This window comes from Dermacentor andersoni, chromosome 1, assembly GCF_023375885.2.
Source record: "Dermacentor andersoni chromosome 1, qqDerAnde1_hic_scaffold, whole genome shotgun sequence".
Taxonomy (NCBI): Eukaryota; Metazoa; Arthropoda; class Arachnida; order Ixodida; family Ixodidae; genus Dermacentor; species Dermacentor andersoni.
The window spans coordinates 345,181,439-345,253,527 of NC_092814.1; the positions used below are offsets into that span (position 1 = coordinate 345,181,439).

At 45.6% G+C, this 72,089-nt stretch overlaps 1 protein-coding gene across 1 annotated transcript; it reads right to left on the minus strand.

The window, feature by feature from the left end:
- Positions 1-27,581: 27,581 nt before the first annotated feature.
- LOC140219464 (sodium/iodide cotransporter-like) lies at positions 27,582-41,029 on the minus strand. The gene is made up of 3 exons (XM_072289263.1): positions 40,945-41,029; positions 28,338-28,612; positions 27,582-27,608 (listed from the first exon to the last, which is right to left on the minus strand). The coding sequence occupies exons 1-3, from the start codon at positions 41,027-41,029 to the stop codon at positions 27,582-27,584; spliced, it is 387 nt and encodes a 128-aa protein (XP_072145364.1).
- Between the last annotated feature and the right edge of the window lie 31,060 nt (positions 41,030-72,089).

Sequence of the window (72,089 nt, forward strand, 5' to 3'; positions counted from 1 at the left end):
AGCACGTAACGCCTTCGAACCCACCCTCTTCGCTAATGTCAGATCTTGTGCAACTTACCGGCAAAAAATAACTCAATAAATTTTGTTAAAAAATGAAATGGATTTTTCGTCACTAGTAAAGCCCTAAAAATGCGTTATTTCTTCCAAAGTAATCATATACTTTAATCTAATTAGGTACATTAAGGAGTTATTTTCTTTTAAATAGCATAAGGCTGTCGTCGTAACAGAAAAAACTAAAACCGAACAACAACATACTTTGTTTCACCGCAAAATGGCCAAAGCTAACCGGTGATTGTAAAGCCATTACACAGAAAGCTGGCTCTGTGAGGAGCAAGTGCTCCGTCCATTAGCTCGTGAGTGTGAGTCCTAGCGAGTTCTATTGAGTCCATGTTTATATTATTGAGTTAGACTATGCAGATCATTCAGTGAGTCGGAAGGAATGAGTGTTTCTGTGAATTTGGGTGAGCATGCGAGCATATGAATGAACTCGAGAGTTCAAGCGAGTGTGCCTGAGTTTGATTACGGCGAGTCGGTCACTGAGTGACTCTGGCGGGGCCTCGTTTTTTGGTCTTTGAGAAGGAGTGAGTTTGCCTATAGGTCTGGTTTCTCGTTAGTCTCCATCCCGGTGAGCCACCCTTCTCATAAGGTGTTTAAGCTATAGTTAAACCTTCTGGTTCACTGTCCAACCTACGACACTCAACGGTATGCTCTGCATACTAGTCTTAGCCGCTTAAACGATGGATTGATCTCGGAAGCAAAAATCTTGGTACCATGGCCGCAGGCGTCTATTATGCACAGGGCCACCAAAGCGCTAAGCTTTGTGAAGGCTACACGAGAGCTTGTGACTATATAGCTGAGCGAACATCCGACTGAAGGTGTGGGTATAATGACTCTCCTTCTTGCTTACCTTTCTTTGCCCTTTACTTTTCCCGACGAGTAGGGTAGTCAAACAGCGATCGCGATCGCGGGTAACTTCGCTGTCTTTTCTTCTTATCTCTGTCTGAGCCATGACTATGTGGAGTTTGAGCGAAGCTTCAAGGTATATTTTTCGAATTAATCTGAGTAAGCTCTACTTATTTTGCTTACCCAGAGATATTACAAGAAAATAAGGGCATCGTAAAACTCTCTAACGTTGTTTTCAGAGACCACAGGGCATCGTTGACTTCACCATACAAAAACCATCGTCCGCGCACTTAAATCTGCAAGGTTCTGAACGCAGTTGAAAATCTGCCAGAAACATTTCTTTGCTTGAAGGAAATAATATCACCAAGCATAATTATTTGACCTACTAGCATAAGCCCAACGGATTAATAATACCTATTAACACGTGCCAGTATGTTCTTGAGCAATTTTTTTTTTTGCCACATCTGCTACAGAAAGGCATGTAGTAGCGGCCCTTTGGCCCTTTCACAGCTCACCCCTCATGTTAAACATTTTCTCTCTCCTTACGCAAACCTCCACTCACCCTTTCGTACCCGCTTAGGTTCCTCACCTCTTTAGAAAAATAGGCTACATGAACGCTACCGGGTAAAACAGTAGCCACCTTGACGAAGAGAAGTCCTGTTGCCAAATTGTTGACCCCAGGTTGAGGTTTTCCTTCTTCGCTCGCTGTTTGTCACTTCAGATCATCATCGTTCTGTGACCCCTTTATTTAGTGAACGCGCTGAATGTGTGATCTTATGCCTTCGAACCGAATATTTTATCTCCAACCTCTTCCTCTAATAATCCGTCTCGTCTTGTGAAAACTAATTTCATACTAAAGTGGTGGAAAAGCCTAAACTGTTGCTCTTACAAGAACTTGTTCTTCCGATATATATGTGTGCGTGTGTGTGCGTGTGTGTGCGTGTGCGTGCGTGTGTATGTGTGTGTGTGTGTGTGTGTGTGCGTGTTTGCGCGTTTGATCGTGTGCGTGTATGTGTGTGTGTGTGTGCGTACGTGAGTGAGTGCGTGAGTGCGTGTGTTGCCTTATGAGCGTGATTTCTATAGCTATCTTACTATTTGGGAGTACTTTTTTGCATCCGAATTTGCTGTTATGCTTTGTGAGAAAATATAAAGCTGCGTTGAATGCGTTAAGGCCTAATTATGTGCAACAGAATCATGGTTTGCAAGCATCATATACTTAGCTGCTCAGTTTAGTAACGTTATCGAGAACTTCACCAGATCTATCTAACAGTGGCTTTTACGCGTATATAGGGGTGATGTGGCTTCGGCCTTCTCCAGCTCTACATATTTTATTATTGTTAATTGATAACTAGTCTTGACCGTGTAAAAAAATTTCCCCTAGGCTTTCGCGTGGCTCTCATTGGTGCTCTTCTAGTTTAGCCCTTTTCTGAAACGCAGGAACACAGTGAAACGTTATTCACATCAAGTTATAGTCCAGGTCACATTCAGGCAGTACATAATGACAACAAGCTTTTGAACAAGTTCATCGAGGTTTTTAAGCAGCACAATTGTAGCAAAAAGCGCGAAGTCGTATATTCGAGCAGGAGGGTCGGTGATTGTTCTCGTTGCATTCTTTCTTTGTCCCCTGCGTACACGCGCCGATATAACCACGTTTCATCAAGGATACATTCACAAATCAACCCGGTCGAATTTTTAAATAAATTGATTGGATTGCATTTCCCGCATAATTGTGGGCTATCTTTGGAAGCTTGCGACATAATAATTATCTTTGTTTTGCGACTTCTGTCGGCTCGTTGTTGGATCTACATTATTTTGCCAAATCATTGGTACGAAGCCAACAATGAGGTTCGCGTAGAAGTTATTTTGTCGAAAAAAATTGAAAGACAACTTTAGCAAATATGTTTGCAGAAAGATAGAACAATTATGAAGGACTTCCAAACAACTAGTATGTAGATGTGAGGTAGAATGCTCATTACATTTTGATCCTTCAAAAAGTGATTCAACGTTTTTGTCATTGTTGGTCTATGAAAGAGCACCTGCTGCATGACAGTAGTACAAAAGAAACTGCAACACACAAAGGACCGCAAATTTCACGGTCACTCACTTATATGTTCAGAGTTCATTATGTGTTTCTTTATTTCAGTGTATGTTCCAGCCTCCTTTGTGCTGCCACAATAATAACTTTGAAGAACTTTGAATATGTCAGATCTCGCTGACTGTCAAAATGTATTCAGTTGCTGTTGCATCTTACTTGTGGTCATGGCGACAGCAGCAGCGTAGATGGTAACTGCACCTAATGTTTGCTGCAGTAAAGAAATAAAGAAGTATTAGCTACTACGCACAAATAAATTTAACGAACCGAAACAACAGAATCCAATTTTCTATTGTATATTTCTCCATTTATGTCCACTTTGTATTATGGAGTAACTGCTACTTCAGAAAACATGAATAAGCTACTGTAGTTACACAAGCAAATTATTCGACTAACTTGCAATGTTTCTTACCACTCCAGTACACAATCCCTGTCGGAAAGATGTTATTGTCAATATAAAGTTTCTATATGATTTCAGAATAACAGTGACATGAGTAAAATGCAATGACGACTAGTGTATGACGGTGACGGCAAGGTGTGAGTTAGTCGGTGGCCTGTCAAGGAATAGCTTGTACTCTGTCGTCTTTACAAGTCAGGAATAGATAGCTAAGGAGGATTCAACCCTCACTGACATCGCAACGTTTACAGAGAAAGCATCAAAAAATAAATCACGTCATACTAAGCAGTGTCATGCTAGTACTTGCCGGACAATTTAGGCTAAAAAATGCTCCAGTTTCGGCTACGCGCACTTCTGAATTAGTTCTCACCACAATTCGCAAGTGATCACGAATTCATTTCCTTTAATGGTATTCGTAAATTATAACCTGTAAAAGCGCACACGTTTCGCAATGGCAGTTCCCGCTTGAAGTAGCTTGTACATTCACTTCAGGCCAGATCGCTTGAGTAGTATTGTGTCTTTGTTTTGTCTTCAGTGTATAGCAACCTTTAAATTTTAACGGATCTACCTTACATTTCTGTAACGTATATCTACGTTCGTGCTGTGTGACTATCCATGATATGCTATCCTTATTGTAGTGTCATTTTCTGACTACTCAAGGGGGATTTGATGTCATCGTTACGACAACACAATTATTCCGTACGCTGCCGTAAGAACTCGGGGGGGGGGGGGGGGGGGGGTTAGCAGTTTTTGTGCCGTTGCTCCTTCTTTTATTGACGAAGGAAAATAAACTTCATTTTACTAGAGATATTTGTGGCTTTTCATAAGTATAGCGCGAAATGTAATAGACAATAAACACTGTCGCGCAGCATAACACTACTAGGAGCAATGAAACAATACTAGACCACAGGCCATCTAACTAAAATTGCGGCAGAACCCATCCCACGATGGCTGTCGACTGTAATGCAGTTAGCATTCAAGCAATTCTGTGACACACCGTATTGCTCATGTCACGTTTGTGTAAAATCTGTTGTGCACAATAATTCCGAGATTTTTGTTGCTTTGGCTATAGGCGGCATACATTGTCTCTAGTATCCACCGACTGTGTTATGACACCCGCTTGTCAAGGTCGCCCATGAGCATGACGGCATGAGGACGACTGTATGAATACTCCGCAGGGACGACGAAGGAGTGACAAAAGAGTGATGCCAGTCAAATGACAAAAGCGGTATGACGACGACGGCATGACGCCATTGGGATGATTCCCCTATGCTGACCAATGCATAGCGACGACAGCATGGCGACGACGGTGTGTGGACAATGCGATAACGAAGACTGTATGACTACGATGACGTGACGACGGCGGCATGAACACGAACCCGGAATTGCGACGGTGGCACGACCACGACGGCACGAAGACGACGATATGACACCGGATGCATCACAGCGACTGTCTGACGACGGCGCCGGGACAGCGAAGGAATGACAACGGCGGCATAATCACGGTTTAATGACGACACTGTGATTACGATAGAATCAGGAAAAAAGAATGACATCAATAGAACGACGAAGGCGGTATATGACGATGAGTGCACGACGATAACGAGATGACATTTCTGAAGTGATGACGATGGTAAAATTACCGCGTGGCAATGACGGTATGATGACAATGGTATGGCGATGACTTCATGATGACTATGGCATGACGATAGCCGGATGACGAAGTTACAATAATGGCGATGGAACAACTGGGACGGCATCATGATGACTGTGTGACAAGAAATGCATGATAACTGTATGACGGCGATATAATGACAATGATATGAGGACAATGCGATGACGAAGAGTGTATGATGACAATGGCGTGATGACGACTGTATCACGAAGTCGGTATATCATTTTTTTTCGTTTCATTTGTTTTTACTTTGAGGGCCTTTCGGCATTACAGAAGCGGGCGGACATGTCAGTCACACAACGAGATCTAGACAATATAAATGTACACATATAACACGAACACAATAACAATACAAAGAGATCATAACACAACATTAAAGTGTGTAGTAATCAATCAATCAACAATCAATCAAAAGTGTTTATCAAAGCGCGCAGGAACAACTTCGAGGGTCTTGGTGCTGGCGCACTCGGTAAAACAACGCACAGGAAAAATAGTGCATGCCCACACACGCATACACACGCGCGCACACAAAAAGATAATAATTTCGCGAATACAGATTTTAACAGAGCATAAAATATGTACAAGAAGACAATACAAAGCAATAGTGGAGAAACAGAAAAATCATTACAAAATGACGGAACACACAACAGATATGAGAGCTCTTGCTGAGTTATTGAAGTTCCTCTGCAATTGCTTTCAGGAAAATATTAAATTTATGCATGAAGATATCCAGGAACTTTGAATGGGTGTTATATGTTGCCAGCACTCTATATAGAGGGTAACGAACATCTGAAGGCTGAAAGGCGCGTTGTTTCCTTGTGCCTTTCTGCGGAAAGGAAGAGCGGGCAGCAGATTTTTTCATGTAATAATTTGCGGAGAAAAAGAACGTCCAATTTGTTGCATCTACACGTGAGAGTAGGTAACGTGAGTGTCTGTGCTAGCTCTATAGAGATGGAAGGCTTTCTACAGAATCGATGTTTAAATACACATGTGAACTTTTTTGCACGCTTTTGAGAAGTTCCCAATTGGACCTACAAGTGCCGCGCCAAACGAAGAAGCTGTACTCAAGAACTAGAAGGCATACGCTCTTATATAAAGTTATGAAAGGCCCAGGTTGTTTGAAGTCTGGCGTGACCCGAAGTACTGTGCAGAGCGTTCGAAGTGCACTCCAAGGTCCTTTCTTTCCTGAGCTCTTGGTAGCAGGACGTCTTTAACGCTATATGAAAATGATGTCCTGTTAGTCTTCCACTCGAAGCTTACAACTTTCGTTTTTGATGCATTTATGAGCAGCTTGTTTCCAGTGCACCATGACGCAAAATTCGCAATGTCTTTCTGAAGAGCGGCGCAATCATTAAACATTTTTTACCGCTTTGAAAAGTTTCGCGTCATCAGCATATCACAAAATGGAAAAGTTTTGAATGACTGTGAGAACAGAAGAGGGTCGAGAAAATACCCTTGAGGAACTCCACTTGTAACCGCATAAAGTTCTGACGACTGACCATTTACGCTAACGTAGCAGTACCGGTCGCGTATGTAGCTTCTTATCAGCGCTGTGACAGAGTGGTGCAGATCAAGTTGTATCAACTTTTGAAGGAGTACTTTGTAGCATACGACATCAAACGCCTTTCTGAGGTCAAAATAAATTACATCCAACTGACCTTTCTCATACACTGCTTGAGAGGCATGCATCATGAAGCTAACGAGAGTGGTAGTTCTGCAGCGTCCCGATATGGATCCATGGTGCTGAGGAATGATGGCATTTTTAATAGCGGATGAAATTACATAGACCGGAGTTGACTCGAATAATTTAGGCGCTGCGCATTGGAGAGAAATAGGCCTGGAGTTACTCGCAGCAGGTTTTACCCCTCACTTAAAGACGGGAACAACCTGCGCTATTTTACAAGCCTTCGGGAATGTGTTTGTCTTTAAAGCACAATTAAAAATACAAGTAAGCACTGGAACAAGCAAGGCCCCTGTGTCTTAATCAAATCAGGCGGAATGTCATCAGGATCCCTCGAAAAAGACGGTTTTAAGCATTTGATGCTCCTAAAGACAAGTTCCTATGAGACCGATAGACTTGATGCAAGGGAAGGGTGATTTGAAAGCTCACTAACTCCGTCACTGTGGTTTTCACCGTACACAGACCTGAAGTATAGAGCGAACGCGCCGTCGACATTAGGAACAGGTTGGCCAGTCGCCGCTAAGTAGAGGGATATCTTTTTTTCTTATTGTTGAGTGACTGTTCACGAACGTGCCTCCAGAAAGACTGAATTCTTAAAAGTACTAGCTTCCACTTGCGCTATATAGATGGAATGATCACGCTTGTAAAGACGTTTAGAGAGTGGCCTATGCGTTTTAAAATCTATATGCCAGTATTCTTGATTTGTACGCTGTGCCTTCATGTGAGCATGGTCTTTAAGCTTCAAAGCTGTTTTCAGTTCAACAGAAAATCAGTGGGGAAATTTAGAGCGGTTAGCACCTTTCAGTGGTATAAAGTTCTTCATTCCATTGTGAATAATATTCGTCAGTGCCATGACTTGGTCATTAACATCTCTTAGTTTTGCTACTGAAGACAGATCTGCATTATTAAGACAGTGGGAAAGACTCACGTAATCTCCGCTTGAGAAATTAAAAGACGGAGGTGTTGCTGTATCCGTTAATCTCCTGCTACTAGGTGTCGCGATTTGTCATCATCATCATCATCAGCCTGGTTGCGCCCACTGCAGGGCAAAGGCCTCTCCCATTCTTCTCCAACAACCCCGGTCATGTACTAATTGTGGCCATGCCGTCCCTGCAAACTTCTTAATCTCATCCGCCCACCTAACTTTCTGCCGCCCCCTGCTACGCTTCCCTTCCCTTGGGATCCAGTCCGTAACCCTTAATGACCATCGGTTATCTTCCCTCCTAATTACATGTCCGGCCCACGCCCATTTCTTTTTCTTGATTTCAACTAAGATGTCCTTAACTCGCGTTTGTTCCCTCACCCAATCTGCTCTCTTCTTATCCCTTAACGTTACACCTATCATTCTTCTTTCCATTGTAGTAAAATATGAAGCGGAGGACGATATTCATCTGGCTTAACACAAGAAAAATCGCCACAGGACACATTAACAGCTTCTGCGTTACTAAGATATGTCTAGCATATTGTTACAAGATTTCAGGATATTGTTAAACTGGCACAGAGATCTAAAAATATAAAATCAAGTAATGAGTTGCACTTGGCAGATAAGTAAAAAGAATGGGTTGAAATCGCACCAGTTTTCCAGGAAATGCCCGGAGTATTAAAATCAACAATTATGAATATTTTATGCTTAGCATGGGCAGATATAACATTTTCAATAGTGACTAGAATAGTCATGTACATCTCAATATTTATATCAGGCGCTACATAGAAATTCCTACTATTAGCGCAAAAATCTCCACGCAAACACATTCCATTGCACATTCTAAATCACGGTGCCACATACCATAACACAAATTACTAAAGAAGTATACTAACACAAAGGTAAGGTGAGCTATTTTATTTAAGTGCAATACTGTCAATTATCGTATGTCTGAAGTGGCAGCAATATAACAAATAAATCACACCCCAACAACAGTGGAGGTACTACTAACAAATTAAAGATTACCTATATTACAAGCGTTTAGCTAATTCTGGAGTAATGAAGCTGTTTACAGCATGTTTAAAAGGGCAGTAATAATACAGTTTTTACATAACACAACAGTAATACCTCTACAGTAACAGTAACTACACAACAGTAATACCCATAACACAAACAAAATACCTCTAATGCATGCATAAAGTTACATATCTAATTCAGGTACAAAGAGGTTAGTTATGGCATGGTTAAAGTGGCACTGATCCATAATATGCTGATAATATTACGAGCTAGCTAAAAAATGTATACGGCCATGACTTGACGACGGTGGTCTGACGACGTGAGTTGGATGACGGAGCTCGAGTCACAACGATAGAATGATGACGACGGCATCATAACAACGGTATGACAATGAATACATGACCACTGTATGACGACTCTGGCGTGACGACGATGGCATGACGAGAGTCAAATGACAAAGCTCAAATGACGGCGATGCAACGACCATGTCGGCATCACTATCGCAAGCACATACGTGGTGGCCCCAGCTATAAGTCAACATTGGTCATTAGATTTGCGTAGGAGTGACGACGACGGAATGAATAGCGTAAGATGAAGAAGCTCAAATAATGACGATGGAAGGACCACGACGCCATCACGACCACGAGCACGTACTCAGTCACCCAAGACCTCAGTGAACTTGGACCACTGGGCTGGCGTAAAAGGAGGGACGGGCGGGCGGACGGACGGAAGGATGGACGGACAGACGGACGTACAGACAGACAGACAGACGGCCGGACGGACGGACGGACGGACGGACGGACGGACAGACAAACAGACATTCAAAAACAGTCGAAGTAGGCAAAGAATACTAAGCGCAATGAAACGTTGTGACTTGTATGTATCTATATACTTGTATGCACGCCATGCAGAGTTCAACAGCCGTATAAGGAGTATATGAAGAAATAACCAGCCCATGCTGGTAGCATGGGAATGCTTTATTAAGGACAAGTACAGAAAAACACTGTTTAAATCCACCTCAAATACCACCCCCACCGACTCTGCGGAGCGTGCCACCGCGAACAACACAACTGCGACAGTCGCCTCGAGAACACAGGGAACACAGACAGTGGAATGTGAAGCAAGCCACTGCACAAGTGCAACAGTAACCTCAAGAACAGTTGCAACACAGACAGCGGAATGTGAAAAGAGCCACAAGGCACACACTACACCAAAAACGACGTCAACCACAGTGCAAACAGACACAACTGCAACAGACAACAGAAAACCCACCACCGAAGTCTTGACACAGACCCCCCACACGCCTGCCTGCACACGCACAAAGTCAAACAGAAACCGAGCTCGAATTAAGCCAGGCATGCGGTAAAAACCGGCCGAACAGAAAAACACCCCACTCAAATCTGCCCGCAAAAAGACAAGTAAATGACAGACATCGCAAATCAATAACTCTTCACTGCCACGAAGCACCGAATTCCTACAGGCTAGAAAACTTACCAAAAAACATGCGCGCTACATCTCCCATCTGAAAACCTACACAATCTGCAGAGAGAAAAATATAATCCCTAAAGGTCTAACACTGAAGACTATATCAGCTCTAGGAACACTCCCACCACACCATCGTGCAAATTGGCAAACAACATTGCACCATGCCTCACTTTCACTTTTGAATATCCTCAAGGAACACTGCGAAGAACAAATCGAAAGTTGTAGCCACAGACTTCGGAACATAGCCCTGACACCAGATGAGAAGAGAGATTTAGAACATTACGACAAAAACAGTCTAGAAAATTGGTTCAAAAACAAAGGGAAAAAGCAAACTTTGCTCAAAAAACAACCTTCAAGCCAAACAGCCACCACACGCCGACAAGAGGGACCTCGAGTTTGGAAGTACCAGACCATGAAGGAAACTTCCACAAAACTAAACCACTCGAATGTTATAGATATTTCAAAAACTATAAGTAAAAAAGAAATAGACGTACTCAGCAAGGGCCTAAACTTTTGCCCCACGAACAACACAATAAATGAATTCGAGCTTCACAAGGACCTCTCAGAATTCTCCCGACGAATGCTTATCAGACACTTTTTCACAGATACACCAGACACCGGGACGACACCACTTAGAGCCCAATCCACTTGGACTCCCGAACCAGAACAACCCATAGAACTTGATATATACCTTAAAACTGTCACTAAAGAAATTATTAGCCAATCCAAGGCATCTAAGCGACCTAGAAACATAACTGCGTCGGAGAATCATATAATTTTAAATCTTAGTTGCCGGAATGACATTGTTATCAAGGAAGCCGATAAGGGTGGAAGTATAGTTATTTGGCCAGTAGAAAAATACAAGCGGGAGGCTTACAGGCAACTAAACAACCCAGAACTTTAGCGTAACCTAGATAACCATCCGACATTTTCCTACACAGTGACAATTACCAACAGGCTAAAATCACTTTTGACTGATGAATTGATAACGCCGTCAGAATACAAATTTCTTAAACCAAGCAACAAAACTGACGGGCGTTTTTACCTCCTTCCAAAAATTAATAAAATTCCATCCGCTACACTATACACTGCTATTATCCCTGGCCGCCCGCTAGTATCAAACAACAACACCCCGACAGAGAGCATCTCCACATTCCTTAACCACTACCTTGGTGACTTGCCAAAAGCACTTCCGTCATTTGTACAAGATACGCCCCACCTGCTGAGAATTATAGAGGACAATAATACTAAAGGCACACTACCCCACAACACAATTCTCGCAACACTGGACGTCACGGCGCTGTACATCAACATTCCAATCCCAGATGGTTTATCTTCGATAAAACAAACGCTGTCTAAACACAATGCAAAACACTCTACTGAAGTCTACTTCTCTCTCCTTGAATTAGTTCTAACACATAACTACTTCGAATTTGAGGAGAAGGAGAGTTACTAACCTACAGATACATGGTACAAGCATGGGTGCTCCTTTTGCCTTAACCTACGCGAACATATTTATGGGGATTCTAGAAACAGATTTCCTATTGGGGGGGGGGGGAGGGGCGCTGCACTGCCAAGCCCCACACATACCTACGATACATAGACGACATACTCATAATACGGGGACATGGTCAAAACAGTCTAGATAAATATGTAGCATTTCTAAACTCTTTTCACCCAACAATAAAATTTACATCAGAATCCTCAATTGAGCGCATAAACTTTCTGGACACAACAATATACATTGACAATGGGGAGCTAAACACAACACTGTATAGGAAGCCTTTCGACAAACAACAGTACCTAGAATATACCAGCCACCATCCCAGACATTGCAAACAAGGCATCTTTAAAGGCCAAGCCACACGACTACGTCGCATTTGCGTTGGAAACCAAGACTACATAGATATACTCGATCACCTTAAAGAAACCCTATCAAACAGGAACCACCCAAACAGTGACCTTCAAACAGCCTACACAGTTGCAACCAAACTTGATCGAGCCGAGGTCCTCAAGCCCCGCCCGAGGATCACAAGAACAACAACGCCTCTTCTTACTACTAAATTCTCAAACGCACTCCCAAACGTGAATAACATCCTCAGTAAATACTACCCAATTCTTACCAGAAACAAGAAACTTAATATTTTCCCCGACCCTCCCAGAGTAGCCTACAGACGCAACACTAATTTTAAAGGTGTTCTTGTGCATGCCAAACTAAAGATAAAGAGGAAGTTGGGAACCAGTCTCTGTGGCCGCCCCAGGTGCTCTACATGCAAACATATTAAATCTACTACTACAGTAAAAAGTATAGCGTCGAATTGCGCACACAAGGTAACTTCAGCTTCCACCTGCACATCAAGCAACGTAGTCTACTGTCTAGAATGCGCCGCTTGTAGCAAACAATGCATAGGTGAGACTGGACAACAAATCAATACAAGACTCAATGGTCACCGCGCGGACACAAAACACAATTTACCCAAAGCAGTAGCCAGCCACTTTAATGAACATGGTCATATATTTGACAAAGCAAGGCTCTATATACTACAAACAAATTTCCGTTCCCCTCGCGAAAGGAAGTATACGGAATCATAACTCATACACAAGTTTAATTAAATTACCTACACCCAACGGGAATTATAATTTGGCACGTGGCAACATAGAATCTTTAAAAGCGGTAACTTAAATCGGAAATTCTCATATCATCAACCAAGACACAAAACACATTATGCCACCAGCTAACCTTAATTCTTAACCTCACCTACTCTTCCATTTCGAAAATTTTTTCCAGCATACTACTCAATTTAATATACTCTTTCATGTTTTTACGTCTGTATAAACTGTACGACCCCCTTCTCCCATGTACACTTGCCCCCGCCCGCTTCTGAGCACGTCAACCTCCTGTTTGTTATTCCGGTTTCGGTCCTCCCCTCTCTTTTCCCTTCTTTCTTTATATATATTTTTTTAAACACCCTCACCAACACATTCCGAAGTCAATATACCTGTTTCGGCTCCTCAACCCAGGGTATCGCCATTTCTGGATGCCGCCGTAACGACACCTACGTTGAGCGACTGGGGCAATGCCCCTTGAAAGACCATGCCGCTACCTTTCAGTCACCCCATACATTGCACCGCAGACTCCTCGTCGCCATCTTAACTACTTCAACATTACTCGACGTATTGCTGCTATGCTACTCAAGTCACTCTTTCAACTCATGTTTTTTTTTGTCTTTTGTGTTACTTGCGCACTGACCGCCTGACCGGCTCTTCTAATGCCACAAGAACATGCCGCCAACGACGCCCCTGAATGCTAGTTAATCTCTCGCCTGCCCAACACGCTCTCAGGCTCCCGTCTTTCTTAAAAATTTGTTTTCTCTTTCTTGTTCTTTTTTTTCTTTTTTTGTCTTGGTGTCGCCCTAGCTCTTCTTTTTCTCTGCTTCTCTTTCTTTTCTTTTCTCCCCGCGTTCCCACTCTCTCGCTCTTTTCCCCTCGTCTTGGGAACGAAGCTCACAGACGTCGGACGACAGCGTTGATTGCCTCTGAAGTCTGTCCCTTTAAAACCAGCCGCCAGCGACAACACCCACACGTGACGTCACTGCACTAACCCTTTAAAACTAACATGCCGAGGATGACGAGGCCACCTTTGACGAAGGTAGGTCCTCCTATCGAAACGTTGGCGATCCTTTCTGAGGCACCTTATTCCAGTTTAGAAACTTTATACCACAGTATGCTGGTAGCAAAAGTTCATAAAGAAAACTTTGAATAAGACTCTATGCATTGCTTTTTCACATTCCTTCACACAGCCAGCTTTGACATTGTTTCCGACCCACAAAGTGTCGCACGAGCAGCACCGGAGCAAAATGAGGCGCTAAAAATAAAGCATGCGGAGGATGTCTCTCTATATGTACATTTGGGCCATCTGACAATAGAACGTTACAGAGCCAGAAAACCACGCCAATATCACTGCCCCAATTCGCTGCATGTGATTGCTCTTTCCCATAACAAAGAGTTGCATCATATTGCTACGCGAACGAAGGATTAAGACTGGAGACTATTTACGAAGTATATTTACAAAAGGTAACTGCAGCGCTGGCCAGTTCAGCCGACAGCTAGATAGCCAGAGAGCATTCGTCGTCTTCGTCGGGGCGCCCGCGTGCATCGGCCACAAGAAACACGCAATATGCATGTATCATTATCCCCGGCGGCAGAAGCACCGTCCCGGGGCATCTAAATATCGGTGATAACCGGTAGAGTAATATGGCTTGAGGCGTGCGACATGCACAACGTCAGTGGAATTTGGGACAGATGAGGCACTGGTACTGATTGGGGCGATTTCATAGGTAACTCGAGTCACGGTCCGCAGCACTCGATATGGGCCTGTGTACCGAGACATGAGTTTTTCTGACAGGCCAACGTGACGAGTCGGGGACCACAGGAGTACCAGAGATCCAGGCAATAAGTGGACGTCTCTGTGTTGGCGATCGTACAAGCGCCGTTCCTTGTCTTGAGAGGTCAGGAGGCGAGCGCGGGCAATTTCGCATGCTTGGGCTGCCTTGGTGATGGCGTCAAGTGCATACTCGCTGGGCTATGCTGCGGCGGATGGAAGGGATGCGTCCAGTGGCAATGTGGGTTCTCGACTGAAGAGCAGAAAGAACGGGGAATAACCAGCAGTGCGTGACGCGAAGAATTCTATGCAAAAAGTGACATAGGGTAGGGCAAGGTCCCAATCAGTATGGTCGGACGAGACGTACTTTGCAAGCATGTCTGTTAGGGTACAGTTCAGACGCTCAGTGAAACCATTGGTCTGTGGATGGTAAGACGTAGTCAACTTGTGCTTGGTGGAGCAGGACTGCAGGATGTCGGCGATGACTTGAGAAAAAATGTCCGACCACGGTCTGTGAGCAGTTGGTGTGGAGCACCATGCTGCATAATCACGTCACGTTAAAGAAAATCGGCGACATCTGTGGCGCAGCTAGTTGGAAGCTCTCTGGTGATGGCGTAGCGCGTGGAGTAGTCTGTTGCCATAGCGACCCACTTGTTGCCAGACGTGGATAGAGGGAAAGGGCCCAGTAGTCCAAGCCAATGCGAAAGAACGGCTCCGAAGGAGTGTCGAGCGGTTGAAGGCACCCGGCAGGGAGTGTCGATGATGTTTTTCGGCGTTGGCATTTTCCACACGCCGCAACGTATTGCCGCACGGGGTGGGCAAGGCCTGACCAAAAAAGAATCGGCGAATCCGGTCGTAGGTGCGGGGGACGCCAAGGTGACCTGCCGCTGGTAAATCGTGAAGTTCTTCGAGAACAGCTGACCGGAGGTGCTTAGCAATGACGAGGAGTAAGGCAGGACCGTCGGGGCGTACATTGTGGCGGTATAATACACCATCCCGGAGAACAAACAGGTGAAGGGACAAATCAGAAGGCGAAGATTCCAAGCCATCAATGATGGCGCGCAAAGTGGCATCCCGGCGTTGCTCGTCGGCAACGTGTAGCAGCTGAGAAATGGAGAAAACACAAGCGTCGGTATCGCGGTCAGGGTCGGCCGGTGGTTCGTCCACTGGATAGCGTGATCAACAGTCTGCGTCCTGATCTAATTGGCCCGACTTGCACACTACTGCATAGGAATATTCTTGCAGCTGCAGAGCCCAGCGACCAAGCCCATCGGTAGGATCCTTGAGTGAGGAAAGCCAGCAGAGCGCGTGGTGGTCCGTGATTATAGAGAAGTGCGTGCCATACAAGTACGGGCGGAATTTGGAAACCGCGCAGACGAGAGCCTGGAATTCACGATCTGTAATCGAATAGTTGCACTCCGCTACTGTGAGGAAGCGGCTAGCGTATGCAATAACGCGATCTTGATCCTGTTGACGCTGGGTTAAGACGGCTCCGATACCGCGACCACTGGTATCGGTACGCACCTCTGTACGAGAGGACAGGTAAGAGTGGGCTAGTATAGGTGGCGTGGTGAGAATGTTGGTGAGGGGGTGAAACGTGGCAGTCCTTCTTCAAGAGATCAGTAAGAGGTGGGGGCAATCGCTGCGAAGTCTTTAACAAAGCGTCGGAAGTAGAAGCAGAGCCCTACAAAACTTCGGACGTCTTTGACAGACTGAGGTACAGGAAAAGACGTGACAGCAAGAATTTTCTCCGGGTGTGGTTGAATACCGAAAGCGTCGACGAGGTGGCGCAGCACTGTAATCTGCCTACGACCGAAGTGACACTTCGAGGAATTTAGTTGGAGCCCAGACACGCGGAAGACTTGAAGAACAACTGATAAGCGCTCAAGGTGTGTCTTAAATGTTGGCGAAAGTGCGAGAACGTCGTCTAGGTAGCAAAGGCATGTTGACCATTTGAACCTTTGAAGCAAAGGGTCCATCCTACGTTCGAACGTTGCTGGGGCTTTGCATAGACCGAATGGCATAACTTTGAATTGATAGAGGCCATCAGGCGTGACGAACGCGGTCTTCTCTTGGTCTTTTTCATCCACAGAAATTTTCCAATAACCAGACGCAGGCCTATTGACGAAAAATAGTTGGCACCGTGGAGACAATCGAGGGCGTCGTCAATGCGAGGCAACGGTTAGACGTCTTTCTTGGTAATGCGGTTTAGATACGATAATCTGCGCACAAACGCCCTGTGCCACCTTTCTTTTTAACAAGCACCACGGGCGGCACCCAAGGGCTCGACGAATGTTCAATAATGCCTTTGGCAAGCATCTTGTTCACTTTATCTTGAATAACCTGACGCCCTGAAACAGAAACTCGATATGGCCGGGGATGAATAGGGCTGGCATCACCAGTTTTTCTGTGATGCTTAACAATTGAAGTTTGGCCCAATTGGCGATTGCTGAGGTCGAAGATGTCGTAGTAGGAAACCAAAACGAGGCACAGAGCTGCTGCTTGTTTAGGCAGTAGGTCCGCAGCAATCATGGGACGAAATGTTGCGTCAGAGCAAATAGCATCCTGTGGACATGGTGAAGAATCTGAGCAGACGTCTACGGAAAACGTCGTGATGTGGTCATCTCCGATAGCACGGAGCGTTGCAACCGATATGACTTGAGGTAGAACTTCCTTTGTCAGGTCAAAATTGACGACGGGAGGCATCTCCGGTTGTCGGCGATGGTGACGACGGAGTGGGGCACAGTGATGTTGTGCATCAAAAGGACATCAGGTACAGTTATGGCGACGTAATCACCATCGGGCACAGGAAAATATAATAGCAAATCGTCGAAAGGCAGGCGGACGAAGGCGGTCGTACTAAAGTTCGGAAGTTCGGCACGAATATGCGCGAGTAGCGGAAGTCGAGGCAATGGGTACCGGCAGAACAGTCGATCAAAGCTGAATGCGCCGAAAGAAAGTCGAGTCCGAGAATCAGCTCATGAGGACAACTAGTCAGCACTGTAGAACAGGAACGTAGCGGTCGACGATACTGATGCACATACATTCCAGCGACGTCAACAGTGCTGCCATCGACCATGCGTACGTCTCGAGTAGTAGGAGGCGTGAGAACCTTCCTCATTCGACGACGGAGGTTACAACTCATTTGGACACCTAGGCTCCAGTGTCTATTAACGCCGTCAAAACGGACACCGTCGACGTGTACACAAAGTAAGTTATGGTTCGTTGGGAGGGTCAATGGAGGATTTCTACACAACGAAGATAATGCAGCACTGCCTGCAGGAGCTGCATGGTTTAGTTTTCCGTCCGGAAGGGTCCATAATTGGGCGACGACGAATAGCAGCGTGGCTGGGGCGACGGCGACAGATGGCGCTGAGGTGACGGCGAGCTAGCAGGACGACTTACATCGAGGGATACGTCAGAGGTAGGAGGCATATGGCGAGGGGAGTAACGGCGTGGGTCAGCATATGGGCGAGTAGACTGGGGAAAGGAAATCAAATACAGTGACGTCCAGGAGGTGCGGCAGTGGCGAGCGACGTGGCCAATTCGGAGGCAACGGAAGCAAATAGGCTTGTACGGAGATCTCCACTCGGTAGGGTTACGATATCTGGGAGGGGAACACAGATCGCCGTGAGGCGTAGCTATCGGCACCGGTCGGGCGTCAGGTTAGGAGACGGAGCAGGCAGCAAGAAAACCCAGGTTTGCAAATTCTTGTCGCATAACTGCCTGAATGAGAGAGATCGCTGGGGCTGGTTGGTCAATGGTGGGGTCAAGTAGGCGTTGATGGAACGGCACAGGACTTGTGGCCTCGAGCTCGCGGCGAACAATACGTGTGACATGCTCATTTAAGGGTGGTGAAGCGGTAAGGTCGTCGCACGACGACGTCGCAGCCGTGTAGGGAGCCGGGAGAACTGTGGATTGACGCGGCGGCTTTTATCGAGCTCAAAGCTGCGGCATTCCTTGACAATGACGACGATGGCGGACACATTGTTGAAGACCAACATGTTGAACGCGTCGTCCACGATGCTTTTTTGTACGTGGCCGACTTTGTTAACCTCGGCCATTTTCTCGTCGACTTTCTGGCAAAGAGCGAGCACGTCTTGTATGCACGATACATACGATTCAGTAGAAGACTGAACTCTGGTAGCAAGCTCTTTTCTAGTAGCCACCTGCCGATCGCTGGGATTTCCAAAGAGTTTGCTGAGCTTCTCCTTAAACGCGTCCCAGCTAGGGATCTCGCGCTCGTGTGTCCGGAACCAGACACGAGGAGTTCCGCCCAAGTAGAATAGGACATTCGCTAGCATAATGGTAGGGTCCCAGGGGTTGTTTCGGCTAAAACGCTCATACCCGCTGAGCCAGTCCTCAATGTCGACATTATCTTGGCCGGAGAATATGCCAGGAGCGCGGGGATTGGTAACCGTAACGTACGTTGTTGTCGGGGTCGCAGGAGTAGAAGGAGACGAGGTGCCGTCACCGGGAGCCATGGTGCAAAGCCGGACGGTGCAGCCGCTGCGGAGCTCCGTGGCAAGGATGGGGAACGGCACCCTCCACCAAAATGTTACGCGAACGGAGGATTAAGACTGGAGACTATTTACGAAGTATATTTACAAAAGGTAACCGCAGCGCTGGCCAGTTCAGCCGACAGCTCGAGAGCATTCGTCGCTTTCGTCGGGGCACCCGCGTGCATCGGCCACAAGAAACACGCAATATGCGAGTATCCATATTTTAGTCCCGAATATTACAGCGCCCGCTGTTTTTCTTATCGCTCCGGCTCCTACACGGCATCATATATTTAGGTAAAGCCAATGGGGTTTGTTAAACATTAGTTTGTCAGAAATGGAGATACACGAAACAAAGAAGCACACAAAATCGCGCAAACCACTAATTAAATCACATTTATTTATGCAACTGACAGACACATCAAGGGTGCAATTGTCGGTGCACGAGGAAAACGAAAGTCAAATGTCATGATAATGCAAGTTTGTCTGCAATTGAACGTTCTCGCATCAAACAAGCACATCTGTGCACAATATAAAGCAATAGAAGTGTCACTGGCACACGCAGGACCTTTATTTCGGTTAAAGCCGGCCTCCGTGAGCTCACAGGCGGTTTTAGTACAATTATTATCAGTACTCTAGACTCGAGTACATCACGGCTCACTTAAGCAGGCCTTGCTATGCGCATTCAGATTCGCACCGCCCAATGCATCTAAAGCTTACAAGTTTGATAGATGACTTTACGGATGACGGCGAAATCATTAGATTTGTGTACAATGGTTTTGCAAATGTCCTATTCAAAAATTAGTGGAACAATTCAAAGCGGCGACTCGTGAACCGATTGTATCGCTTTACGTGCAATAAGGCAAAATTTTCTCGTGGCACACTCGAGCATCTTAGAGTATCCTGCGTTTTATGCGCAGCACACGTCGCTACTAAAGGTCCGGTTGGCCGGAAATGTGCGATCATCGATTACAGCCTGTGTCCGTGTGGCGGCGCTTGTCGATGTGGCCAGGCTAATCGCACTGTACATGCTTTCCTACCAAAAAAGTTACTTCGCTGCCTGTTTTTAGACAACTTTTTTTTAGAAGGGACGAAATATTTTTCTTAATTTCGTTTTCTTTTTACGTTCTTTTGTAATTAGTGAACAATGAATGTTCCTTTTTTTCGATTTGTGCGTGTTTGTTCTGTTTCTTTAATCTTTGTGGCTTGCCATCATGTTTCTGTCATTCCATTTTCCTTCCTTTCTTCCTATATTTACTTTCGATCCCGTCCTTCTTAAAGAGCAGGCAGGCGTTGTGCCTTTCTCGGTGGCTATTACCAGCCTTCGACTCTCCTATTTGCTACCTTGTCCGAAGTATATGTGTGTTTTCATATCAAATAATACTACTAATAATAATTATCATTTCTTTTGCGAATCCTTCCAGACTTTTGTGGCCCTCGCTGCCACTGGGTGCTGCTGCTGCCGCTTATCAAATAGCTCGTGCTTAAAAGAACTGACCTACGTGCCCGATGGTAATACATAATATTCTTACGAGTGATAAGGCCAACTCTATCAAATGAACAGCTCATAAGAACAAACCTACACTCCGAGCCGAACATTTTACGAAAACCCATTCTCGTCGTCTTCCACCTTCATCGTACCTGTGCTTGTCTTCCTCGGTAACAATAAAATAGGTGCTAAATTGGTCAGCAGCGATACCGACTAACACAAAGTAACATAAGCAGACGTGCGCGTGGCAATACCTGTAAAGCCAAATACAGGTGCTGGAAGTGCGACTAGTGCACAAAGAACCGAGCAGTACTGCTGCTGCCAGCTATGTTTCATCACTGTTTCGAGGCTTACCTTCTGACAAGCGGCAATCTATTACAAACTGTACCAACACCGAGAAAAAAAATTAGGGGCAGGTACATGGTCTGTTTATCCAGACAAGAATTTTTAAAGCACAGCTGCAATTACTAGTATTTTTTGCATGCATATTCGCACTTTCCTGCTACGCAGGCGGTGAACAATGGGCTCTAATTTTTCTTTGTGTGGAACGGTGTTTGGACTTTATGGGGTTATATACGCGCTGGCTACGCTCTCATATATTCGCACAAGTAGGAGCCAAAAGGACAAGGAGGGTATGAAGTTTTCTTTTTTTTTTGTGCCCTCCTCTACCTCGGGTTTTTCGCTCCCTTCTTATCTTCCCTTGCAGAGTAGCATGCAGAGAGTACGTCTACGTCTGCAAACATTCCTGCTTTTAAATAAAGAGCTCTCTCTCGCTCTCTCTACCTTCATTCACGCCCGAATGATACCAGGGGCGCGATCGGAGATATTTTGTTCGATACGCGTTCTGTTCCGTTGCTGCAACTTCACAAAGTTTCAGTATGCAAAATTTGTGACAGCGACGCGGAGAGAGCAGCCAATCAGGAAGCGGTGACCTCCCCGGAAGTTTACTTCCGTCGTTTGTCGTCTGCTTGCAGACAGTATACTACAAAACGAAATGTTTCTCGTCATCGAAATGAATGAAATTTTTATCTAAAAAAATTTATTTTTTCTTCTCAAGCCCAAACACGTTTTCAAATAGTAGTACGTGTGACTACTGCAATTCATAACTATTAGTTTCTTTGCGGCGTCCCTAGGTGGTGTCACGCACAGCGAGAAGAAAAAAGAAAAGAAAACGACGGGAAGAGTGGCGCACTTTTCAAGAGGCAGCAACAACATTCCAGTGGCTCGCTGGCACCGATGATGGGGTCGATTTCTCTGTGCCACCAATGAATTATTTGTTTCAAGAAACAAAAACGACGCCTAAATTCACTTTCTGCCATTTATTCAAACGCGTTTCGCACCGCCACCCGCTCTCCTCCTTCCTCTAGAAACGCCAGCGCAACAACCTAAGTTCCCAACAAAAGAGCCATTTTCTCGAATTAAACTATGGATTGGATGCAAACGTGCCATGCCGCAGCTGCTGGTTGGATCCAATCCAATCCACCAGACGCGCCATGCGAAGTCGTATGATCGCTCAAAACTTCCCAGCTCCCGTCGGGTTCGGCGCCTAGCAGAAGAAATGCTCGGTGGGAGGATGATTGAAAGGAGCGTGTCGTCATTTTGACGTCACCAAAAACGTGGCCGCGCCCCGCGGCTTGCGACGTCGGCGCGGAGAAGGCCAATCGCGCGCGCCGGAAACCGAACGAACGCGCCGAACAACCATCACCGATCGCACCCCAGGCTGAACGTTCGAATTAACCTCGGGGCGCCTCCTCTCGCATATTGCATGCATATTAGAAAACGGGACAAACAAAAATGTACTGACGTGAATGGCACCAGTCCTATACCTTTATCCTATACGGCTGGCCCTTTGCAACGCTCGTTTGTCAGCAAGGACACTCGACCAGAACAATGGGGCTCATCGCCTCCTGTAATCAGCATCATACGACGTTGCCTGCGTTAAACGAAGTCTTGCCTTTGACGATACACCGCCGCACTCCTTTGGGAAAGACACCATATAGTAGTAATCACCCTGTTGCTCTAGACGCGCCTGCTCCCTTAGCCTCTAGCTCAGCTACAACCCCGTCATATTAAGCTGGAAAGCTCAATAGGACGGGAATGGAGATGAAGGACCTATTGGAGCCAGGAACTGGGAATATTGCACGGAAAGTTGAGCAGTACTGAGTGAAGAGGCAGCTTTAGCTCGGGCCCAACTCCGACGTGGCCTATTCAAATACATGTGAAACGCAAAAACGTTTTTCTGAGATAACCCCTGGGCCGATTTTAATGAAATTTCTTAAGTTTGAGAGAGAAAGGTAAATTCTAGTGACTGTTTCAAGCGGAATTCCGATTTATGGCCTGAATTTTGTTAAAAATATATTCCAAACCTCGAAAGCTTGCAAAAAAATAAAAGCACGAAGTTTACAGATTCATAGCTCTGCATCAAGAACAGATATCGCGGTTCTGTAAACGGCATCCATTAGATCATTCAAATCGAACCAATTCAATATGTAATTTTCTATCTTACGTGAATTTGTTACGTTGTTTACAAGGGTTCTGCAAAAGCTGTATTCCCATATCACTTATCTTTTTTTAGATTCATGGGTAACTTATAAAGCTTCCTCTTAAGTAATGCGACTACTTATTGTTGTATATCAGTGATTCGCACTCGTGGACGAATTGGAAATTTCGCCGAGGCATTCCGCCTCGTAAGCAAACCATGGCGGCACCAAGCCGAAACTACGTTTTGTGTTCATGACAGTTTATTGAAGTTCTATCTCGCCGCTGTCTACTATGGCTCGCTTACGCAAAAAAAAAAAACCTCGCGTATAATGCTGGGTATGCGGAAACTTCTGAAAAGCTACTCGGTGTTTAAGTGCACGAACAGCGGAGCTCGGCTTCTGTACTTTGTCTGAACAATGTATCAGTACAAGCCACAAAGCCCTCTCTTCACATCGAGGGCGATGCATTGAGTCCTGTGATAGAGAATGTTCCACAATACTGAAAGGCACATGTCCAAAATCTGTTGGTCCATCACCCGTTTCTGAACAGCCGTTCCAGTGCAATCTTCACAAAGGCAGCATGAAGGTAATCCTTTATTGTGTATGCTATTTTTGTGTTGTTTAAATAAAACAAATTGTATGTGCATGAGTGCATGTTTTTAAATATCACTGTACCTGAATTTAGTTTTCCTCGTTGTTTAGACTCCATCAAAACATATGCTTACATACGGCTTCATCTGTGTGACGCTGTTTTATAATGTTCTCGTTGTACTGTCTGAATCACACTTGTCTAGAGTCGTCAACTGGCCAATTCGGCCGCCGTCTTTTGAGCACAAAAAAACGAAAAAAAGCACATGCCGACCACGCACCGAGAACACGCATGGTAGGTCCATGCCCTATCGGACAAACACAAGTGGAACGTAGCAGCTACATCGCGAGGTAGCACATGCGAGTGCTGGCGCAGTGTGCTATCGGTCACTCTAGACAAGTGGGATTCAGACTTTACGCCCACACAAACAAGTTGTCGAGGTCACTGACGCGTTGCGGGCAAGCGCTCATACCAATGTGACTAATTCCTTGGTTAGAACAAACCATTCGGTGTCCACACCTTCACTGCAGCTGACGTCATCGGCAAGATATACATGCTGGTGCATTTGGAACACATTCAACTACTAAATAATCTTAATCCGCTCGTGCTGTCGATATGTACTTACGCTTAGCACGAAGTAAATCAAAGACGATGCAAGTCCAACGCTGTTTCCATAGCGCAGGCGAAGATACTGTAAAACAGAGGGGTATGTAACCGTAATATTCGCAACCATTGCGCAAGGTTTCCACTCATACTGTTTTCACATGCTAGAAAAAAAAAGTTCTTTAAATCCTACAGCACACTTCAGTGAAAGACTTTCGTAGAGTTTATTTAATTGTGCAGCGCTCGAAGTGTTTTCTGCGCCGCTTCACATTCTAAGCGTCAAGCAGGCTTTATGTGTCAATCTTGTAAAGAAAGATGCGTAAGCTTTCGGCCATTTTCCGAGGCAAAGTTTCTTATACGGTGGCTTCATGTGTCACAGGCTTACAGCCCGGGCCTTACATAACTTTGTAAAATCGATTGGTCTCAGTGCACGATTACATGCCTGAGGCGCCGCCCTACAAGCGTTCATCCTGCTAATGCTTTCCTAACTCTACTTTTCTATGCCTTAATCTCTTTCTCCCTGTGGAGAGAAGGAGATTAAGGAGAAACCGAGCGCCCGTCTTGTTGAGCTACATGCCCCGTCTTCCCATCCACTTTCTTTGGTTTATAAACCGTTTCGCGAAATGCGAAGGTTGTGGGTTCGCTCCCCACCTGGCCAAGTTGTTTTTTCATCCACTGTCATTTCAATTTATTTATCGTTTCTTTATTTCATTTATTAAGCACAAGTAATTTGCCCTATATTGTCCTTGGTGTCAGTGTTGGCTTCTTATGATATGACTAATAAAAAAAAATCGGGTCCCTCGGTTAATCCACTTGTTTCTCGTTTATGCCCCGTCTCCAGTCTCTCCTCTTCCTTCCCTTAGCCAGCTTTTCTGTTCCGCCTCTCTGTGCATTGAGAATGTCTTCTAGCCTAAATGATATGCTTATTAGAAGCTGAGAATCATTTGTAATACGTGCGATACAAATGTAATTACATGGTTCTGCAATCAAAGACACCGTCCTCCTCGCCGCCCCCCGAAATTCTTTTGCCTTTAGAAATAGTTGGAAAAATAGCGTTTCAGTGGTACTTTAAGATATCTTCTGGCAATTTTAGGTATCTGTAGAGTTCGCGTCTTGATGGGAGTGTGGCTAGGCAGACTTCCGACCCCGTGGACCTCATTTGAATAACAACGGAAGATCTAAAAGTATGCATGCTCAGCTCTCTTTAAAGAAGTGCTTAAAGAAACTAGGAAGTTATGAAAACTAATGCAAAACTTCCCCCTACGATCTACTGCCTCACCCGAGAGCAGCTTCAGCACGAAGCACAACTTCGTCTGTTAGATATAGTTGTTCGTTAGAGACAAGGTTGCAAGCAGCACATTTCTTGCTGCATAATATTGTAACAATGGTGATTTGTTAATGTTTAAGTCGCTTGTAGGAAAGAGCAGGAAAGTCCGCGGGAGCACCTGCCGTGGTTGCTCAGTGGCTATGAAGTTGGACTGCTAAGCACGAGGTAGCGGGATCGAATCCCGGCCATGACGACCGCATCTCTATGGCGGCGAAATGCGAAAACACCCGTGTACTTAAATTTAGGGGCACGTTAAAGAGCCCCAGGTGGTCCCAATTTCCGGAGTCCCCCACTACGGCGTGCCTCATAATGCCATCACGGTTTCGGCATGTAAAATCCCATAATTTAGATCCACGGGAGTGTAGGTGAACACCTGCTCGAAAGCGCGAGCCAAGCGACGCACAGCCTGCCGTCGTTGCCGCGTGAGCTTGTTACAACCGTCCAAAACACATGTTCTCTGACAGCCCAGATGTAGACAGTGAAAATTTGAACATATATTTACACCTTCGGAGAGCTGGAAGTTGTAGCATTCTTTTTATAATTCATTATTGCGTGGCCCGCACCGCAGCTGAACTTTTCATTCGAAGAATAAATTTCTGTAGCCTCGACGGAGACTAAATGCTTTCGCCCACGCTAAAAGCAATTGTGCCCCATACAAATCGTCATTTCTCGTACTGATGTGGAAGCTTACGTTGAAATATCGTTCAGCTTGTTGACCTTTTCTACCCACTACATTATATCATGCCAAGTCGCTTTTGAGAACTCATACATACGCGGGAGAGCCATAATTTACCCGTCTACGCACAGCTGCCACAAAGAGATCACAGCACTAATTTTGCTTTCTCGAGAAGCGCACTAGCTTTCTTCCACTGTGTCTGTCTGAAGGACACAGCAGAAAATTCCACGGCGAGTCCAGTCAAGGTGTGCGGTATTATAGCCGATATTCACAAAAAAAAGCTATTAAGATAGAATTGTTTGTTAGAGCCGACAACAAGCCAATCATTAAGTCGGACATAATAGCCAAGGCGGCTGGTAAATTGCAAGCAGCACTTACGAAGAAAAAGCTTGGCGAGTTGGGCACCTCGGCATGTATTCATGAAAACGTGCTTACGTCAGAACTTTTCGTAAGGACAGGTCGCAGGCAATTGTGACGTCACTTATGTTGGCGAAGGTGACAAGCGAATGGCAAACGTCATTTATGAACCGAAAGCTTTATGAATGCTTGGTTATGCTTCTTGCGAGCATAATATGAACATAGCGTATATAGAGACGTAAACTACTCAGGAAGTTTAGAGACATGAAATAAACCACGAAAGAATATAATTTTTAATCTTGGGTTGAAGTGGAGGAATATTCTAAACTACATGGCATACCGCAGTAAAATTAACTGCAGCCGAGCTTTCCCGCAAGGAGATGTTTGATTGACATAGTCCAACAATTATATGAGGTTTCCAGCAATGAACGAGGGCAACAGGGAAACCACTGAACAGAAAGTGAACACTGGGCTCTCTTCTGGAGCATGTGTGGGAGACGTCCTTGTCCTAAAAATTTTACCTTGCCCTGTTCAAGTTCCCTTTCGCTCTGCCGTTCCTTCCCACACATAGAGAGCAGGTCATACGCGTTTGTTCTACATAAAACATTTTCAATAACTTAGAGACTGTTGCTGGCGTTCCTTTTTATCTAGTTTTTAGCGACCACGACAGCTGCTCTTTTTTTCCGCTTAGCGATGGGAGGGTGGTACACTGTACGCTTGCGGCAGCTTAGTGTATCGGCGCATGTTGGGAGGGGGGGGGGGGGGATGTAGTTTCATTACTTAATAGTCAATCTCGTATTGCGGATTCACCATAATAAAAGGGAAATGACGCGTATTGATGTCTTTAGACGTACTTAAAGATGGAAAAGAACCAGCCGTCAGTAGACTATTTCGCTATTAGCTGACAATTTCCCAGTTTAATAAGTCCAGATTGTCCACATGGATAATTTTTGGGATTCCAATTACCAGCCTAGATCATGATCTTCCAAATATGGCTATAAAAATCCGTCACTTTGTGTTGTGCAGCCAGACAACCTGCCAGAGAGGAAATACAACTTAAATGCGTCTAGCGTAATTAGCGAGAAGAGTAAAGGGAGCGGAGGGACACAATATTTCTTAGTAACAACTACACAAATAAACAGACAATGAAGCCAGAAAGAGCATAGGGTAAGGTAATTATTATGTTTAATTGAAATATAGAAATAATCAGGTAAAAGGAAATGCAAGTGGATGAAAAAATAACTTGTGGCAGGTGGGGACCGAACCCACATCATCCGCATTACACGTGCAGAGCGTTAGCCACGCCTTCATTGCCTGTTACTTTGTATGGTCCAGAGTAATGGTGAGCCAAATAATGAAAAAAAAACTCTATTCACCTCGCCTCCCTCCATGGACAGAATAAACCCGTAAACCCATTTCAGTTTTTTTTTTTTTCTTTAGATGAAACATCTACTCCCGAACTTTTTTTCACCTGTTCAGTGTTCGCTTTTGTGCCATTATAGTGAAAAGTAACGTTAGAACGGCGCGCTTGCATTTACGCCTAGACACGCGAGTACAGTGCAACTATTGAAGAATGCTGCACAAGTTCACCAGTCTCTCGGCTCGCGTGGGCTTTCCGGTCAGTTAGGAGAAAACACGATTCCGTTCTGCGTGTCCAAACCAGCCTTCAATGTATGAGAACTGGCTTAGCTGTATCGTAGACCTACAAACTTGCACAGTCCCGCAGATTTAAAAAAAAATTAAATTTGGCCGTTGTTTCGTCACCTCGAATATGGAAGTGACCTTGAGCTCGTACAGCACAGGCAGGTATAAGTATGTGACGATGAGTCCTACTGGAACGAAGACGGGTATGGCCCAGAGCGTATGGAAGCCATGACGGTAATAGTGAGCGACGAATGCAATGATGCCCGCTGCCGTGATGCTTGATGCCAGCATGGACAAGGCCAGAGGAAGCACGCGTATGCTTCGGTTTCCCAGGAAGGCCTCATCTCTGCTCTTCGGAGCGCCTCGTTTGCGCAGAGACATGTACAGTCCAGTTCCTGCAAGAACATTGTGGATGAGTGACTATTTGAAACGCAAGGTTGGCCGCGAGATGAAGCGCGCACACGTACGCATGCACCTTTTAGAAAGGAACTTTTGCATGAAAGAATTATAATGCGAATGGTCACAGCCTGTCCACGTGTCTTGTTTCAGAATTCACACTGAATTCACACTTTTTACTTTCGCTTGATGGCACATTCCTCAGAAAGAAGTGTCAACCATTTTTTTTCTCATTACGCGAGCCATGCAGTAAACGACTAATCATTTTCGCCGACTGTTTTGTTTCACTACCAATTTCTGTAGCAAGCGCGTTGAATAAGAAATATTCGCAATAGGATGCACAAGTGAGCTAGTTGGTAATGCATTATTAGAAAACTCAGAGGGCAAAAATGACACTGGGCGTAGAGCGCGGGTGGTGTGTGTTGCTTTTTTACATCCAGTGTCTTTCTTGCTCTCTAAGTTTTCTAATAAAGAACTAGTGGGTATGCTGGAAAAAAAATTGCCTTCAAACAGTGACCCTTCGCCGGCTAGTTGCTTTAAATAAACTGCCCGTTGTGCTGTGCGAGATGTACTGAAGGCACGTTGAACGTATCTTTAAAACATGGATGACCTAGCACGCGAAACGAATCCACTACGTCGCATCAGGCTGTTCTCTTTATGTCAGAAACCAAGGAGGAAGGCGCGACAGCAATCCTTAGCCTCGAAGCGGCCTCCATGTGCCACTTCAGAAAAACTGCGCTTCGGGTTCGTTGTGTTATTCATGTTTTCCACTCGCTAGGTTTCCCAGCTTGCACCATATTTTGATGAGTTGGCAAGATAGGCATGCTTTTACAACCATGATGTTCAGTACAGGCCGCAAAAAAACAGGATAGTGGCAAGGTCAGAAAGACTTTGCTGGTGTTTTCCCCGTCGTACACGCCCATGGTGTTTGTTTTCCGCGAAACACTGTTGAAGCAAAAGATTGGCCAGCCATAAAATTGTGTTTACACGTCATGTGTACTTCCCTTGTCTATACTGCTCAGGACAGAAGTTCACCCAATATGGAGTTAGAATTTCGACTAAAAGTTCTGCAACTGACTGATTCGTCAAACTACAACGTGGCAATATTGTATCGGCTCCAGTGCACAAAAAGCAGTGAATCAGGAACGCCCTGTGCCTTATGGGTGGCCTGCACAGAACACTTCGCGCTGGAAGCATCAGAACATGGAATAAAGCGAAGAAAGCAGCTTTCGGTACGAGGTATTCTACGTACCCGACGTCGCCTATACCACCGACTATCGGCAGATAGGAGAGCACTCTATGTTCTACCAAACTACAAGTGGGTGTCCACGCTCGCATCACTGGACACGCGCAGTAGAGCTAAACAAATCGCTAACGTGGCACTAACGAGAAGCATAATGCTAAAAGGGCCCTGAACCACTTTTTACCGAAGTGAAGAAAGGCATTTGATGTCAAAATAGTCTATTTAAGAAATACTTTTCCGCCGAAAGTACTTCAATGCGTTCAGCAGAATCGGAGTTATTGGCAATCAAACACGGCCTCCGCTGTGCTCCCCTTCCTTCTTCAGTGCCTACGGCGGGGTGGGGCGTGCCCACGACGCTCTGCATTTTAAACGTCACCGGGGCGCAATGTTCAAATTTCATTTTGGAAGTTAATGTAGACTCCACGACTTCCAGCTTTGGTACCTACGACGCGCTAAACGTAAGCCAAACGTGGCTGTCCACAGCGAGACGCAGTGTGATTAGCCATTGGACTTGTGGCAGCACCCCGCGGCGGCCGAGGTATCTACGCCTACGTAGCAGACCGCAGCTACCAATAGCAGCCACGTATGGGACTCCGCTTTATTACGAAATAAAGCGTCCAGAAGAAACTCAGGAGCACGCTTCTGTCGAAAAGAGGACGTTTGAGAGAAAGGCGACTTCACGCTCCGCTTCCGAGATCTACGCACCGCGTACGGTCGCAGAACTTGGCTGAGATGTCCACAGAAGCGTATGCTACCCTAAATTATGTTATGTCACCAAGCCCGAGGTGTGGTTCAGGGCCCCTTTAAGCTGTATTAGTCCATTAAGCGTGTGCCACAACTAAGCGGCACCCTTACCATAAGAGAAGGCATGGTAAGCCCAAAAAGGTGAACATACTAAAGACGGGCAACGACGCGAGTTTGACATTCCCGCACAAGACCGTCGTGTCGTCATCGATTTTTGACAGTGCCGCCTTGCTATTGGTGAATTCTTAGCGGGTAAAATTGTAAGCAGCGTTCTATGGGTACGGAAGACCAAACTTAGAAAGTTTCGAAAAGTTATCGTGCCGAAATGACCAAATCGCGAGAAGACACCCTGAAATGCCTAAAATCGCACTGACGCAAAGGCGATTAGCGCACTTGCTCGCCCGTGAACTTCAAAATTCGCAATATCCTCCGGACATGACACCAAAAACCGAGGAGTGGAGGCGATGGGAAGAAAGCTGAAATTTTGATAGCTGCCCCTGAGCGGATGTTTTTACGGCGTTTTATACGTGCTTTGTTAACCAGGATTTACGTTTAGACGGAGCAGAAGAGCAGCAGAAAACTTGGCACTGCGAATTCTGGCTCGCAAACATTGTTTTTAACGTCGCGCCGATTTCGCAGTTGCTAATTTTGCCTGGTTCAGGAACTTGTCCGAATAAGTTTACTCGAAGCAATTGCCCCACGTGTGTCCTTTCATCATCAAAATTCTTTCAACGGAAAGTTCCGAGATGGACTAGCAAAACTTTTCCGCCAACGCTAGTTTTTGTAAAAGTTGATTTCACATTCGTAAAATCGTAAATGAAGCCCAAATTCGTGAACATCACGAAAAATTTCGGAGAGTTGGCAAGCATACGCTTAGGTGCCACCACGGAATTAAATAAATGGAGTTAGTTTCGCCTCAATTTTCTCCAGTTATAACCAAGCGTTATTTCCGTTCAATAATGCGAATAGATCGTTTAAATAAGAATTTCAAGGAAAACTTTGTGAGCCCTTTACGCGCCGCTATGACTTGAGCAAGATTTCTTGAATAAACGTCATGACACTGTCGAAACAGGCGCCTGTCACTATTAGTTTGGTATATTGCCTCATTTTTGTCAAAGAACAATATCAGCAGTGAGGCTGAGCGAATGAAGCAATCACAATGCACTCGAGCCTCTTTAGGACGCTACAGAAAGCGCTGACCCTGCCACATTTTAGTTGGAGGGCATATTCTGACAGCTCCTATTTGCAATGTGTGGTACAATGCGGCCCTATAACTGTCGTCTGCATTTTCTCTTCTGTTTGGTAGCAAACAGCGATCTTAGCTGAAGCTCGAAAGGACTTCTGCCCACTTTTGATTCTATTCAATTGTACGAAATAAAAAGTGGGCAACTGAAAATAAACTGATTGAAAAAATAACACAGACTGACGCGAACTTCCTTAGGTTATTCAGCAATTGTCAACACTTCGGTGTGTGCCTAAATTTCCTACATCTAAAACGAGAAGTATGCGGAATGAGTGAGTGGAAAATCTGGCCGCTCCCTTATTTATCACGACCAACACTTTCCTCACTTCTTGCAGGTTGCTGCAGGTTGCTGCAGGTTGCTACCATGACCGACGTTCCGACAGCGTCTAGCGAGTTGTGTGGAGGTCGCCAAACTCATGGGTTGTGAACCGATGTTGCAAGTACATTTTTTTTTTCGAAAAACTTCGCTCAGTAGTAATGTCATAATGGTATTTGTGTGTATCTTTGTAAACATTTCTATGTTTATTTCATGTTAAATGTCCAGATATTTTTCACTGTCTTGGTGGGTCATGGAATGGCTTCGTTTGTAAGTACCGGGTTACGGTTAATCAAACGATGAGACAGAGCGTCACAGAAACTGCGCAGCTGCGAGGCAACATATTTCTGAGTCAGACCATTGAAACACAGACTGCGGCGAATGGATGTCAAACACTGCGCCTAGACTCATTATTTTTGGAATGTTATTAGCTTTAAATGCGATGGCGAGAACACGGTCGGTGATAAGAGCTGAACCTAATCGACAAACTTAACAAACGCGCCCGACTGTTCCCAGGATGGAGCATGAGTCGGGCGTGAGTCAGTTTACAGGGAATCTGTTCAAAGGCAGTGTATTTCAGAAATTAATTGATAAGGTGTTGTAAGACTAGTATAGAAAAAAGCGTAACATAAGACTGTTTTTCAGATTGATCCCATGACTCCTTATTCATCCTCAAAGCGCAGGCCTTTAATTACATCACTGCCTTTAAATCCGGAACTAAGAACCATACTGAGGCGCAGGTGTTAAAATTTATAACCCGTCACCTAAATGTTTCATGATAGAAAAATTGACACTTATAGCTTCACTTAAAACATTCCAGCTGGAAATAACGTTTCAATACCTTGAGCTTCTTACGGAAACGAACGAAGATGTTGCTTACGTGGGTACACACATCCATGTGAAAGCATATTGTTGCCCCTGAGCGTGTGCTGATATAGACGGCCATACACTAGTTTGGACAGAACAATTAAGGAATCTAACATGGACTCGGATGAAGGCGGTAATAAAAATGCAGATCTTTCAGAAGTAGGAGGGGACTCACGAGAAGTCCCTGAGAATGGGCTCGCATGCCTTCAACCATTGATATTTTTTTTTCGGCATATCTTTTGGAAACTGTTGATTGAATGAGGTTCTTGCCTCGGTGATCAGCGAAATGAGTCCACTTTGTACCATTACCAGGTATCATGAGAGAATACACAGCATGCAAAAGCTTTGTTGAGCTTTGCGAAGTTTATAAACACAGTCAACCTGTGTTAACTAATCAATCTTACGCTAAACTCCTGGGTACTATTTCCGCTTTAATCATGGGTAGTTCGCTTCGATCCAAATTACGGTTTTGTGCCCGGTCCGTCTTTTCACAGTGCGACTGCACCTTTTTAACGCATCTAGAACACTCAAAGGGAAGGCTTGCAACTGTTTCACTGCATCCATAAATGCCACAGGCACTGTTGCGATTGGAGTAGGCCTTTAAAATAGCTAGCTCAGTTTAGAGCTCTAAATTGAGCTAGCTATTTCAAAGGCCTACTCCAATCGCAACAGTGCCTGTGGCATTTATGGATGCAGTGAAACAGTTGCAAGCCTTCCCTTTGAGTGTTCTCCTTTTAACCAAGAAAATCTAGCACTCGTCTTCACATAGCACCAACTGGGAAGTCGTCCGCTAGTCGAAACGCGAATTTTTTTACGCTGTCCCAGCACAGAAATCGCGAGTGGCTATAAAGGCAGTGCGGTGTTACATAAAGAATACCGCATTGTGCGACTAATTGTAACATAGCGCACTGTGGGATGTAGTATGTCTGTGCATGCGATGCTGGCCATGTATTTTTCCCTTCTCCAACACAAAGCAGTGTTGCGGCTCACTGTGTGCGGCGATGGAGGAAACCGATGCCAAGTGCCTGAGACACGACGTGTCTAATCGTCATGCTCGTCAAAATGCAAAAACTCCTCCGTCGGGTGCGTGCATGTGTAGGGGGTGCGTAGGATCAGTACCAGTTCCGTCTCGTTCGGAAAGACGTCTCCGATGCATAAGACAGGCAGCCGAGACCGTGAACTGGTTGGTGTACTTCCCTCCAGACGCGACTAGTGAATTCGTGGTAAGCGCTGAAATATTTTTAATTTTCAAAATTTTTTTCCACACTACTTTTAAGTGATGTTGAATTCCGCTGAAAATATATCGTGCATCTAGCCGCGTTCATGGCCCCTTGCGTACGGGAGACTCCGAAACCACGATGTTAGAGCCATTCAGAAATACTACGCCATATCCCGCTGCGATCATCAAAACCCGTATACCGCGGATAATTCAAGCATGTTTTCAGGCATTTGAGAAATACTAAATGGACTTAATTTGACTCTACCGACATGCCTCGCGCTGACTTTCTAATGAGAGCGCCCCTCCCCCTACCAAAAAAAAAATAATTGCAGCGCTAAAGGAAGAGAAAAAGTGGTGAGAAGGTTTGCAGTAGCGCACAAATAATAAGAAATAAATTACGTGCACCAGTGCAAATCCTACTCTCCGTTGACCTCCGTCCAAGCCCTCTACGTCAGCGAGTGGTTTTTCTCCGAATTCCTTTGGGTGGATTGGCCAGTGTGCTGACCCGACGTTACCTGCGTTCCCAACCTCTACGCCAGTGAGCGGTTATCCTCCGTATTCCTCTCTCTGCTGCCAAGGCACTCTACCAGGCAGCAAGAGAGCATGCGGTTGCCCGGATGGTGTTGCGTATAAGAAGGCCAGCGAGACGTCACAGGCAGATCTTCTCTGCGCATGCGTGCAGGAGCACGCAAGCTTTACGTTTTTGTACTTCTTGTCTTGGATCGCATCGCTCATTCATCGTGATGTATTAAACTTCTGTTATTGTTTTACGTCATATCGTCTTCCCTGCTGAACCCTCTCCGATGTTCATTCTTGTTCGAGCTCCAAGCAGACGCTGTTGAACGTCGCCGAAACCCCGACCCCGTAACATCTGGAGGTAGCAGCTCGTAACAATTCGTGGCAGCCGTAACAACAACTGGTAAGGAGTGGAGGAGTGTGGATCTACGAGTCTCGTCTACCAAGTCGCAACTGAATGCAGTGTTTGCGATGGCCTACGCCTGATTCTTGCCTCCAAGGTGGTGAGTGCGGGACTTTCTCTGCTGAGCTTTGCCAGGTTTTGTTGAAGGGTTAGAACAGAACGAGTAATTCGAGCTATTGTTGTCACCTCGTTAGGTTGCAGCAAGGTCGTGTACAATAGAGAGAACTAAAGACAGCCATGAATTTAAAGTGATTGCGTAAACTGGAGTTGGTGGAGTTGGCTAAGGACTTGCAACCGAATGGCACTGACACGCTCCGAAAACCACAGTTGATTGAGGCTATTCTTGCTTTACAGGCTGAGGATGATGAATTCACGGAATTCCTGGAGATCATTAGACAGAGGGAGACTGCAAAAATTCAGGAAGAGGAACGTAAAAACCAGAAAGAGCGGGAACGAGAAGAATGAGAAAGAAAAGAACAGAAAGAGCGTGAGGAAAGGCAACACGCTCTTGAACTGAAGCGACGAGAGCTTGAAATCGAACGCCCTCGAGCAGCAGGTAAGAGGAGCGAAGGAAACAGTGCAGGACAGCGCGTATCGTTAACGATGACAGAGCTATTGGGGTCATTTAAACTGGCAGAGGACATTGGTTTGTTCTTGGTGAACTTCGAGCGGACGTGCGAGAAGCAAGGGTTCTCCCACGAATCATGACCACAGCGTTTTCTCACACTGTTACCGGGCGAGGAAACGGACGTAATCGCTAGCCTTAACGAGAGAGGAAGATGAGGATTATGATAAGGTAAAATCTAGTTTCCTGATGAAGTATAGGCTGTCAGCGGAAGCGTACCGGCGGAAGTTCCGCGAAAGGGAAAAGGCTAGGAAGGAGTCCTCTACGGAGAGTGCATGTAAGCTTATGTCAGACATGGAGGAGTGGCTCAAGGAATAAAAAGCCTATGGTGATCACGCACGCGATGGTTATTCAGTGCTTAGCACTTGAACCATTTTATAACCGGTTACCTGAGAACGTGAGGTACTGGGCTCAAGATAGGCCAGAAGTTAGCACGATAGCGAGAGCCGCTGAGCTAGCCGACGAATTTGTGACGTGTAGGGCTCGCGAAGTAGGCGACGGTGGGCAAGCATATCCCAATTTCAGACTCGGGAGGGCGAAGCCCAGGCCGAAAAAAAGAAAGCACGAACCTATCATCGGAGGTACCTCAAAATGGAATACTTCATGGTCGGAAGGGAGCCTGAAGTTAAGAAATCGGAAGCGAGAAAACCCTTTCTTTGCTGCAAGTATCACAAACCAGGGCACATTGCTGCGCAATCTAACACGGCAAAGGTAGTGTTTTTATCAGTAGGTTGCAATGACAAGAACATGAAGCTGCTTGAACCATACATGCGCGACCTTGCGATAAACGGCAAACCATGGCGCGTACTACACGGCTCAGCGGTTACCATGAACGTGGTTCACAGCTCTTATGTGGAACCTGAGATGTTCTCAGGTGAATGCACCTGTATTAAGCAAGCTGCAGAAGCTCACAGTGCATGTCTTGCGGCCGCAAAGGTATCTAACAAAGGCCGTTTTGGCACAGTAGTGACGGAATCTGCTATATCGTCTATGATTTCTCATCAGTACCCTTACCTGTTCTCAAATAGGTCTGATAAGATTCTGCGCGAGAAGGGGCTAGTGTTCGGGGGGAAGGGGGGGGGGGGGCTAGCGTGATGGCACAAACGAGATCGAAAGCTCATGAGTTAACTGCAAAAGCAGTCGGGGAAAGGGCACTAACTGAGGCGGATGCTTGTCCGGAACCTCAGAAAGCGGAGATCAAGAATGCCGCCGCATTGGAACCACAGGAGTTTGGATACACACCGCAGAGGTACTTGCAGCAGCCTAGTTAGTGGAAGATCAGTCACCAGATTTGTTTGTAGTGCCTACGTCGGTAGGCCTACAGCGGCAGAGATAGACAGTTCAGCCTTGATGTCCAAGCAAAACAAGGACCCCAGCCTGTGGAAGATCCGAAGCAACCTAAAAAAAGGTGTAGCAAGGAAAAACGTTAATGTTTATGAGAGAGGCGGCCTACTGCACCGTAAGTATGTAGGTCGCAGGGGTGTAACATTTGACCAGTTGGTCGTGGCCCAGGATTATCGACAAGATATCTTGCGCTTGTAGCATGGAAGCCCTTGGGCTGGTCATTTAGGTGTCAAGAAAACTATGCATCGAATATTGCAGTATTATTGGCCAGCTTGTTTCCGCAACGCAAAGTAATTTGTAAGAACTTGCGACACAGGTCCGCGTGTGGGAAGCTCGGTGAAAAGGCAAGAGCGCCGGTGAAGCTAGTGCCGATCATCACTGAGCCCTTTCGCCGGCTCGTAGTCGGCACAGTAGGTCCACTTCCAGTAACAACCTCGGGATACCCGCATATTTTGACAGTGATTTGCCCCGATACTATGATCCTGGGAGCGGTGCCACTTAAAGAATTTAGTTCAGTGGAAATAAGTAATGCGCTCCTTTCGATATTCGCGTGAGTTCTATTTGCCGCTGAAGTGCAATTGGACCAAGGCATCGTGTTTACTAGTGCCCTAACCACTACCTTTCTGGAACGATGTGGGGTAAGGCTCATTCAAAGCTCAGTGTACCATCCTCAGTCCAATTCCGCAGAGAAGCGACACTCTATTATGAAGCGCGCGTCAAGGGCTTTATGCTTCGAAAGTAAGACAGAATGGGAGCGGTGCTTTCTTTCTACAACGTTTGAGTTGAGGACTGCGCCGCATGAAGCAACCGGTTCTTCGCTAGTAGAGCTCGTATACGACCGCTCGCTGCGATCGCCGCTGCGCAAGCTCCGCAATTCATGGGAAGGACAAGGGGGAAGACCCAGTTATGGTCGAGTACGTACTTAAGAGGAAGCTTTAGCTCGGGCCCAACTCCGACGCGGCCTATTCAAATACATGTAAAACGCAAAAACGTTTTTATGAGATAACCCTTGGACCGATTTTGATGAAATTTGTTGCATTTGAAAGAAAAAGTTAAAGTCTAGTGACTGTTGGAAGCGGAATTTCGATTTAGGGCTTGAATTTTCTTAAAACGATTTTCAAATATTTGACCGTTTGAAAAATATAGAAGCACGGAGTTTACAAATTCATAGCTCTACATCAAGAACTGATATCGCGGTTCTGTAAACGGCATCCGTTAGATCATTCAAAGCGGACAAATTCAATATGTCATTTTACATCTTACGTGAATTTGTTACGTTGGTTACAACGGTGTTGCAAAAGTTGTATTTCTCTATGAGTAAATTTTTTTTATATTCATGTGTAACATATCAATTTTGTCCACTTTAGATGTACTATTAGATGAAATTCACACAATCGTATTATCATTTTTAGTTGTTTAGTTACGGAGTTGTGAACTTGATAGTTTCGTTTTCTGAAAATTTTTGATTTTTGCCAATTTTTAATAAAAAATTGACAACCTAACGCGAAAATTCGAAACCAACAGTCACTAGATTTTCAGTTTGTCTTTTAAATGCAACAAACCTCGTCAAATTTGGTGCAGTGGTTGCCGAGAAAAACGAATTCTCCTTTTACATGTATTTAGATAGGAGCACCCGAGCTAAAGCTTCCTCTTAAGCTACTAGAACGCTTAAGGAAAGCGCAGAAGTTATCAAAACAGACCATGTCTAAAGCCCGGCATAGGCCCAAGGTGTGTTGCCAGTGGACAGCCAGGACCCATTGATTTGAAGTCGGCACTAAAGTAATGATTCTGCGACCATCGCAGAAAAACAAGCTCGAGGTGCAATGGGAGGGTCCCACAAACGGGGTTCAGAAACTGTCTCACACGAACTACGTTATAAGCCTGCCTGGAAAGTGGAAGATACAGCAGCTTTATCACTGTAATCTGCTCAAACCTTACAGGGAACGGGAAGCAGTTGTATGCATGATGGTAAACTTTTCCGAAGAGATTTCAGTAAAGATTCCGGGGCTCGCGTTAGTCACTAAGGGGAGGCGCTTGAGAACAACTAAGTATGGAAGTAGTCTTTACAGCGTACTAAGGACATCGGTTTCAAGCTCACTTCCTCGGAGTCAGTATGTTTAAAGGCTTATCGAGTGTCACCACGCCAGCGTGAGAAAAATGTTGACTCTAGGTGTAATCGAGTGTTGCGAAAGCGGTTACACCTCAGCTTTAATCTTAGTTTAAGTGCAGGGTGAGTATCCATGTTCTTGCGTAGATTACCGCAGGCTAAACGCTATCACAAACGATCAGATTTATCTTACACCAAACATCGAATAGCGCATCGAGAAAGTCGCGCCCGATTCATTTCCACCCTGGACGTACACTCTTAGACAAAAGTACACCCTTTGGTGTGTATATTTGCACACAACAATAATCTTCATCACCATTGATTTCGTTTCCTTTCTTGAAAACGCCACGCCCACTGCTTTCCTGTCGGGAAGGCTATGTCATGCTGATAACGCGCATGCGGTTCGCGACTTGGAAGTACCTAGCTCGCAGCGTTAAAGAAAGGAAATGCGGACAAGACAGATGACGATTATCGTTGTGTGGCAAGATACGACCCAAAGGGGTGTAATTTTTCATAAGAGTGTTTTTATATCTCCTTTGGGAACATACCACCCTAAGGTCCTAAACTTCGGTTTGAAAAATGCACCGTAGTGTTTCTCAAGACCTGCGGACAAAGTGTTGCGAGGACAGGAAGAGTTTGCCTTGCCTTACTTAGATGATGTCGCGATATATTCTGCATCTTGGTTGGAGCATATGCAACATCTTAGGGCGGTGTTGGCCCGCTTGCGTGAATCAGGTCAAAGAACCAAATGCCAAATGGCGCAAGCGGAGGTGTTCTATATGGGTCATGTAATCAGACAGGGCCGCCGCCGTTCCTCTGAGCTAAAAGTAGCTGCGTTACATTTCCCGCAGCCGCGCACAATGACCGACACCCGATCTTTCTTAGGGGTCGCCGGGTACTATCAGCGGCACATCCGTAGGTTTTCTGCACTAGCTAGCGCTCAAAACTGATCTTTTTCGAAAAACTGAGCCACAGAGTGTCGTCAGGGACGGAAAAAAAGAATCCTCTTTCAACGCCTTCAAGAGCGAGCTGACGAGTCAGCCTTTTCTAAGATTGCCGGACTACAAGAGAGGATTCATGCTTCAATGACATGCGAGAGAGCAAGGCATGAGCAGCGTACTATATGCCAAAAGGGAGAGAGCGAGGACGAACACCCCGTCCTCTACCAAAGCCGGAAACTAAATCGAGAACACGCGGACAGCGCTACTGAGAAGGAATGCTTATGTCTCGCATGGGCTGTTCGAAAATTGGCCTGCTATCTTGCGGGCTCTAGATTCGTCATCGAAACGAGTCATTTCCTTCTGAAATGGTTGGAGATAAGACCTTCCAATATTGGCCGTCTCCTGCTCTGCAGTCTCGCTTTACAGCAATATTCTATTGAGATAGGCTATAAAAAGGGAACTCTCAATGGCAATGCTGATGGCTTGAGTTCAAGCTCCTGGATCGATAATCAGCCTCGAACGCTACCCAAAGCCCGTTTTTTTTTTCCTGGCGTAGAACTGGAAAAGTGTTATTTCGGTTCACGCAGTTGGGTTGAGCCATGTCTTGCGAAGCGTATAACAAGTTTATGTAACGAGGAACTGTTACAGACCCTTCTGAGGCATCTAGGCTCGGACCCAGACGTTGAGCGACGTGCGAAAACGCCCGCAGTGTTTCGTGATCCAGAGAGCTGTGCGACAGCCGACGACGACTACAAGCACCGACCTGCGTCATCCCTCTGGCCAGCGTGTGTAGTCCCCTGCCCATCAGGATCTCCTTCGGCGGCGGGGCAGTAGCCAATCGAAGACATCTTTTGGGTAACCTTTCTCTTTTTTATGCGATAGCAATTATATGGATACTCCAGGCGCATTTTGCCGTCGCCGTAGGCGTAGGCGTCGCTGTGATGTTCCGTATACTGTTCAAGGGCGACAACACCGTCGCCACGCACCGTATCTTGCATGTGCCAGTGAAAGCGCACGAGGGGAGCCGGCGATCGCGGCTCAATCTCGCTCGTGCAAGGGAGAGAAGCGGGGAGGAAGCGCGCCTTCTTCGCTTGCGCGCTAGGCACCGGGTGGAAGGGAGGGAGGAGGGGGGGAGCGTTGTACTCTGGCAGCGACTGCGTATTGCACAGCCGCGCGTGTTCGCGCGGGCCGTATATTGAAAGCAATCTGCGTTGGGGGCAGAGTCTAGGCGCGCCGACGGCTCATACATTTGTGCATGCTGTGTTCTCGGCGCTCAGTTTTCGTTGAAGCGATATACGGCACGAAAGTCACTTCTCTCGCTGCTGGTGCCGCGCTTCCTTACGCCAGCGCTTTGACAGCGAGTGTCCGCGGTCATCGTGTGTGATGTATTCACGTTTGCCTGTGGGCGCTGACACCATAATTGCTAATTTAGTCAATAAGCAAATATTTACTAGTTTATACGGATGATAAAATGTTGGCGCTGAGTTTAGTGCCGCAAGAAGACGGCACCCCGCACTCCCCCTTTTCCTCTGTCTCTTGAATTGGATTGGCGCGTCTCGCTAGGTGCTTGCGCTCGGATTTCCGAGCACAGGTTGGTGGGCACCTGGTTTTTGGACTGGGCTTTCAAGAGATCGCTCGTTACTCACGCTAAAGTAAAGGCTGCGAGATGAAGTGAGCGTCGGATATCGTAGAAGTTATTTGCCGCGCGCTTACCCTGTAAGCACGTAGGAATGCCGGAAAGCACTCATACAAGCAACGGTTAAGAAAACTAGCTTTATTTTCTTTTACTTTGTTATGCACCTTCATACTGGGTCGCGCCGAGTGATGGCTGTTCTAACCAGCGCAGGATAGAGCCTCCCTACTAAGGAAGTTACTTCGCCAACCTGGACCACCTCAGCCGTCCGAGCGTCCACCTGTCCAGGCGGCAAGTGATTTGGCACACATGCTGCATTGGGCAAAAGCGTAGACGTGTAGCTATTGAAGGAGATGACCGGCGACTTGCGTCCTCTTTTGGAGCACGCCATCGGCGACTGGTGGAACTCTGCCCGTGTGGTATAGTGCGGGACAAGCTACTGGCGCAACCTACACTCGCTGTGGACCCTGAAAGATAGTGCAAATTGACGAGTGCTTTCTGCGCGGCAAGCGGAAGTGCAATCGAGTCCGCCTAATAACGGGCGACAACGTTCCGCCGAGCCGCCAAAATTACGGTGATGTTGCAGATCGTGGACCACGGCTCTTCGGCATGGTCTGCGCGATGACACGGAAGCTGCAACATATCTGTCGACAGATGAGACGCCGCAACGCTAGGCCCCATTATTGCAGCCAATATTCAACCGGGGACAATTATTCACACTGACGAATTGGCGGCATAGAACTGTACGCCAAATTTAGTGGATGCTACGGAGCGAGCCTCAATATGCATTGGGACGCAATAAACCACAGCCTGAACTTGGTGGACCTCATCACGGGCGATCACACGCAAGAAATAGAAAGTTGGCAAAAAGTGAAGCGTCACCTCGTCAGCGGCGGGCACGGGGGAACTGCACCGCTGCTGGAGTCACACCTGACATGGCTGTGGTGGCAGCCACGTGCGCTGGAAAGCCTCTTTCCCGCGGTTTTTAGGACAGCCATCGTGCTATCTTCGCCGTAGAACCTACTTTGTTCCACATCCGCGGCTCAATAGAGCTCAAGCATTAACGCTCCGTCTACTACAAACTAATACATATCCCAATCTGTCGCTCTTACACAAAATCTATCCGGATACTTACAACAATGCTACCTGCCCCGACTGTGGAGAAATAGCCACGTTAGAACACATGCACTGGCGGTGTGCCCAGTCACGCTCTATCATCGATAACAGCTCAGCCAGATGGGAGGCGGTTCTCCGCAGCACTCTTCTGGCTGATCAAGTCTGGGCTGTCCACCAGGCCCACGATGCTGCCCAGAGGCTCGGTCTTCCGGGTCCCACGTGAGAGCGGCCCGCTCCGTGAAGACTCACGATCTGCAGGACTTCAATAAAGTTTTACCATGCCATACCATACCATACCATACCATCGCTCGGCGCTACCCAATATGAAGGTGCATCACAAAGTAAAAGAAAACAAAGCTAGTTTTCTGACACCTTGCTTGTATGATTGTTTTCCGGCATTCCTGTGTGCTTACACGGTAAGCGCGCCGCAAACCACTTCTACGCTACCCGACGCTCACTTCGTCTCGCAACCTTTACTTTAGCGCGAGCAACGAGCGATCTGGTAAAGCCCAGTGCGAAAACCTGGCGCCCGCCAGTCTGTACTCGGAAATGCGAGCGCAAGCACGTAGCGCCTCGCGCCAATGCAATCCAGACGATAGAGAAAGAGGGGGAGTGCGGAGCCCCCATTTTGTGACATTATGGTCAGCGCTACACGATACACCTACTACCCTTAGTTGGCATAGCTGCCTACTAATTTCCTATCGCAATCGATGCTGCGCCTGCTCTCTCTATCTCTTCATTTATGGGTTGTCGGAATTGTCTCAGATTGAAAGAAAATGTTTATAGCAGAATTCAGAACAAAATTGTAGTATTCTGACTGAAATTAGCTCTAAGCATAGAACTGATAACTCCAAATTTGCACAGGAGTTCCCTACTATGATTTAGCCAAACTGGCTATCAGCATGCATATGCCTGAGCTTGTGTGCACGTTTTGGTACCCACAAACAAAACTCTGGCAAATAATTTGTTCTTTTAAATTTTCAGACAAATGAAAACTATCAAATAACATGAAAAGCCAAATAACTGTGATCCATTAAACCTAAGTACAAGCTATTAACCAAGCAACAAGGAAGAAAAAGGTAATTCCTGAAATAATGTAGTAGACCATGTTTTCTAACTTTAAGAGAGCAATAACAGAAGCTCTTGTACATTAAGTATGTGCAGTCAATACTGAGTCACACATAAAATCTCTAGGTCTTGTTGTTATCGATTAAGTGGATTCAACAGGATAAACACTATTTTGAGGTTCTCTATCATTAAAGAAATGTAGGTAGCACCAGCTTTTTTATATTTTCGCTATTCCTGGACACCGGAGCTACAGCGAATTCGCCCATCTATAGTGTGGACCACTCTTTTACGTTCTCACTTTATATATGCCGTATAGAATGCATTGTGTACTGGCTGCATCAATGGAAACGTCTTCTTTTCGTTTTTGAACCTTATATTACGTGATAACTTTTGAATATATTTGATACAGCATAATCCTTGTAGTACGTAATTTAGTGCAGAATGGGGGTCTGTTTACTTCACAAAGATATATATTGGCTAAGAGAACACTTATGTATAAAACTGGTCGAGTATTTCCCTCAAATTTTGTAGGCTATGGATTTTTTTCCCTTGAGACGTTTTATTTCTCGGCCTTAAATTTTCACCAATAAACACAAACCAATCTAAAAAGTTTTGAAACTTGCTCAAAATTAAACATGCATGATCTTTACGATCAGTAGCAACAGCATCCTACTTAAGTCCACTGTCAGTGAAAGCCTTCGCCAAGGATTAAATGCTCCTGTTTTGCGTCAAGCAAAACCACCATATTTGTGAAAATTTAGATAAAGTAAATAAAGTGCTTGTTACGATTTTGGGAAGCTGTCATCGGCTGTGGCAGACTAAGGATACCATAAGTCTTTCAAGGCATGCACCTATGCCCGTACTTGCCCCTCCACCCGCAGACACACGCACAAAAAAAGAAAGGGTCTTACGTTGGGACTGTTTGAAAGAACAACTGCCAGCCAGTCTTGATGCTGGGCATATTATTGGCGAATTCTGTCGGCCAATGGAAACATGCATTTACGAAAACCTTTGCAAATACGGGCCCTGTGCCGGGGTAATTTACCGACCCTGTTCCAACGCTGCTCTTTTTCACGCTGTGGCACGATCCGAGCGGCGCAATGGGATCGGTCGGCCGCAAACGGTGCATGAAAAACCAGGAATACAATCGTATGGAGGGGATCGCTTCGTTATATTATACATGCCTGGGTCACACATTAATTAAGCATATCTTACGTAAGTAAGTGCTTCCCTATTGGCCGATGGCAGGCGTCACTCACAATGGTAAGCAGTGTGATGGTGAGGTGACAGTCGCCTCGCTACGCAATCGCAGAGGGCACTTACGACAAAGTTTTCTTATGATTAAATTGTGCTTTAACGCAAGAGGACCGTGACTCGTGTTACTCGGAAAGGGACCCCACGAGTAACAGTACGTGAGCGTATGGCCCTGTAGAAATAAAGCCGCCACGGCCAGGAATGAAACTTGACATCTAAAAAATTTTGTGGTTTGACGTGCCAAAACCACGCTCTGACTGGAAGGCACGCCGTAGTGAGGGACTCCGGAATAATTTAGACCACCTGGGGTTCTTTAACAAGCAGCTCAATCTGAGTACAAAGATGTTTTCGCATTTGGGCCCCATCGAAATGCGTCCGTCGTGGCCAGGATTTGATCCCGCGACATCGTGCCACACCAAGCCACTAAACAACCATCGCGGGTAAACTCGAGACTTGGAGCTTAGCAGCATAACCCACACACCGGGCGGCTGAGGGAGAAAGAGAAATTTTGAGGATGCGTGCACTGAATCGGCCCTCAGCAATTTCAAGTAGCTTCCTCTCGAAGTGCTGAGCAATCACTTGTTTGGGTTCGGTGATCTGACGAGAACTGGCGTGAATAGTTGAATAGTTGAAAGGTGAATAGTTGCTCGCACCCTTCAACCTCCCGTGTACAAACCAAGTGACGCTAAACTTGTAGTAAACGTGGTCACTTTTAATGGTCATTTTTCTATATTGATTCGAGGAGTGAGACATGACCCATTTGATTCCCGGTAACAGTGGACCGGATTATCTAGTCCTTGTGTGCGGCTACAAATTCTTTGTTCACAGCTTCTCAGGCAACCATTTCAATAGCGCTGTAGTCATTATAGAAATAACTCACAGCATTGTTACGTAATTCAGTCAAGCAAAAATGACTCATTTGTTCGAAAATTTCTTGCTCTTGGTGGGTTCCATTTCGTGATTTCTTCGTGTCCATCCAGGATATCTAATCACTAGTTACTTGAGTTACTCTGTAACCCGGTAGTTACTTGAGGCAAATAAACAGAGGAACACATTACGCAGCTCGGCGTTGCACGTGCAGGAAGGCAGTTTGACGAACCCAGTTGCTCGTTCTTTGCGAAAGCCTGAAGAAGCACGGATTGAAATGCTACGAGCGACATGAAAAGGCAGGTGTGTGCGTGTGTGTGCGTGTGTGCATGCACGCGTGTGTTCAACTACTTCAACTACCTGAAGCAACTAGTAAGCTCAGGTAACAATGCTGACACGCCCGCTGCCGCCTGCGTGGCTGACTCCGCGAAAGGCTCTCTCAGTGACCGAAAAATATGGAATTTGATTGAGCCTCATGCGCATAAAATGAAGTACCGATTCGGCAGAACGGACTGGCAATGCCCAATCTGTCCTACAGAACTGTACCCGAGTCTACCATTACCGTCTCCGCGTTCCAAATTGAGCACCGGTGCTGGCATATAAAAGGAGTAATTTCTTTCTATATTACGCTATATACGCTATTACCCTATACGCTATATTAACTTAAGCTGAACCTGTAAACGGCTATTCTACGTTGGAAAAACCACCCCTCTTACCGCGAGAGAATCATAGGAAAGCAACAAAGGAAGCAAGAAAAAAAATAAAGGCTGGTATAGCGATGAATGCTTGAAGTTCCTTCAGCAGGTCTTCATTTCTTCGTTGAATTCGGCAGCGTCCACTGGAATCAAGCTAATTGATTACTGGGAATAAACTTCTACAATACACTCGGAATGAACAAAACACTGAACCTAGCAAGCTTCGACAATATTTCTGCATAAAACGCAACGTCTGTTCAAACAAATTCTTCGCAACCTATGATGCCACTCTGACGTGTCATTACTGAGATTTCTCCTGCAATAAACAGTCTTTCTTCCGCCAATTGAATCAAAGTAGAGCGTTCGAAAAACGCTTCAGTTGTATAAGCTGATTTAGTGTCGTGTAACTTGTATTTACAAAAAAAAATTTATGACTTCCGATACCAAATATTCTAAAATAACATTTTCTTCTGAAACCGCCGCAATGCTTTGGCAATGGACCGATGCGAATAACATGGTGAAATTAGTTCGACGTGCCGCCCTACGAGCGTTTGTAATAGAATTCTTCAATTATGTCATTTAACTGCAATATATCGGAGGAACTGATAAGACGGGCGTGTTCTTCTTTCCCTGTTTTTTCCAGACACCAGCTGCAATAGAAATTGCACTGTACCCGTCATGCTGGCCTAGTGGCGTAGTGGCGTCGGCGTTAGCGCTGCGAAGCTAAAGAACACGGGATGGAACCCTGGCCGCGGCACCGACGACGGCGTTCCGATGGGGGCGAAATGCAAAAAAAAAAAAAAAAAAAAACGGGCACTGTTCATTGTGTGCCCGTTAAGGAACCCCAACTGGTCGAAATTATTCTCGTGTCCCGCGCTACGGCGTGTCTAGAACATTCTGGTTTTGGGACGTTATTAACCACAATTTAAATAATTAAATTTCACGGTTCGCAATACGAGCTCTGCAGCGTACGTCGAAGCCCTCTTTGAAGCATTAGTATAGCGAAGGTAGATGTCACTTACCGAGGCTGAGTGCTGTCAGCGATACAAATATTATATAGTCAGAAGCGTGAACGCTCGCCGAACTTGTTGGAGAGTCCATCCGTCTCGCAGCGGAATCGGACATAGACAGAGTGTTTCGCGGACGCGAGCCGGTATGGCACTCTCACTTCACACCTGCAACCTGTGCGAAGTTGTACTCTTGGCATGCCGCGCACGATCCATGTGTTTGCCAACATTCTCCAGTCTTCTTTTTTTTTTCTGTTTCTTTCGACAGTGTGACATCTCATTTGGAACCGAGGCAGGACGAACTTTTACAGCTGTGCATAAGTGAGCGCGCGTTATTTTATTGTTGCGTACACAGTGCGAATAGCACTGGAGGAGGGAAGTGAGTCACCAGCTGCAAGTCAAGGCTAGTTCGAAAGCGACAGCAAAAAAAAGAAAAAAAAAGAAAACGCCGGTCGCATTTGTTGGTGTTGTTTCAAGAAGGTAGAGGAGGTTCCAACTTCTTACATCCACAATGGAGAAAATGGCTTGCACAACACGTAAAGTTAACGCCGTCTTTTTTTATGTAACGACCTCTAAAGAACACTTTTTCTTTAATCCCCCATGGTGGACAGCGTAATTTTGCCTTTTCAGGCATCTCACCTGAACACGCGCAAATTACTTTCACTGCAAATCTAAATGTTCAATTAGCTCATAAGCAAATTCTTCAGCCCCAGACTTTGTCATCATTGAAATCAGGATGCATGTTCAAGCTGCGGAAATTAAGCGTGAAACCAGTGATGTCCGCAATCATCATCCTCAGCGCGTTGCTTGTACACTGCAGAACGAAGGTCTGTCCTAGTGATAATCTAATACCTTTGTCCTGCACCAGCTGACTCCAACCTGGGCTTTCGAATTTTCTAATCTCGTCACACAGCTTAATTCACTGCCGCTCTCGACTGCGTTCTTCTCTCTATGCACCTATTCCATTGCACCAATGGACTGCCGATGATCTGTTCTACACACATAATGACCTGTCCAACTTCATTTCTCCATATCGATTTCGACTGGAATATATCGGCGTTTGCCCTCTTCCTGTCTCATGACGCACACTTACCGTTCTTTCTTCCATTGCTCAATGAGCGGCTCTTATCCAAGTTATATCCGTTTAGCAGTGTTGCGGAGGCGTTTTATTCCTCTTGTAGTAAATACCTAGAACAATTCTAGCGATTGGGCGCTGCACTTCGCAAGAATATTTTTTTTTCCGGTTTCTACTAGTTGATCATCTACCTCGCCGAGGGAACCAACTCTGCGATAATGGGAGCATGCGTTTATTCAAGTGAATGACAAAAGTCAAATGAGACATGAAAATATCACTACACTACGTGACCATAGATGGTAAAAATGGTCATTCACGAGTGACTAGCACAAAGCTACAAAGAAAACCCACACAGGTTTATCAGAAGGAAATCGTGCCCGGCACCAGCTTTCTGGCGCAATCGATCTGAAATCTGCGATATAAACGAAGAGCACGACGGCGAAGTGGTCTCTGGTAGACCGGCGCTTTCGAGTCTCCTGGAGATCGTCACCTATGATTAGTCTTCGTTGCGTACTTCGGACGTTTTTAGCCTATCTATCTATCTATCTATCTATCTATCTATCTATCTATCTATCTATCTATCTATCTATCTATCTATCTATCTATCTATCTATCTATCTATCTATCTATCTATCTATCTATCTATCTATCCTCTTATACCAACGCAGTAGCCCAATATGTCTACCAGCTTGTGCCACTTGGTATGTTCTCGTGGTTGTGATGCTGTAATGGCCGTTCCGTCGTCGTCGTTATTCCAGCTTTCTTATCTGGTCTCGTCATGCCATTGTCGTTACGCCTTGTACGCCTACCCAGTGGCCAAAGATGCCTATTAGAGCTTGGACCACTATGTATCTGGTCGTGGTCGTGATGCCATTGGGGTCACGATGCTGTCGTTACGCCATCGTTGTCATGCAGTAGTCTTGCATTTGCTGTCATACCAACGCCGTGATGCGGTCGTGGTCATTCCAGCTTCGCCACTTAAGTCATCCCACTCTCATCCTGCCGTCGTGGTCGCGCCAAGGTCGTTATACAATGGTCATAATATAGTTGTCGCCACGCCACCTTGGTCATCCTATTGTCCTCATAGCGTTGTCATGTCATAGTTATCACTGCGTCGCGTCATAAGTCATCATCATGAATTTTTTGTCATACGGCCGTCGTGATGATGTCAAGCTCTTTTCATTGTCGTGATTGTAGCTTCATCATCCTACTCTTCTTATGCCGTCGTTGTCATGCCATCGTCGTCACACAGTCATCGCCATACTGTTGTCATGCCGCCGTCGTTAGGCTATCATTTTACGTATTTATCTCCTCAGAAACATCATCCTTTTGTCATCAGGTCATCGTCGCCATACCCCCTTCGTCGCCCAATGGACATAATTCCTTCATCATTCTATCGTAATCATGCTGTCGGCATTCAATCTTCGTTATGCTGTCATCGTCACACCATTGACGGCACGCAGTCATCGCCATACAATTACCGTCAAGCCGTAGGCGCCACGTTGTCGTTGTCTTTATCTCTTCAGAAACGTCATCACATTGTTCCCATGTCACCATCGTCCTATCACCTTCGTCATTCGACCTATCGTCATTGTTTCGCCATCAATCAATGATTATTATGCCGCCGTTTTCATGCCATCATCATCATTGCGGCGTAGTCACAGAGTCAGTGTTACGCTCCAACCGCACGTCACACCACCCGCCTGCCTGCCCACGCATGTGGTCTGGTAAAAATTGGCAGATTTTGGTGACTGGTACACATATTTCGGTTTACACTGCATGTGCGAGCCAAGTGTATACCAAAATTTGTGAACCAGTTAACCCAACAAAAGTGGGAAGCCACGTGCAACTTGATGAAAAGGCAGATAGGAATGTCCAAGACCTGGAATATTCTGCGATGCCCTCTTGGACCCCGGCAGTAGAAAAATCATACAAAGACACAATCAACAGTAGGTTATACATAGCTACGACGGTACAGAAGAAGAGCTCTTTCGAGAGCTCCAAAAAATGTACCTTGGAGATGCGGATAGAGAACGACTACCGGATTACCTAGGTAACGAGAATCCTGATCTTGATACCCCTATTACGCAGGCAGAAGTCAGACATGAACTTACCAGGCTCAACCCGAAATCTGCCCCCGAAATCTGCAGATAAGCAACAAAGCACTCAGGAACCTCGACGATGTATCCATCCGAGCTCTCACGGACTACATGAATAACTGCTGGGAACAAGGTGGCATTCCAAGTCAATGTAAATCCGCCCAAATCATTTTTATACCAAAGCCTGAAAAGAAACCACAACTGACGACCTTAAGGCCCATATCACTAACATCCTGCATCGGTAAACTCATGGAACGTGTGGTTCTCACACACCTCACGAGATACATGGATGATGGAGGACTTTACCCACATACCATGGTTGGATTTGGACCCCAGTTATCGACACAGTATATTATGCTGAAACTAAAACATCAGATCATAGATGCGGGTGAGAAAACTCTGCAGACCAAGGCAATACTAGGTCTCGATCTAGCTAAGGCCTTTGACACCGTCACGCACAAGGCAATACTACAAAATCTCCAAAAGCTGGATGTAGGACGTAAAACATACGCGTACACCAATGACTTCTTGACGGATCCTACCGCAAAGATTTCAATTGAAGAATCCAAATCGGAGGCGCTCAAACTCGGTAATACGGGTACCCTGCAGGGTTCAGTCCTATCGTCCTTTCTATTCAACGTGGCAATGATCGGTCTTGCTGCGAGACTCGAACAGATAGAAGGACTCGGACACAGCCTATACGCGGACGACATCACCCTTCGGGTGGCGAGTGGAAGCGATGGGCATGCGGAAGATATCCTTCAAACAGCAGTAAACACGGTCGAAGACTACATCAGAGACAAGGGACTGCGATGCTCCTCGCAAAAATCAGAACTTCTGCTCATAGACCCACATGCCAGGGTCGAAAAAGCATTAGGGAAAGGACGGGCATTGTGGTCACAGTAGAAGGCACCACGATACCGATAGTGGAGAGCCTGAGAATACTGGGACTCCGCATATCCGAAAACGGCCATAACGGAGAAATCATTAGACTACTTGACAATTGTGTTCAACAAACAATCAGACTAATAAAGCGGATATCCAACAGGCACTATGGCATCAAAGAGCACAATCTCCTCCGATTAATAGACACATTCGTAATCAGTCGTATTGTATATGTGGTCTCTTACCTCAAGCTCTACGCTGCGGAGAAAGCCAAGATAGAATACATTATTAGAAGGGCGTATGAGCAAGTCTTGGAACTTCCCGCAAATACGTCAAACGAGAAATTCTTGACGCTCGGCGTGCACAACACACTAGACGAACTTATTGAGGCCCAGAGAGTAGCGCAGTGTGAAAGGCTTACACAGAGTTTGACGGGGAGGCACATCTTAGCTGACATCGGAATAACCTACGAAGCACAGCACGGAGTGCGGAGAGACATCCCAAGCAAAATAAGGGAACATCTATCAATACCCCCAATCCCCAGAAACATGCACCCGGAGTTTCACCAAGATCGAAGAATCGCAACAGCGAGAGCTTTCCACAAAAGATTCCGTAGTGCCAGGGACGTGGTCTATGCGGACGCGGTGGAGTACGCAAATAGACAGACTATGTCGATAGTTGGTACGAGTCTAGAGGGTGGCTGCAGAGTTAGTGGCACGGTAAAAACAGGGAAGGCGGAGGTGGCGGAGGAGGCTGCCTTAGCACTGGAAATAGCCTGCACGGAGGCTAACATCGTAGTAAACGACTCCAAGACAGCCGTCAAGAACTATGCAAAAGGAAGAACCTCGCCGGAAGCGCTGAGAATTTTAAACAACTTTCGTGAAGATCGCGACATTCACATTATATGGGCACCCGCACACTCCTCCCTTCCCGGGAACGACATAGCGCAGAGCCTGGCTCGAGAACTGACAGGCCGAGCAGATGACACGCAACAAATACAGGGAACTGAGAGAGACCGGATGACCAGCTTTAACGAGATCACCAAACACTATAAATTGGGAAGGGCCCATTTCCCCCCGGCACACTCCTCGCTGAGTAGCCGGCAAGCGACGGCATGGCGCCTCTTACAAACAGATACTTATCCGAACCCGGTGGCCTACCACCGCTACTACCCTTACCTTTACACGGATAGATGTAGATTCTGTCAAGAAAGCGTGTAGCTACAACATATGGTTTGGGCTTGTGCTCGGACACCCCCACAGAATAAAATAAACAAGACGAGAGAGCAGTAGGAGACCGCGTTGCTGATCTGTGCACCCGAAGACCGACTCAAGGCAATCCAGCAGGCCAGCAGGGCCCAAGGGCTCGAAGCCGTCAACTAGGTAGAGAGGCCTAGGTCTCAAATCTGCCGTGTACAAATCGTTACGTCTCTTCCTCCTCCAGTGTGCGAAATGGGAAGCTTTCCGCACGAACGCACGCGTGCGGCAAGCGGACGGTGTCACGGCTCAAGCTTAAATCGGCCTTAAATTAACCAGCCCTAAGGCCGGGGTAAAGTTGTGTAACTGGTGCGTGGCCTGCACAGTACTCCGCTATCATACCGGTCACGTCGTGTAGCGCAAGCAAATTTTCTTGAAGTGCGCTGACTTCACCGCACGCTCACGTAGTCCAGTAGAACATTTAAATATATTCGTTCTAAGAGTTTACGAACATATTTGTTTAAACATTTTAGTAGCTCTTCGTCAACAATTTACCACCGACTTGGAACTGTGATCTAAAATAAAGAGCTTGATTCCTGAGTACGTCATATATTGCATCAATGTTTGTTCGAAAAAATCATCACGAAGTCTCAAGTTACTTCCAATTCTAAATATATTTCGGCAAACAGTAGGAGCTGTTGACGTACTGAGGATACATGTCCTTGAGAAAAAAAAAAACATTCTGATGATGTATAGTAAAACATTCTTTACACGCAAGTAACAAGCCTGTTGGCGGAGTATTAAAGTTGTTATTTAGACAAAAGTTAGAAGACGGTATGTTAACTGTGTACTTAAACTATTATTTATACAAAAGTAAGTAGGAAGACTTTTAACAGTGTATGAGCAAATGATCTTTATACAAAAATAAGAAGGAAGTCTTTTAATGATGTATTTAAAATATTCTTTATACAAAAGTAAGAACGAAGTCTTTTAACGGTGTATTTAAAATATTCTTTATACAAAAGTAAGCAGGAAGTCTTCTAACGGTGTACTTAAAATATTCTTTATACAAAAGTAAGAAGGAAGTTTTTAACGGTGTATTTAAAACATTCTTTATACAAAAGTAAGAAGAAAGTCTGTTAGCGGTGTACTTAAAATATTCTTTATACAAAAGTAAGAAAGAAGTATATTGACAACGTATGAACAAATGTTACTAGAATGTAATTGTAAATAGACTCTCAGTAAAGTAAATATTCAGTTGGTAGAAGTTCTAAATAATGTTAATGGGCATTTTTGTAAGGGTAAAATATCGCCACAACTGAATGGTCAACGAAAAATGGAAAGAAAAATCGAAAACCAACAAGGTTGTTTAATTTTGGCGTTTTTGAAGTTAAGACTGGCTTCATTTCAATGTTGCTTCATTGGAAAAAAAAAAAAACAATTGCGAGTAAGTGCTTGTACTGTCGTATGCTCTTCCTCCTTACGTGTTCTGGTGCCCTCGATTCATAAGTAGTCCAGGGTGAAATTGAAGAACACATGGTTCAGCATGCGCAGAACATCAGTCGACCTGGAAGAAGAGCTAGAGAACGTGTCATTGCCGATACTGATTTTACCATCATTTGCCGCATAGAGGTAGGTCCGCAGGTGCCCCACTGACGCAGATAACAAAGCGGTAAACTGGTAGCTTATGATGATGAAAAAAGCTCACAGTTGTACCATATATGATAAATCAATCTAATTGTCGACTTTTTTTCCAGATTCAAGCATATCCAGCTGCTGTAGGAAATCGCGTGACCGCGCAACCTGTTTTCAATAGGTGAAGCGCCAATAGTGACCGCACGCAAGAGGCAGTACAGGACAGGACTTCTTGCGTGCCGTCCCTATTGTCGCTTCACCTATTGAAAGCTATGCACCAACTAGCCCCACAACGTGTTTTACCGCACAACCTGGGCAACCAGATTCGACATTGGTTGAACAATACTTGTTTTTACCTGAACAGCTCGGCACTTTGCAGCCGTACCTTCTAACCTACTAGATAACCAGGTTATCTCAACGCCTATCTGTCTGCAGACTTGACCAACGTGGCTGCGATAATTAAGGTTTGCCGAAAGAATGATGCCGATGTATTCGAACTCATTGGCGTAGCCTAATCCATACTATACAAGCAGCCACTTATTAATAAGTGTCATTTCTACTGTTCTCTTTTTTTTTTTTTTGACGTTGCTGTGTAACGCAATATTTGAGGCCCGATTAACAAAATTAAACACGTTATTTAACTTATTTTCGACGCGCCGTTAACGTTAGAGTAAACGATTCAACAATCGGCCCACAAACCAAGCTGGACAGGGGTGCTTGCGAGAGTTTCAATTATATCATTAATAAAGCTAGACCTCAATAAAGGTACCCGCCGCGGTACCTTATATAGTGGCCATGATGTCAGGTGCCATGGATAAGCTCGGTGTCGTGCGCTCAGTCCTGGCCGCGACAGCCGCGTTTCTCTTGGATGGTTAGACTCTGGTACACGTCAATTCCAGGTGGTCAAAATTAATCGGGAGCTCCCAACTAAGGCTTGGCTGAAAATGAGATCGTACGTTTGGCACGAAAAATGCCAGAATTTGATTAAATATTTTGTTCCCCAGTAAGATATGCCCAAGAACTCAACCATGCGGCACAGCAGCGGTTACGCCGACAAAATGAGTCCGTGAAATATGTGACTAACTGAGAATGCGTGCTCAAATAGTCATCACCCTAGTCTAGTACCGTTCTGAATTCTTGAGAAACGGGCTACAACATGAGCCGTTGTCTTTTGCGACGAAACGAGATGCAAGCCTCACGGGTGGCACATTTCCAGCCCCGTGCGGCACAGCCTTCCTGCTTCTACCACTCCACGAGCATCACCATGAAGATGACGGCCATTTAGCCCATAAGATTCTCAGGACTGTGATCATTGATCAACTATATACAAGTTTATTCCGTCACGGCCTTTCATCGTTGGTACATGCCATACCCTATGAGGTATGGTTTTCTCCCATTCTTAGCTCATTTATTTATTTATTTATTTAGTTGCTTGTATGTTTCTTTGTTTGTTTGTTCGTTTGTCTGTTTACCCATAGCTTTCTTGCTTTCGGATTTCCCCACAAATTTTAACATATTTGACGTCAATATCGTTCACTTATTTTCCATCTTGTTACTACTTCCATTCTACGGTGGAGAGCTGAATCTTGTAACTCTTGCCTCAACTTACTGCCTTTCTTTCTTCTTCTCGTGCGACGTACTACAAAGAGCTCTCGGAGGAGGCTGACAGCGACCACTGTCGGCCCACATTTCGCCATCGGCGACGCAGTTACACGTGTTGAATTCAATTCCGACTCGTTAGTCCAGAAACAGTCTAGAAGAGGCACACCGCTCTAAAAATTTGCAACTAGCAGCTTAAGCTGGCAAAGCTGCTCAGGTGGTCTACACTGCTGACGTCACAAATAATCGCAGTTAGGTGCATTTGCAATCAGAGGGGTGAACTAAGGTCGTGCGACGTGCGCCGCTTCTGTACGCCACTATTGCTCTGCTAGACGTAAAACTACTGTTCTGAGCAGCGTCCTGTCCATGAAATATTAATGATTTATAAGATCGTTGCAATTAACCAAGATACTTCTCCTGAGTTGGTGCAATACTATACGGTTTGACTTATACCTTTCGCACCATTTTATCTTTTAAGCTCTAAAGTATTATTTTATTTTAAACTTTTTTTTTCCAATAAACAATCCATCTTCATTGGCATTTTTCTTAAGTTACCCTATAGCGTTCGCAGCCTTCCTGCGGTTGACACAAGTGTTTCAGACCGGCACCTTTTAATAATTAGCCCAGTTCCACAATGCCCGCAATTAAACAAGAGTCAACAAGATATCGAGGCATCTACTCTATAGAAAATTCCCCTTCATTATGTCGTTATTACGTCCTTGAAAATGCGTACACGGCTCAGACCCAGAAAACATGATCGCTTGATTGCCCTAGAGATAACAGTTAGCCGCTTGTCTTCCTACTGATACGCCGATGAAATATGTTGTAGAGCGATGCGGAAGTTTTCGCAAGCAGTCGAAGGGTGACAGCCATAGCAGCGTGATATCGAGCACATCCCCCAAAAAATGTGAGCAATGAAACTTCCCGTAGGTGCATGACGCGGAAGTGACCCGGATAGACGGGAAATGTGCATTTTAGTATGTCGCTCACTTTGACAGCTCGCGCGTGAAACGCTGATTACTTCACCGGCGTTGCTTTTAATTGGGTGATTATATGTCCCTTCGCGTTTCACAGCTGAGCTAAGCAAAATTGTACCGAGCACTTTCGAACGACTGTTGCTAAGCTCTTTTTCTCTAGGATAAAGCGGCTTAAATAGAGTGGAGCGTCACATATAATGGCCACGCTTCTATTTTAATGCTTTGTAAAGAAAGAAGTTATCTGTTGCTTCAATTTGCGTTCATTCAAGCACGTAATCCGCCATCCAAACAAAATTATTAGAATTCCGCGAGAAATCTAATGAAAACCTAAAGTAAATCCAATTAAATCTTCACATGGCCGCGCTTTCGGTAAAAAGATGAGGCAGCTTCGCAGGTTGGAAGTACCGAGCATCGAACTCAGGTCGCTGTGCACAGTCGTAGCCGAAATTCTATCGCGGTGCTCACAATTTTATTTCGAGTAGCATTTCTTGGTATTGTCAGACTAGCTTTCTTTTCCGGCTATCAAAGATGCCACTAAAGATATGGGCCGATTCCGAAGGTAGCGAGGCTTAACGTGGGCCGCAGCTTGTTCACGGCGCTATTCGATAAAAAAAATTCACAGTTTCACCCCAAAGGCGAAGCATTGGTTGCCGTAGCAGATTAGTGGGCAGCTATACGAAGTAAGGAGAGTAGTTTTATCGCCCGTAAAAAGTTGTAAACATACGCACACTAACTAATTTAACAAGCACGGTGCCACGCACGCGCAAGCAAACATGAGCACATCTCACTCGACCGCGAAAACTCGCTCTCAAAATGCTGCAGTGAGGAAACGTGGCAGCAGCAGCGAGCGATCAGATCTTCGTGCTGCCCTCGCATTAACGCGAACTAAGTCACGAAAACACAGCGCAGTGCGGACTAAGTGACCGTCGCAGACGGCTTTCAAGATACGGCAGCACGGCCGGGCCCGTGCGGCTGCCCAGAATAGAACGTGTCCCCCTTCCCTCCCCTCCCCCTTAAGCGTTGCGCGCAACGGTAGGCGGTGCGCCTCCTCCCTGCTGTCCTCCGTTGCGTGCACCGCAACCAACGGAGGAAAGCTGGGAGCTGAGATCGCCGGCTCACCCTCTCAAACGTTCGCTCGCACATACAGCATGCGGCGCGTGGCGAATTTATCGCCCTTGGACTTTACACCGAACCTCACGGCTACGCCGACGGCGAAAGCAGAAATGCGCCTGGAGTCTCCATATAATTGCTATAATCGCTTCTTATGATATTACTAATAAAAATCGGGCGCCTTGGTTAACCTCCTTTCTTCTCGTTTATCGCAATAAAAGGAATTCCTCCAAAGTTCTCCGGCGGTGGGTGGGGAAGAGACCCAAATCACACGGGTTCCTCAAAAAAAAATTAAATTATGGGGTTTTACGTGCCAAAACTACCTTCTGATTATGAGGCACGCCGTAGTGGAGGACTCCGGAAATTTCGACCACCTGGGGATCTTTAACGTGCACTTAAATCTAAGTACACGGGTGTTTTCGCATTTCGCCTCCATCGAAATGCGGCCGCCATGGCCGTGATTCGATCCCGCGACCTCGTGCTCAGCAGCCGAACACCATAGCCGCTGAGCAACCACGGCGGGTACGGGTTCCTCAAGGACAGCAGCCTAACACTTTAGCGTTATGCGCCGGGAATGTCCGCGCTGATGGAGGGAATAAGTCTCCGTGTTTGCACCACAATGGAAGAATATGAGAGGTGTACGAACTGGCCTCCTAGCGAGAGAGAAGACGCGCTAATGTGGCGCAATCTTTCTGGGACAGATGGCGGGGGAGAGCGGGGCCATCTGTGGGGGACCCCGGTCTTCGCACGCCCCAGTATAATAAGTAATAAAGCGCGTTCTAAATCTTCTTTTCGTGCATTTTCTTCCCTTGCTCGCGATGGAAGACGGCGCGCTTCGTCCCCACTTTGCTCCCTTTCGTGCGCGAGATTGAGCCGCAATCGCCGGCTCACCCTCGCACGCCTTCACTCGCGCATACAGCATAGGGCGCGCGGCGACGATGTTATCGCCCTTGGACTTTATACGAAGCCTCACGACGACGGCAAAAAAGCGCTTGGAGTGCCCATATAGTTGCTATCGGCATATTAGCACCCACCTGATTATGCTTTCTTTACTAGGTGTCGCTTGTTTACTTAGGCAGCGAGGCTTGCCTTTCGAGTCTCGCCGCGACGCGCTGTAGCAGATGACGCGACCGGCTGCACTAAGCAGTTCAGGGCACGGTACTTCGCGGTGCGAGCCTCCTGCGGGACGCGCCTTGCCCGCCTCCATTGTAGAAGAGATCGTCGCAGTGCAGTAAAAAAAAAAAGTTTCACCTTCTACTGCTTGCATCATTCCGTGTTCGTTGGGGCCGTCTAATCTAACAATATTTAAAAACACAAGATCACCTTTGCATTTTATAATATAGCGGTCCGTAATCAGCGTTGCCATTTTAGCGATCTTCCTAATTAGGCGACTCGGCTGTTTAGCGACAAAGTTTTCTATTTAGCCACCGGTGAGTTACTGGCGACCTAAAGGAACAATTGGCAACATTTCAGTCATTTCGAAGTAAGGAAAATTGCTTAAAGAATGGCCTTCTAGAATGGGTATTTGTATTGGCCTAAAGTCGCTTTACCACGCACCGGCCATGATGAATTAACGGTCACCTCCGCATTGCTAGTCTTCACGCTGTGATTTTCTCTAGAGCAAAGTGGTCATGAGAGATTTCACATCGTGCTCACAAAATTGATGTTCTTCTTTATTTTTTACTATCTACAAAACTGATTTAATGGTGTTTAAACGCTGCCCGCTCTGCAGCATCACTAAATGCACTCCATTGGTGGACGTCCGCAAGTGTAGAAGTAAATTTACCAAAACCGATGGAGTAAATTTTAGGTTCGGCCTTAGAAATCAGCAGGGCAGGAAGACATGGACAGCATAGAAATTGACCCCGCCGCAGTAACTTAGCAGCTATGGTGTTGCGCTGCTAAGCACGAGGCCGCGGGCCCAAATCCCGGCCTTGGCGGATGCATAACGATAGGGGCTCAATGAAAAAAAAAAGCCCGTAAGCCGTGTGTTGGGGGCACGTTAAAGATCTCGGGGTGGTCAACATTAATCCGGAATCCCCCACTACGGCGTGCCTCATAATCAAATCGTGGCTTGCGACGTAAAACCCCAGAATTTAATTCAACTGTATAGGAAGGAGTAGATATCGAAGCGGCTCAGCTCGTTCACGTGAATTGGAGCAACTCATGTTATTGAGACCAATCAATATTCACGTCGGATTTCAGGTAGAACAACGACAGAAGCGTAGCATTTTACCTGTAAAAAGCTCCCGTAATTCTCATCGCCATGCTAGAACATGCGTCGAAGGATCAAAGTATTTATTTCTCTTGTCGCGAACTTCGAGAACAAGAAAAAAATGAGGGATAATGTAGACTGAGCACCGTTTCGTGCTAGAAAAATTTGGTTATTTTCTTTGTTTTTTTTACACTTGCTGCATTTGCAACCTTACTATCTGAAAATAAATGCAGCATTTCAGCTGTCATTATGCGTCCTGTAAAGACACTGGTAACATACCAACACTGGTAGAGAAAAGGCTATTCTAGATATACTCAGCTAATTTAAACTTTGCATGATTTCGCAGTAACAAATAATGGCAACCAAACTCATTCTATCTTTAGAGATTTCAGCAAAGTGTTCGAGTATAGTTCCCAGAAAATGTTGCTTTACAAATTAGATAATGTCCCCAAAAACATACAACTGATAACGTGCTTGTCAGCCTACGTGAGAAACCGGCAGCAATACGGTAATTAGTCCACTCTTTAGAACGACTTTATGTAGACTCTGGCATCCCACAGGGCATCCGTGCTTGGGCTGCTTTTATTTCCCGTATTCATTATTAGCAGAGTGACAAATATTTCAAGTAAAACTAAATTGTACACTGATGATTCTGTTATTTAGGCGACCAAAAGTGGTGACTAACACAAGCTGAATCAGGACTTCCTGAAGATTACTGAATGGTGTCGATTCCGGCGAACGAAAATCAATTTTGAAAAGAGTGTTTCCCATGATTATTACTCTAAAGCAAAAAACTTCAAAATTTAGCTCTTCTGGAAATCCTCTGCTTCTTACTGAAACAACTCACTTAATGCACGTTGGGCATTTGGTCAACAACATCCTTCCCATAAGCCAAAGCGCATTGACCACGTTGCAGCTAACCAAAACCGGAAGCTCTTCTGTCTCCAGAGAGCTTTACAATTATCAAACCATGCTGTTTGGTTGATGGCCTCTAAAGCTTTTCTCGCCACTAGTATACCATGCTACGATAAACTGGGACCGTTTTACTAAAACTGATATTGACAAAACAAAGAAACTACAAGAAGAGGCTGTCCCCTTTACATATAGCTGTTTTGGACGATCTCACACTCTAGGAAAAACAGGAGTGACCCTCACTCTATTAAGGAAGACAGGGCGATGTACCCTATGTTCGTCTTTAAATGGACTGACTTTCCTCCTTCATTCATTGGGGGAACGGTTTCTCCCTTCCAAAACCAACATGGCCGACTCCATGCAACCGAAACGAAGCGCGGATGCGACTAGGCCTACAAGCTGTGCTAGTTCGCAGCTGGAAAACAAGGTATGCGTCATAAGCATAGTGTACGTTACTGATATTTGCAAAAAAAAAATTGCTAAGCTTTCTATGGCGCATACAAGGCACCAGGTGCACGTACGACACGATATTGTAGCGATGCCTTCCACTCGTCTGCCACTCTTATCACCTGCCGTTCACGGTCGGCTGATCACGTTAATAACGCGGGCGGAGCGTCGCTCCAGCCACTGCAGAAGCGCGAAAAAGATTGTCATCGCGAGAACATCGCGGCGTTGAACTTCGCAAACGTGGGGCTATCCGTACAACAATCCGTCGCACACACACACACACACACACTTATGTAAACAACGTGCTTAGCGCCACCTGGAGAAGCTTCAAATTACTAAACCGTATACTTACTGAGCCTCCCGATAGATGGCGGTGAAAGCTGACGCAATAATAAAAGAAAACAAAAATAAAATAAAAGAAATGACGCAAAATAAACACGGGAAGGCTTCATATGAAGCTGTGCAGGGTTATATGGGCTGGACTAGTTTTCAAGTAAGCGAAGCTCGCAGTAAAATTGAGTATGAAGAACGCCTGAGGAATATAGAAGAAAGTGAATGGGCTGGGAGAGTGTTCAGGTATCTGCACAGGAAAAACATTGATTCACAGTGGAGGAAGAGATCTAGGAAGATTACCAGCAAGTATGCGGCCTGTAGGTTGGGCAACACAGCAACAAAGACGGTCAAGCGGAAAGTCAGAGAGACTGAAATAATCTCATGGGTGGCGGCAATGGAAAGGAAACCTGCCATGAGTAACTACTTAAGAGGAAAAACGAAATCATGAAAGAAAAAATTTATGATAACTCAAAGGGAAGCTCATTACTTTTCGAAGCCAGATCGGGATGCCTTAGAACACGCACTTATAAAGCGAGATATAAGAAGGAACAAGAAGCATGTGCTTGCTGCGGTAAAGCGAGGGAAACTATGGAGGAAGTTTTATTAGAATGTGAAGACGTCTACCCAGCTGTCGATTCAGGCACCACTGGCCTCCTTGAAGAACTTGGGTTCAGCGGGAGCAGTGGAAAAGTAAACATGTCCGCAACAGGCATTAGTAAGAGGCGATTGGAGGATTGGTGGAAGAAAAGTAGGGAAACGACAAAAACATGGAGAAGTACAAAAGCACAGTTCGAAATAGGGGATCAGAAAACTTGGGTGGGTTAGTTCATCGTGTTTCTATCTCTCTTTTTTATTGTTTAACTTAGGTAGGACATTAGGCAGTATAATAGCAAGAGCTTGGTGGCGCAACCCACCGCCCCGTTCCAAAGGGGACGCTCATAACATCCATCCATCCATCCATAATTGCACAGAGAAGTATAAAGAGTGAGTGGAATGCATAAGTGCTAATATTGACACGTATACTTGTTTATCTTTAGCGTGCGACCAGGTTTTACCGCCTAACAAATGTTATCGCATAGTGCAGGATGCGCCAAGCATGTATACGAAGTTTCTGGAATGTTATCGATGATTTCATCCGCTGTCTGTCGCCGAAACTTGCGTAATCTGATTGCATGTATGCGCGACGCAAACAGTGTAGAACTTTGTGGAAAACACGCGGGTCCCAGTGATTACTCTGGAACATTCGACGACTGATGTACAAAAGCCGACGCACTTGATCTGCTGAACACATTTTCAACGGTCGCCGAGTGTTTTCACCGCTATCGTTGTTCTTTGAGTGTAGCCTGCTTTTGAGGGCACAAGTTCGTCCAATGAAACGCTAATTTCCTTAATGACAGTTTTGCTCCCTTCTTCACCGTCACTGCTACGTGACAATATTAAGGGTTTCGGGAATGATGCTGAAATTATCCTATTAGGTGACATGAATGATCGCATACAGGATTTAGATTGCTATACCGATAACAACAGGAAGTCAATGCTAGACCTTTGTGAGCAACATGACCTCGTTATCGTAAATACAGGGCCAAAGTGTGAAGGGAAGAACAGGTGGGAAGAGGGAAACCGGCAGTCAACCATTGATCACTGTCTGATAAAAGAAGGAATTCATGATAAGTGGAGAGAAATGGTCATTGATGAGGAAGGGTATAGCAGCATACGGGGTGACCATAAACTCATCATTTTGAATATGGGATGTGTAGTTAGGAACGAGAGCAAGGAGTGCAAAATGGCCCTTCCAAATTGGAACGCTAAACAAATAACAAATATAGTCACTAGAATCGAGGAAGAACTTGGCATAGGGCCAAGAGTGGGAATACAGTGAGCTTCTAAGTGCCATAACGACAGAAATACGGAAAGAGAGACAGCATGTTCGTTGGACACCAAGAAAGAAACAGAAAAGTTGATAGAACAGGGAGATACCAGAAGCGATCGCCGAACGACAGAAAGCATCCCGAGAGCACAGGCAGGCAAAGAAGGCGCAGTTACCGCAGGATGAAGTAGGCAGTAAATCGGAAATATACCAGGAGAAAAAGTCTATGGTTCAAATACTGGTGGAAGCAAAGATAAAAGGTGAAAGTGAAAGTTGGGTGTCAGAAATACGTGAGAAAAAGAAGGCCGTACCTAGAATATTTTGGAATCACGTAATATTATCAGGCAGGAAGTCAACAACAATACAACAACACATCCTAGACTAAGATGGAAACCAATTGGAAGGGGAAGTGGCATTAAATTACGTTAAAAAAATAACAGCCGAATCTTTCCACGGCAATGACGAGGTTATATTTGAAGAAAAGAAGAGAATGAAAAAGGACCACATGGAAAAGGAGCTAGTGCTGACAAATTTCAACTGGAAGAAAGCCGAAGAGAAAATTCCTAAGCGCACAGCCACAGAGCTAGACGAGGTTCCCGTTAGGCTGACTAATGAACTAGGACCAAACAGCAAGGAAACTCTGATGAAAACAGTGGGAAAAACTTTAAAAGATAGCCTAATAGCAGAGAGTTGGCGACAAAGTAGAATGAATTAAACTTATGAAGGTAAGGGGGAGAAAGATATAGAATTCACTCATATGGACCGTCGACATCGGTAATATACAGGCTAGCAATGCAGGCAATCAAATTAAAGCTTCAAGAATGGGCAGAGAATAACTGCATTTTGGGAGGGCTTCAGAATGGCTTCAGAATAGGTAGGCGTTTGGATGATAACTTATTTGTTCTTAGTGTATTGAAACGTCAAGAGCGGAAAGCAGACCATTATATGTGGCCTTTTTAGACATTACAGGAGCGTATGACAACGTAGACCGGAACATTTTGTGGGATATTATGGAAGGGGAAGGCTTAGGTGACGATTGTCTACAGCTTTTGAGAGATATTTACCTAGGAAATACCGTTTACGTTGAATGGGAAGGGATGAGGAGCGAGCAGAAAGTTGATATCAACAAGAGACTGAGGCAGGGATGCCCTTTATCCACACTGCTGTTTATGATGTACATGGTGAGGATGGAGAGGGCGCTAGGAGGAAGTGATATCGGGTTTAATCTCTCATACAAAGGGGCGGTTACAGTAGTAGAGCAGCAGCTCCCAGGCTTATTTTATGCGGACGACATATTGTTGCTAGTTACAAGGAAAGTGATTTGCAACATCTGGCTAATATCTGTGGACAGGAAGGGAAGAATTTAGGTTTGACATTTAGTGTTAGAAAATCAGATGTTATGGTATTCAATGAAAACAGTGAACGGACTTTAGCAATACGGGGCCAGGAAATACCTCGCGTAAGAGAATATATATACCTTGATATATGGATAAACGAAGGCAATAGATATATGGAAACACAGGAAAAAACAATAACAGTAATGGGGAAGAGAAATGCAGCCATAATGAAGCACAGAGCGCTATGAGGATACAATAGGTACGAGCTGCTCCGGGGTATGTGGAAAGGCGCAATGGTTCCAGGACTTACCTTTGGCAGTGCAATTGTTTGCTTTAAATCAGTGGTACAATCAAGACTCGATAGGAACCAAAGGTCAGTGGGACGCCTCGAATTGGGGGCTCACGGGAAGACTAGAAATGAAGCTGTGCAGGGTTATATGGGCTGGACTAGTTTTGAAGTGAGGGAAGCTCACAGTAACATTGATTATGAAGAAAGACTGAGGAATATGGAAGAAAGTATTTGGGCTGGGAGAGTGTTGAGGTATCTGTACAGTAAAAACATTGATTCACAGTGGAGGAAAAGGCCTAGGAAGCTTACTAGCAAGTATGCGGCCTGTAGGGTGGGCAGCACAGCAACAAATACGGTCAAGCGGAAAGTCAGAGAGGCTGAAATAATCTCATGGGTGGCGGCAATGTAAAAAAAGCGTACCATGAGTAACTACTTAAGAGGAAGAAACGAAACCAAGAGAGAAACAATTTATGATAACTCGAAGGGAAGCTGATTACCTTTAGAAGCGAGATCAGGATGAATTAGAATACGCACCTACAAAGCGAGATATAAGAAGGAAGAAGAAGCATGTGCTTGCTGCGGTAAAGCTAGGGAAACGATGGAGCATGTTTTATTATAATGTGAAGACATCTGCTGAGCGGTCGATTTAGGCACCACTGGCCTCCTTGAAGCCTTTGGGTTCAGCGAGAGCAGGCGAAAAGTAAACATTTCCGCAATAGAGATTAGTAAGAGGCGATTGGAAGATTGGCGGAAGAAAAGTGGGGAAACGACAAAAAACGAAGACATACAACAGCAAAGTTCGCAATAGGGGTCGGAAAATTTGGTTGCCGGAGTTCATATCGCCTTTTTTTTTTCTTTTTTTCTAACCTAGGTAGGACATTAGACAGTATAATAACAAGAGCTTGGTGGCGGAACCCACCGCCTCGTTCCCAAAGTGATGCTCATAACATCCATCGATCAAGAGAAAGCCGCGGTTTTATTTTCCACTTTCATTACGGCAAGGTCACGACCTGGTCACGACAGAACAAGAAACAACACCTTCACGCACATACCATATATGCACTACGGAACAACGAGTAGCACTTTCCCAGATACTACACACAACAGAGCCACCACAACCCACAAACGCACAGCACATACTCAATCACTGATCGGGCTGCTCACATCCATCCACATGCCTTGGATCTTTCTTATACAGCCATGATGTTTCGACCTGCATTGTAGTACCAGTGAGGGTCTGTCTGTTATACGTCATCATCATCATCATCATCATCAGCCTGATTACGCCCACTGCAGGGCAAAGGCCTCTCCCATACTTCTCCAACTACCCCGGTCATGTACTAATTGTGGCCATGTTGACCCTCCGAACTTCCTAATCTCATCTGCCCACCTAACTTTCTGTCGCCCCCTGCTACGCTTCCCTTCCCTCGGAATCCAGTCCGTAACCCTTAATGACCATCGGTTATCTTCCCTCCTCATTACATGTCCTGCCCATGCCCATTTCTTTTTCTTGATTTCAACTAAGATGTCATTAACGCGCGTTTGTTCCCTCACCCAATCTGCTCTTTTCTTATCCCTTAACGTTACACCTATCATTTTTCTTTCCATAGCTCGTTGCGTCGTCCTCAATTTAAGTAGAACCCTTTTCGTAAGCCTCCAGGTTTCTGCCCCGTACGTGAGCACTGGTAAGACACAGCTGTTATACACTTTTCTCTTGAGGGATAATGGCAACCTGCTGTTCATGATCTGCGAATGCCTGCCAAACGCACCCCAGCCCATTCTTATTCTTCTGATTATTTCACTCTCATGATCTGGATCAGCAGTCACTACCTGTCCTAAGTAGATGTATTCTCTTACCACTTCCAGTGCCTCGCTACCTATCGTAAACTGCTGTTCCCTTCCGAGACTGTTAAACATTACTTTACTTTTCTGCAGATTCATTTTTAGTCCCACCCTTCTGCTCTGCCTCTCCAGATCAGTGAGCATGCATTGCAGTTGGTCCCCTGAGTTACTAAGCAAGGCAATATCATCAGCGAAGCGCAAGTTACTAAGGTATTCTCCATTTACTCTTATCCCCAATTCTTCCCAATCCAGGTCTCTGAATACCTCCTGTAAACACGCTGTGAATAGCATTGGAGAGATCGTATCTCCCTGCCTGACGCCTTTCTTTATTGGGATTTTGTTGCTTTCTTTATGGAGGAGTACAGTGGCTGTGGAGCCGCTATAGATATCTTTCAGTATTTTTACATACGGCTCGTCTACACCCTGATTCCGCAATGCCTCCATGACTGCTGAGGTTTCGACTGAATCAAACGCTTTCTCGTAATCAATGAAAGCTATATATAATGGCTGGTTATATTCCGCACATTTCTCTATCACCTGATTGATAGTGTGAATATGATCTATTGTTGAGTAGCCTTTACGGAATCCTGCCTGGTCCTTTGGTTGACGGAAGTCTAAGGTGTTCCGGATTCTATTTGCAATTACCTTAGTAAATACTTTGTAGGCAACGGACAGTAAGCTGATCGGTCTATAATTTTTCAAGTCTTTGGCGTCGCCTTTCTTATGGATTAGGATTATGTTAGCGTTCTTCCAAGATTCCGGTACGCTCGAGGTCTTGAGGCATTGCGTATAGAGGCTGGCCAGTTTTTCTAGAACAATCTGCCCACCATCCTTCAGCAAATCTGCTGTTACCTGATCCTCCCCAGCTGCCTTCCCCCTTTGTATAGCTCCCAAGGCTTTCTTTACTTCTTCCGGCGTTACTTCTGGGATATCGAATTCCTCTAGATTATTCTCTCTTCCATTATCATCGTGGGTGCCACTCGTACTGTATAAATCTCTATAGAACTCCTCAGCCACTTGAACTATCTCATCCATATTAGTAATGATATTGCCGGCTTTGTCTCTTAGCGCATACATCTGATTCTTGCCAATTCCTAGTTTCTTCTTCACTGCTTTTAGGCTTCCTCCGTTCCTGAGAGCTTGTTCAATTCTATCCATGTTATACTTCCTTATGTCAGCTGTCTTACGCTTGTTGATTAACTTCGAAAGTTCTGCCAGTTCTATTCTAGCTGTAGGGTTAGAGGCTTTCATACATTGGCGTTTCTTGATCAGATCTTTCGTCTCCTGCGATAGCTTACTGGTATCCTGTCTAACGGAGTTACCACCGACTTCTATTGCACACTCCTTAATGATGCCCACAAGATTGTCGTTCATTGCTTCAACACTAAGATCCTCTTCGTGACTTAAAGCCGAATACCTGTTCTGTAGCTTGATCTGGAATTCCTCTATTTTCCCTCTTAGCGCTAACTCATTGATCGGCTTCTTATGTACCAGTTTCCTCCGTTCCCTCCTCAGGTCTAGGCTAATTCGAGTTCTTACCATCCTGTGGTCACTGCAGCGCACCTTACCGAGCACGTCCACATCTTGTATGATGCCAGGGTTAGCGCAGAGTATGAAATCTATTTCATTTCTAGTCTCGCCGTTCGGGCTCCTCCATGTCCACTTTCGGTTATTCCGCTTGCGGAAGAAGGTATTCATTATCCTCATATTATTCTGTTCTGCAAACTCTACTAATACCTCCCCCCTGCTATTCCTAGTGCCTATGCCATATTCCCCCACTGCCTTGTCTCCAGCATGCTTCTTGCCTACCTTGGCATTGAAATCGCCCATCAGTATAGTGTATATTGTTTTCACTCTACCCATCGCCGATTCCACGTCTTCGTAGAAGCTTTCGACTTCCTGGTCATCATGACTGGATGTAGGGGCGTAGACCTGTACAACCTTCATTTTGTACCTCTTATTAAGTTTCACAACAAGACATGCCACCCTCTCGTTAATGCTATAGAATTCCTGTATGTTACCAGCTATATTCTTATTAATCAGGAATCCGACTCCTAGTTCTCGTCTCTCCACTAAGCCCCGGTAGCACAGGACGTGCCCGCTCCTTAACACTGTATATGCTTCTTTTGGCCTCCTAACTTCACTGAGCCCTATTATATCCCATTTACTGCCCTCTAATTCTTCCAATAGCACTCCTAGACTCGCCTCACTAGATAATGTTCTTGCGTTAAACGTTGCCAGGTTCATATTCCAATGAACCTGGCAACGTTTAACGCAAGAACATTATCTAGTGTTATCTAGAACATTATCTAGCCCTGTTATACGTAATAGCAATAAATTTCGACAGAATAGTTGTTTGGGTATAATCACCTGATAGACACGTTAAATCCACACGGACCTGTTAATATAAAACCGCCCTATATTGACTGCTTTTGACTAGTGACTTTGAATTATCAACACGGTGGCGACGGCGATCTAAGCCTTTCACTTCGAAGCTGTAGCGGATGGCGCTTCAATAACCACTGACGTTTACAAAATGCATTCTGTTGAGATCACTTCAACGTTTTCCCGCTTAATTTCATACAGAAACGGCAATCATTCTGCTATTCGCGGCGTCCGTACGCCGCTGCCAAGCGGGTACGTGCGAGCCGGTGCGCGATGGGCCGGCGGCTGCTGGCGACCGGACTTGAGGCCGGGCGTATAGCGCAAGGATGAATCTGACCGGGCCGCTTTCGAGCAAGCCTTCGAAATCATGTCTTGCCTTCCTGTCAACAGACTACAAGTATTCGGCTACGTCCAGGACGTCGCTCGCTGCTACACGCTGAGCATCTGCGTGCGATTTGTAAGCACATAGGTGTTGGATGGAGCGGAGTGTAAATACTAGCATAGCACCCAAAGAGGTTAAGAGGCTACGATGCAAGTTACTCGCCGCGACGTCAGGGTGCTACTTCCTACGAGAAGTAAACATCACTCACCGCGATTGGTTGACTGGCCCTGCTCATTATTGACGATATCATAAGGCTGGTGTCGTGTTATATCCATCGCCGGGAGTGTCGTAACGAAGATTGTTGCGAGACAGTATACTAGGCTACAACTACTATAACCATGCATACCGTAAATACAGTGGTGGAAGCGTAACTATCGCGATAAGTGACCAGAAAGGATAGCTCCGACTTTGCATTGTGCCGTCTCTCTCCGAGCGGTGCCTGCAAAGCTGTGTCTGCGCCATGCTAGCCGTGCTTTCTGCTAGAGAGAGGATGGTTTCGCTCCGCACCGACGTTCGAGTTCGACAGTGCCCCGCTGCTTTCTAGAATCCCGGCACTCGGAACAGTGCACAATGGTGCCGTCACCATTATATATAATAAAATGTCGCTAAGAACAGGGGCTACACATGAACCGATGCACACACCGTTCTTTTGTATAAAAAGCTTATCCTCCATGGAGACGAAAGTGGAAAGCATGTAAAACCTTACGAGCTCGAAAAACCTGTCGACATTGATACCACATGCATTCTGAAACTTAAGAACACCGTACTTGTCAATGCAATGGCCAACTTCGATGTATAAATCTTGTTGAGGAAGAGTAATTGCGGTTATCCCATATGCGCACCAGGTTGCGCATAATCTCAAAAAGGTTGTCAGCAGTGCAGGAGCTAGGTTGCTGCTCACTGCCAGAAATAAGTTAGGTAGCCTGTGCCATCAAGTCAATCGGGTGACTGAGAACAACAAAAAAAGTTGTAAAAAGCAGCATAGGCAGAGGTTTGTTGTTGACTGTTGCGACTATGTGGTTTATAAGATTCCTCTTTCGTGCAGGCGTTTTTATATCGGTCAAACGGGGCAGTGCATCAATGACCGCAAGCGCGAACACTCAAGCAAAGTTCAAAGACGAGCTAGAGATAATCTATTATCCCTGCATTGCAATTAATGCGGCTGCAAGCCGTCTTTTAAAGTTGTCCCCTATCTGTAAAAATACCAGGATAACCGCGCACGTCTTATTTCCGAAGCTTTACACATTCGTAATAGCGGCGAAGGATGTGTAAGCCTTCCCTCCATTTCTCTCCTTCCGAAGCAGATTGCCTTCCTATCGCATTATTGCAATTTTTGCCCCTGCGCATGCTGAATTCTATTGATTCTATGCTTTGAGATAGCGGTGGAGTATACATATATGCTGACTGAAAGAATAAAGGCACTTGGTTGTTAGTCAGCGCTGGTGTCTGTGTATTCGCTTTGTTCTGTTGTTTAGCGCAGCTACGTAAAAAGTCAAAACACACAGAAAATCACGAGCGAAGCCAGGGACAGGCTTTATCAGGAAAGAAGATCCGGATCCGAAAGCCAAAACAACAATAACAATACAACATGGCCGGATAAAACACACTAAGCATATGGCAATGGAACTGCAGGGGATACCGGCGCAAGCAGGGACTCCTGAAGCAGTACATAAACACACAAAC

What these genes read in the sequence shown, in the direction of transcription:
- LOC140219464 (XM_072289263.1), bottom strand. Translation starts at nt 41,029, where the DNA reads ATGTCTTCGATTGGCTACTGCCCCGCCGCCGAAGGAGATCCTGATGGG. An exon ending in TGGCCAGAGGGATGACGCAG is followed by an intron (nt 28,613 to 40,944) that starts GTCGGTGCTTGT and finishes ATGTTCTTGCAG; the next exon opens with GAACTGGACTGTACATGTCT. An exon ending in AGGTCACTTCCATATTCGAG is followed by an intron (nt 27,609 to 28,337) that starts GTGACGAAACAA and finishes CCTCTCTGGCAG; the next exon opens with GTTGTCTGGCTGCACAACAC.